We start from the raw sequence: 72,089 nt of genomic DNA on the forward strand, positions 1-72,089 counted from the left end.
CTCAAGTGCAGTTGGACCGTCTGTCCCGAGTTGAACTGTCTGGGACGCAAAAGCTGTATTGGAAAAAGCAAGCTTCTGCAAATGTGTGAATTCCTTAAAAGCAGCACTAGTTTATTTCCATGGTGGTTTGTGGTGAAAGGACCCACATAAACACAGACAGTTATGCAAATCTAAATGGAAACGGCTTCCCATTAAGTTTATTGATGCCGCAAGCTGACACCGCCCAGATCATTTGATAGATACAGCCTTCAGACCATTATGCTTGCACTGTGTCTTTGGAACAGGATACGTGGAGAGCAGCCAGTTCTGCACGGTTGAAGTTGGGTCTGTTGCAAAGCTGGGTGTTGTATCTTCAAATACAAGGTGTAAACAACTCTGAGACAAGGGTATATAGGTCACTTTGCTGATAACGGGCTGTGACTGTTAACCTGGCACAACAACAGAAGCCAAAACAACCAACTGGTTTACTGTCCAACTGGTTTAAAAGAGATGGAGATCTGGAAAATCACAGAAAAACAAGGTTAAATCATAATATTGATACGATACAGGACAGCTGTGTCTTGGAATGCCACCTGCAGAATTAAAAAAAGAAAAAAAGAAAAACGGACTGTATTAAACCAGGAGGCGAATGACAGACAAATCTGTCAGGGTCTTAAATGAGATGGACATCAAATTGCCATTATGTCACTGTTTCAGGGAAGAAATATGGCCACTTACTCCTTTCATGGCTGATTGAGATGGAAAGAACAACTGTATGATAAAGGAGTTGGAATTATATGTGAGTGTGGGGAATGGAGCAGAGGAGAAGGTCAAAGGCTTTGTTTTCTCCCCCTCGCAGTGAAGCCAGTTAACAGAGGTGGCAAAGCATTTGGGTCCATTCACCGTGGCTGGCAAAGCAGGAGACAAGATGTGTGGTTTCTTACAACAAAATACTCTGACATAAATCACTTCTAAACCTTTGTTGCAGAAGAAAAGCCAGCTACACAGAAGCAGGGGTCTTGCCGCTGATAAAAACACATTCTTTGAAAAGGTCCCTTTGATTTTTTTTTTTTAATCCTCATCTGTTCTCTTCACTAAACCGCTGCAAACAAGCCAAGAGTCACTTTTGATCTATTTTTTGCTCGTCTTTATTTTATTTTCCTGTATACAGCACATTGTTATAAAAATACTTTCATGTTCTATGAGCTACACAGGAAAGCAGAATGCAAACAATCTTGTCTTAAGCATACACTATATTTCATGATGCAACAGTAGAGAATATATTATCAACACAATAAATACAATAAAACCATTAAGATCAATAAGCATTGAGACCCAACAAAGGGAGCCCAAGTATCTTTTGGACAATGCATTGGCACATTTGCTACGGACACACTCAGTGTTTTGGCTACAGTAACGTCTTCATTAATACAATTACACAATGCATTAAAGAGAAAGCCTGGGCTCCTAAAACAGCTTGAAGGACATTATTGAACAGGCACACATTACGATAAATACTTCAGTACAAAAATAATTTCACCTCAATCAATATTGAACACGGTCTTCATTACAAGATGCTCATTATGACGGTTTAGCAGCAATGCACTACAAATTCCAAGTGTTGGTTAGAAGCATAAAAATACAGTGCGTAACTCATAAGGTGCCTTTATCATTCTGGAGGTTTACTTCACATTTTCGACGTTAAGAACATTCTGTAAAGCTCTCAGTAATGCATCCCCCCTGAAAACAACATCAATCCCCTGCAGCATTTACATTCTCCTGTTCCAATACATTCATTTTGACACTTTACAGCAAAGAATGTATGGAGCAATGCGTTTAAAAAGTCGCAGGATCCAAATAGCTTGTTCGGAGTCAGGCTTCATCACAATAATTGCTCTTTTCCCACCACTGCACACTGTCGGCAGGAACAGAATAGATTGCAGAGCAGTGCTGGCCCTGCAAGCCGATACACGAGAGCTCCGAATCAGATAGAGAAAAACGATGAAAACCTATATGCTCAAGCAACACAAGACCTCAGAAAGATCAGAACGCGATAAAGGTGGGGAAACAAACAATTCCGAAGATCTTCGTAGAGACCTGCCAGGAGTCTAAATCGCAGGTGAGAGGGGCCAATTCCTGTGTGGACTGGGGACACTGTCTTCCTGTAGTAAAAAATTGTCATGGCGACCAGATTTATCCATCTGCTTGCTAAGTTGGCCTTACACAGCAGATGGGGCTCACTAGCAGGAAATTAAGGCCATTCACACTTAGTGAGCAGAGTCACGGATCTGCCAAGTGCAATCCGATGCAGGATTCAGACAGATACAGGTTTTAATGGCAGACTGGAGGCCGATGTCGAAAAGTGTATACTAATTCCCACTGGAATTTCAGACAAAGCCCCCTCCCCAAACTGTCAATGACCTTCCAAAGTCTGTCAGGTATTTGGACACAATCTTGTAACAGTCCTGACTTTGAGTTGGAAGGGAATTGTTAACATCAATGTAAATAACAAACAAATAAAACATGACAAAAAGCCAAGCTCACTGAAAAACACGGCCACAACCTTGTAGGTTGCAAGTAAAAGAAAAGCCTTTTCTCAAGTTCTAATAACTCCACCTCCTTTTCTTGAGGGGACTACTGATTTGGGAAAATAGTAAAAGTTTTCTAACCAGAAAGGGGTTTGGAAAGGCACAGCAACCACACACACACACACCCATGCACAAACTCGCACTCACTCACTCACACGACGGTGAAAGGAAAAGACTGGCATTTCTATTGCCATCATTCACAAGCTATTAAAATAATTCCCCCTCATTAAAACCACTCCGAGTCCCCGCAGACTGCAGAAGAATACAGACAGCCGAGTGAATGGCAGGGCCTGGTGTGAAAGCTCCAGCATGGGGGACTCTACTATATTAAGCACCAGTAATTAGTAACTGGAGATCTTCCCAGTCTCACAGTGGATAAGCATTGTTTAACCCAAATGGGGTTGTGTAAGAGATCAGCTGACCCAGCCTGAATAAACAGGGGTTCAGAAATGTCACCAGCTCGAGGCTTGGCAGCTGCTGTGTCCGATGCCGACATGAGCTATTTATATAATGCAGAATTTAATACATCATCGTGGCGCTCCACAGACTCCCGCTCGTAGCGCTCTACAGCTATGTTTAGAGAAACCTAGGACACAAAGCTAGGAATAACTTCCTTCAGTGGTGAGCATGAGTTTTTCCAGGGCATGAATGGAAGTCCTGCGAGGAGCTCTCTCTCCGCGGATCTGCGCGGCATTGCCATATTGAAAGTGGCTGACAGGTCTACGCGTCACAGCTGGCACAAACGTGGTGGCTTCAAGGAACTCATGGGGCATGCCGGGTCTGAAACTGATATTTTATACTACAGGAGTGGAAAAACTGGGGGGAAAAAGGAATCAAAATAGAATACTACTCCTAATCTTTCAGCACGAGGTCTCTCAAAGAGGCTGCATGCCGTAGGGCTCGGTTTTCATTCATGCTGTGATGCTGCAACTCTAGTTTTTCAGACTGTGGAGCAAATTTAAACAGCAATGAGATCCATTCCATAGGCAAAACAGCAGTGGATTCTCCTTAGTGGGTCTAATCCCTGTGAGCACTAGGATGTAGTATTTTACACTGCCTGTTGTTGCTTCTGCAGCTGTACAACCCACTGGCGTTAGCAAAAAATCCAGAAGGCAAAACAAGCGTTTACTGATGCCCTGTGAAAATGCTGCCATTTCCAGCATAGCCAGCGGGGGGGAGTCATGAGTCAGACTGAGAACCCTGCTGAGAACCTGTCAAGGAGAGCTATTTTTGTGTCATTGAAAAGAGGAAATCTATTTTTAGAGCGTGGAGTTCCTACATCCTACACAGAGTGAACTGCAGTGAGTCAACGCATCAGCTCCCTAGTGCCAATCCATAGGCAGCTTATTGTGCTATAAATATACAACACCTACCAACCGAGTATATCACTGTAGAAGAGCGAAGAGTACAAGGTTGTTAAATCAATCTATATATAAATAAATTCCCGTGCAAACACTTTTTTTTGTGCAACCTTCATTTCAAGTCTTCAAGTGAGGCTAGGACTGATACCTCACACACACACACACACTTCAGTTTAAGGTCATCACTTAAGGTGCATCAACACCGGTATGGTTAAAGATTTGTGGATGATGCACAAAACCATCAGCATGGCTGCCCATTTCCACTGATGGTCATATTTCTTGTTATTCCATTTTTCTCACAGTGACAGAAACATAACTCATCTGTTCTCCTTTAATTTCACACTGGGAGATGTGGCACCTTGTGAAATGGCGCGCCGTCAAATAAAATGTGACAGATTCAGTGGCTGAGTGCTTGTGTTTCTGATGTGCTGGGCCACGGAAACCAAACCCACAAACAAGCAAGACTTAATTTCCCAACCCAGCGGCTCTGGTAGTAAATGTGAAATACCTACATCTTCAAAATGACTGAGGACTACCAGGAGCCTGGATTACCATATCAGCGAATTACTTGACAACCTTTGTATTGAAAATGCCCCAGATATATGGGGGGGGGTTATAATCAACGTATTTGAAAAGTCATTTTCCTCAAGAATACAAACACCCCTATGTGAAACCTAGAAATTGGCCCAAACAGGCTCATTAACGATTGTCTAACTGTAATATGCTGTGCTTGCAGTTCACTTCCAATAGTAAGACAAAAGGAGCACAGAGCTGCAAACTGTAAAATGCACGGGGACTATATTTGTTAAGTTTTCATCATTATTTACGCAACACACAGAATGATGGATCAGCATTAGCACTGCAGTATTTTAGTCCATCACGCTTTGCCATCTGGGGATAAGCTGATTGGAGAGATTTTCATACTCCAGGAGGACAATGACCCCTAACATTCTCTGTTGTGTATTAGCTCCATGCACGATGAGTCTGCAGACATTATTAATTGCTGTAATTAAGGAACTTTTTCCATGCAAAGCAAAATAGTTTCCCTGTCTTAAGGTGTTCTATGGAATTCACACAGTACTGTACATTCACTGTGTGCACTAAGTTACCTGGGACTAATTAAGACATTCAAACGGAGAAACAGCTGTTCGGATTTGCAATTTCAGCCCCTTTTGGGGCTTCTGTAACTCGCAGAAAAAACGTCTGGGGTAAAAACTGAGTCATGTTTTCCAGGTCTTATTTGTTTCTCTGGCTCAAAAAGGAGGGAGTAATTTGTAGTAATAAGAAAATCATATTTACACCAATCATTAATATTCCTCTGCTCTGTCCATTTTGGAGTCCCACAGAGGTCTTCCACAGAGGACACGGAGCAGAAATTCGAATATCCTCTCTGGAGGTAGACATGTAGGGTTTCCAACAGAATTCCATCCCCAGATTTATCCAGGGAATGATAGGTAGCTCCAGTAATTGTCCAACTGAATAAATGGGTATCCATGGAAGTCCATCAATATTAAAGAAACAGATGAATCAATTTTCCATTGGGAGGTTTGTGCTCTGCAGCGCTGCTACCTGGAGACGCAATGCAAACAGTCACCCACTCCACATCCCGTGATGCAACAATCCATGATTTCGGAAGCCTTGGGGGGCTGGTAGCTGTCAAGTGGCGGGTGTGTTTGACCTGGCCACAGGAGTGGGCAGCATGGTCAGGTAGTTGGAGGGCACGTAGCCCTGCTGCCCCCGGACCTTGACCAGGCTCCATTCGGGGTTCCCTTGTTTGTCACAGGGCTCGAGGACGTTCACAGGCTCCCCCGCCCTTAGCGTCACCTCGTGGTGACCACGTGCTGAGAAGTCATAGGCAGCAAACACCTGCCGAGACAGAGGGTCATTATTCCGGCCTGTGCTGCTTAAGAATTAAGGTACACTTCAATAGAAAGCAAATTAATATACATTAAAACACATATATTGCACGAATGGACAGTGATAAGAATAGTGTGATTGAAGAGTAATTTGTGGAAAGGAACCCAAAATACATATATTAGCTTTTTAACAGGAGACAATATTAATGAAGTTGTCTAAGTTTAATAATAATACAAATAATTATCATATTGATTCTGGCATATAAACCGAGTATTAAAATGTAGCCCTCTATGTAAATGCTGACGAAAGCTTTTGCAGCTTCCCTACCCTCAACTATAAATGCTCTCATTCATGAATATGAGCTAAAAATAGAAAGTGCAGCTCAAGGCATTTTCTTTTACAGCACAATTGTTCCACCTGCTGGCCAGTGGTGGTAATACGATTTCAGTTTTAACCTCAAACCTAGATAGACTGGTATTTTGGGGACCAGACAATGGAGAAATGAAATGAAAAATAAAACAATAAAATAGGAATCAAAGATTAAGAACAGCTCTCGGACTTCATAAACTTACTTTGGATTCATTGTCACTTGTTTGTTTGTATTTTCAACAGAATATAAACGGTGCATTGGATACATTGGAGACAAGCTCTACTACTGGCCACGTTCATCTGAAAGAGTGGCACGGGGTTTGATTTTCAGTACAAAAAAACAGGAACAGTCACAGTGGAAAGCAGAAAAACAGAATTACAGTTTTACCAAAGAGGTCCCTATAGTGCGGAGATCTGGTTATCTTTGCTCCGCCCCCAGAATGGCTCACCTGGAAGCAAGGCGTGGATGAGAGGGTGAGTGGCGGAGCCAACACCGAATAGGAGTGCCTCCTTGTATCTGCCCCTCCCACTTTGTGAGATAGCAATCGCGGGAAAGAGGGTGGGGCCTGCGTCACCTGGTGGTAGGGCTTCAGCTTGGCGGAGGGGACGTATCCTCTGGGACCTGGGAGACAGACAATTAGAAACATTTGAACAGAGGGAAAAGACAAGCACTTGCACTGGAACTACTGCCCTAGGTTATGGTACCATGTCCTTTTGGAAGCGGTTTTTAGGTTGTTTAATAAATAGGGTGTCAATTTGAGGAAGTCGTAGATGTATCCGAAAATTATATAAACAACTAGACATACCCAATAATGTCCATAAGTGGTCATGTGAACAGAAATTACTTAATATTAATAGTTATATTATGTAGCCTATGTTTGATATATGGTCTACTACCAAAACTCAGGTGATTTGCAGCCAGTCTGCAGTGTCCTCCCCTACCATTATGGTCCAGCCTGTTTCTGAGCCTTTTATCTCTCTGATAGACAGAGTTCTCACACTTCAATCACTGTTTTGTTTCTACTTATTTCAGCAGAAGTGAAAACATTGAAACCAAAGAAACTGCAACCACGTTTATCCAAAATTAAAATAATAAAAAAACACAAAAATAGAAAATATGAACAAATGTTTCGGGAAATTTCTGAAAATGGTATTGATAAGTGTTACACGGATGGTCGACAGCAGTTTCCGAGCGAAATGCAGCAGAAGAGTTATCTAACTGCAGTTGTAATTATTGACCATTAGATGTCCCTATGCACAAGAAAGTGGTGTAGAGAGAAAATATCAAATTGTAGGCAAATGTCAAATTGTGAAATGGAAAGCTAGTCAAGTACTATAATAAACCCTGGAGACTTTTGAAATGTTAATTATAAAAAAGATATAGAAATGTAATACATAGGCCTAGCATAGTATAGTCCAGTTTTATAAATACCAGCCTTCTGCATAAACAGCAGTAAAAGGCCTCAAGTCTAAACCACAAGAAACTAATGGTCCATATAGGCATTGTGCTCTCTGCCAATCATCGGTTTAATAAGCCAGGCCTCTGTAGGTGGGTCCTGTACCTCCAGCATCCACGAGCCACCGGCGCCGGTCGCCACTGGTGTCCATCTCCTGCAGGACCCCAACCAGCTCCCCCCTCTGCAGGGTCAGGTCCAGGTCACGGCTGCCCCCCACATTGCCGGTCAGCTGGTAGATACGGTCAATGGCATGCCTCTTGCTAAGGAACTCGAGTCTTTTTTGAAGTGAGGGGTTCAGGGGCTGTAAGCAGTGAGTGATGGGGGTTAGAACTGAGGTCTAGACACAAATCACAAGACTGACTCCCAACAAACAGGATTTTCAGATTTGTTTACTCTGTTAAAAAAACTAAACAAAACATGACTTTCGAATGAAAAATTCGAAACGGTTGTTCAAGTAAAAAAAATATAAACATTAATGAATTTGATTCTAACACCCATGTTGTAATTTGCTAGATTTGCCACTTTAAATGTCTTTCCAGTGACTCTTAGGAAATCTAAAAGTCCTAGACTGCTTATGTTATTTCAGTGCTGAAAATCTCACAGTAATTTTAATGGGGGAGGGGATATATTTTTTCTTTCTGGCTCAATGCTGTCTTTATTGTTCCTCAGTTTCAACTGTTCAAGTAGGTCATCAGTCACATGCCAAGCACAGGTGTGTACCTGGGCAAGTTGACAGGAATTCTAGGAATTGCAAGAACAAGAAATACAACCTGCTTATTTAAACCAGGATGTTTATGGTTTTAGTTTTTGCAACAAAAAACAACAGCTAGATCTGAGGTTGACTCAGATGTGACATAATCAAAACCTTTTTACTTGCATCTAGAAACTCATGTGTAATCCATGAGTCAGTTATAGAAGAGACTGGTATGGTTGGAAGTGTTAAAAAGAGGCAAACATCATAGTACTTTTTCAGAGCACACTTGCACACAAGGGCTGCAACAATGTGCCACAGATCTCCGGGCCTATGCACAGTGGGCAGCGCAGTCTGCATTAATAACATTTGTTTGCCATTGTGTCTGAACAGTGCCTTTCAGTATAATCTGCAGTGTTTAATGATATGGAGACTTAGATTTCCTGTTTGTAGAGGTCCTGTGATATTACAATGCATAGCCCTGGGGTAGAGATAATACGAATGTGATATAACATCTAACACAAAATGGAACAGATAAGCAGGTCTTAATCTGATAGCCTAGGCTTGATGCACACGCTCTGGATGCACAGGTGGAAAAACAGAACTCGTTTAATAAACTGATATGAACTTTTAATCTATATTATCATAGCAACTGTAGTAAAAATGGTAGTAAGTACAACTGTAAACATGTTATGAAGACATTTCTTGTAAGCACAGAAAGTGTTACAACAAAATTAATACTTTTTGACACTACAGCCAACACTCTTATATATACACACTAAGTTTTATTATGGAACTACATATAAACATGTTTTTAGTTAATCTCAATGGGTAAGCTAGAATAAGTGGAAAAATACTACAGCAAGATCCTGGGGGCTCAAAGACTAGGCTCCACTGAATAAGGCCAACACACCTCCCCAACTGACATTGAAGCATGGAAAACACATTCAGCAGTCTAACCTGCACAATGGGGTCATTCAATTGCTTCTCCACATTCTGGCACAGACTCTTGAGCTTCTTTGCCTCCTCTTGCACAGCATCCCCTGCCCACTGCCAGAACGCACTGGGGTCCAGATGGCTGTGAGGTTGCTGAGCAGAACAAGAAAGCCGTTTGAGAAACAGATGAGGGAAAACCTCAAAGAATCTGGTCTTAAGTCTATGTATCGCTCTTTCTGTAAACAAACACCAGCTTATCGCTTAGTAACTAAAGAAACATGCACGCTAACAAAACAAACAAAAAACAACTATTATTTTTAATAGCATTTTCACCCCACCCTTTTGTTGTTTACGATTATAACTTACATCTGTCTGCAGTAAGGTCTGCCTTCCAAGAACAATTTGCGCACCCATACAAAAAAGGGTTCGATATAAAATGTTAGATGAAGGAATTGCGGCAGATATGTGTGCGATGTACTTCAGATAATGAAATTCCTTAAAGAACCATGTTGTACATGAAGGGTAGTCAATGACTAGGCGAATCTCAAAGTCACTCTTCACAGAGACTTCACAGAGAAACCCTTCTTCACTCTAATGTCACAATCTGGAACAAACTCCACAGCGATGTGGTTGAAGCGACAATTTGGGAACATTCAAAAATAGACTGGATAGGATCTTTGGATCACTTAGTTATTAATGGACACCAAACGAACACAATGGGGCGAATGGCCTCCTCTCGATTGTACATGTTCTTATGGTGGAATTCCCCACACAACAAAGCCCTTGGCCCAGCTGTAATGTTACCTTCTGCACATAGCCTCCAACCAGCTGCTTAATCTCTGCCGCCAGGTCTTTGTGCACACGGATGTAGGCCCTCTGGATGTTCCTCAGCAGCTGGAGCGCTGTGCCGTTGAACTGGGGCAGCTCGGCCACCAGCAGAGAATTGATTGTCTTATAAGTGTTGACGACTTCCTCCTCTTCATAGGTGAGGCTCTGCTTCTCTTCCAGCAGCTCGAAGTCCAGGAGTTTGTCCAGGTGCTTGCGGATGAGGTTGCGGGGGCCGTCTAGCAGCTCCCTGAGCGAACACAGTGGCTTGAACACTAGTGACTGCAGCCTGTACTCCTGGAGAAATGGAGAGGTGGCGAGATGGAGAGTGTAAGGGGAGGGGGGAAATGTATATGCAAACTAATGCCCAACTATGGCTGCCACCAAGAAGATGCACTTATCTACAGTAAGACACCATGTTGTCCTCTTTGTTCACGGTGTACAGAAATTGTTGTACACCACTTCAGCCAGGCATAAAGACTAACGATTTGTCTGGAGGGGTTATAGTGTGTATACCAGTACTGGCCAACGTGATTCCTGGAGAACAACAGTTTAGGTTTCTTGAAATCAGTCATAGACAACCTTGAACACACAGTCACTTTGACTTATTAAGCATTATTTCAAACAGTCGGTTTAAGTAGTTAACAGTTTGGACAAATCAAATATCAAAACATACTGCAGCTCTCCAGGAGCAGGGTTGGCCAGCCGTGGTGCCAGAATGAGATTACTGGAATACCCTTGCTGTGCAACTGAATAAACAACATGCCACATCACTCTCCCTGCACAACAACAACACAGCACTCTCTGTGTGAGTTTCTCAATAACTTATTAAACTGGTTTGCTTTTTAAAAATCTTTTATCTGGAATATGCCCACCTATGTGCTATTAAAGACTGCATACGTAGGTCTACACAGTCAATGCTTGTGTGTGCTTCAAATGTCAGAGTTACCTGGGTAATAGGAGAGCCTTTAATTAAGGTCATGTATACCTGCTCATATACAATCTTCTAGGTAAGGTGATTTTATTAAATGGAGCATTCCAAGCGAAGGTAAAAAAATATATAAAAATTGCAATGGCTATGCCAATTTAAGAATAAGATAATGTATTTATAACTGCGAAGGATGAGACAGACAAGCTGTGAGTGGGCACAATCTAATTGTTATGCCATCAATGATATGCCAGCTGCCATAATTACCCTCTCACCCACCTCCCAAGCTGACATTTATTTCATTTTTTCTATTCAGGAAGATTGCTCAACAATCCAGTTTTTCTGTCGTTATTTTCTGATATTAAATTGGAAACTGAATGTGTCAAGCCCTGAATTGCCATAAGGCCCAGTGTCCGGCAGTGCAGTACTCACAAAGGTTGGGTATATCATCTGATGCAGCAGACCCCTTATCTCCTTGTAACAGTGGGCAGACTGCTCACTGTCCAGGTCCAGATCGCTTTCATCTGGGCGAGACATCAGGTAATCCTATAGGAGAAGATATACAGTGGACACCAATGCTAGGTCACAGTCAAGCAGACTAATCAGTACTGGGCGAATGCATGTTTGTTTATGCCAATTCGTAATGGTGGTGGGTGCTGAGCAATTTCAACCACTACTTGTTTTTTGGCCACTGCTGGCACTGCACCAAGAAGGTCATAAACAAAGTTCACTTTTAGAAACACAAACAACAAGAATCATACATTCACTTAATGTTTTTGTACTTGGGGAAGGAAAAACAGCACTTGTGAAAATGACTCATGATTTAAATATATTTCTTTCCCACCTTCATAGTACTTTAACATAGTTTTTGTTCCATGCTTTAAGGAGGTTTTGCGTCCTCTGCTTCTTTATGCCCATTTCCTTTCTTTCTTTTCTAAATTCCTCTTCTCAATAGGTCTGGAACTCACCACAAATCTGACCTTTTGGCTTAATAATTAAGACTACTTTAGGTTTTGATTTGTTTGATGACCATTTCCTGTTTATAGGAATATACATAGGTTTGGTACTTTTCAAAACATGACTTGCCTTTAAATGTAATGATGGTTAAAATATATGGATATTCAAATGAACTTACCTAAAGACATTGTTTTCACATGTTGGCATGCTGACTGACTCACTATCGAGTGCATTGTTCTGAATCACATGCTTGCAGTTTAATTAATATTGAAAGGAACTTAACAATTACCACCAGATCTCTGTGATTTATGTGAAAAATTTGGTTAACATTAAAGTCTGCTTTAAGAAGGGATCCACAAATATTTGAAGTTTCAATTACAGCAGTATATTGTATATTTTAATGACAATACAAGTCTCAGCAGTTATTTCTCTGAATATAGTGTAATGAATGTATTAAAGCAGGAAAGACATGCCCGTTTATCAGCCATATTATTATGTAATAATTTTTGCAGAAGTGATAATAGCATTTTTATAGCATTTCTAATAAAGAAACAACTTGGTTTATTTGTGGTTTAAATATGACACTATAAATTAAGTTCCTCAGGCTGTGGTTAAAGCAAAAGCTGAAAGTTGAAATTCTCAGCATTTTAAATCAATTTATTATGCTGCACCCTGCCAGTCTGTTTTGCTAGATGAGTGAAACATTATTTTGTTTAAAAAAACAGGCCAAATAATTATTTTGGCAAGTTCATATAATTCCATCTAAGAACAACTGAAATCAAAAATATAGAAATAAATAAAAAAGAAATATGATCCTGTTCTACCTCACACATGATTAATGGACTACTGGAAATAGTTCAGGTCCTATATCAAAGCAATTAGCTTCTGGTGGCATTACTCATTACTGACCTATATTTAGCTGACTGTCTGGGAAAGTAATTCAGGTAAAATGGTCCAATCAATACCTTTAAACAATCTGCCATCAAAATGTTGCCACTAAAAAGGAAACAAACATGCTGTGCTACCCTGTGTGTTGACTGTTGCTTCCTTCAGTGAAAAGGACGAGTTCCAAGTCTTGTAATCAGCTCCATAATCTATCACCATGATCTGAATGTATATTCTACTCGATTGCATCTCTCTGTGCAATCCGAGAAGGATTGTCATGGCCTTTGCAAATATGTAGTAAACAGACGCTCTGACGCAACAGTGATGTTGTTATTTACCTGCAGGTGTATGAGGTATGTTTTCATGTTGTCATGTAGGTCTACAATCCCTTTTTCCATTAAATTGAAATGTTCCTCCAAGGCATCAAACTCCTCATCCTTGACCTTGTGTTACAGAAAGGAAAGGAAATTATACAGCCCAGGTGGTTAAAAATATGCAGTTATTATTACTGTTGTTGTTGTTGTTGTTGTTGATTGGCTGGTTATTTGGGACACGACTGTGCACATTTTATTATATTATGACTTTAATATCAATAGATTATGGTATTATATTATTACATTATTTCCAGGGTTACTCAGTTTACACAAGAAGCATTTGAACCATTAAAGAAGTGATGTAATACAATCAATCATTACAAAAAAAAGGGCAGTAGTACAAGCAATACAAAATACAATAATCATAAATCTTAGTACAATGAGGTAAAAGTACAGACATAACAGTGCATAATATGTGCTAAAGGGAGGGGCATAGGAGAAATGGCAGTATTTTCATTATTAATACCATATTATGTCACTATAATAAAATCAGAAATATTCAATACTGCTTATTTACAATGGCAGGGGGGATGTATAAATGATTAATGTGGCTGTTGTAAGGACACCTTACTCAGAGTTGTGTTCACTTCAAGTATGGTTTCCTTTCTCTGACATGTTTTGAGTTCATAACTTACTTTCACTTTGATGCCCGTTTCGTGTTTGAGCAGCTGCTGCAGTCGTAAAGTCTTTTTGGCAATGCTGTGGCCGTTGAGCCTGCTCATCCTGTCCTTCATCGTCAGGCTCTCAGTTTTTCTATATTTGTCAGCTGAAAATACAAAATAGAGCACGGGGGTTTACTGATAAACATCATAATAAATTATGTGCTCTTTTTACATGCTGCACAGGAGTTTGGGCCTCAGTGATGAATACATGCTCACCTCAAGACCGGTGCCAACGGTACCACTTCACCACAGTACTACACCACAGCCAAGTTCAAAATTATATATCTGTGTATCATAATCACATAACCTCACACTATAGCAAAATATCCTGGTGCCATCAGAACGTAAGTTGCAAGCTGTTATTGTAAGGCAGTGATGGGCCCTCACCTACTTCTCTGAAGCGCTTATACTCGTTGATCCTGCAGTTGATCTCCACGGTGGCCTGGGCTGTCTCCTCCAGGGTGGAGTAGGCCGGATGTTGGGGGTCCGTGTGCTTCAAGATGGTCTGCAGATGAAGGGGGTAGCGAGCTATCCTCTGAATGGGCATCACCAGGAAAAATGTCAGGGAGGTGGCATTGATGTCCGGACTGTGGCAGCACAGACACAAGAACATTGTTAGTCGCTAAGGGTAGCGTGTTTTCCTTGTTCAACCTTTGAGTCATGCTCTTTGCCTTCAAACCGATAACCTACTAATTCATTATCTATGTCTTCACTGGAGGGTGGATGAAAAAACAAGCCTGAATGGCCAAAAAAGCTCCTTAAACGAGAACGATCAGTACCTTACTCTCAGTGTGTACAAACATCATGATACGTTTGGATTAATCAAAACAAACTACACAGAGAAATTAGCAATTCATGGAATTGTGTAACTCACTGCTTGTCATCTTGTGTTGGGTACACAAATGTATCAGTTTAGGAAAGGTCTGGTGATCATTTTAGGTTCAAACTTCCTCTCCTACCTCCAAGTGTCCCAGGCTTTATGGGACCAACAGGCAGCTTTGAAAACAAAACCATTACAGAGATTAACCTACGCTGAGGATTTTATTATCAGCAGCATCTTCTCCCAGACGGCTTCATTCTGTTTGCAGCGGTTTTCCATTGCGGCAATGTTGTTGTAGTTGGCACAGTATTCCCTGTAAACCATCTCCATATCACCTTTCACAGTGAAGAAGGCATCGCCTACAAAGACACAGGGAAACAGTGTACTCAACAAGCCAAACTCATATCCTGCATCGCTACAGACCTGAAATCTTACTCCTGAGAACTACTTTGTATGTAACAGTATGAGTGTGATTCTGATAACTTGCAAATGTAGTCACACATTGTTTTCCATTTAATTCAATTATCTTAAATGTACAATAACACATTTGCCAGAATTTAAACACCTCTATCTATTATGGCCTGTGTCTACAGTTTACAGTGCTTACCTACATTGTTATATACAAAGAACAGCTTTTCCATGAGCATTATATATGGCCTGATATATGTACACCCCGAGAGCAGATGTACTGAAAGAAATTGGACAATACTATGGTCTCAATGAATGAAGACTTGTATAGCAGGGCTGTGTATATGTACTGTGAATGTTTCATGTGGTATAGATTCTCTCGACTGAGGGAACAATGAGCTGCCCATAAGGATGAGGCCATTGGAAATGCTCCCACTAAGTGGCAGGAGTCAAGGAGCTGCTGGGAATGCCAGGAATGCTGGGAAAGCATGTTTGTTGCTGGATACTAATGCTTGGGAAGGCAGGAGACTGGTCCTCCTCCCGAACTTTAGTTTAAAAGTCAATATAGTAGGTCTATGGTAATTACTGAGAGCACTGAGGAACCGTGGATCGCTAGGATCAGTCTGCTCCAGGAGGCTGAGCAGGTGGACGGACACTGCAATCACATCTTCAATGTTGGAGAACATTGCTTCCAGGTTTAGCAGGGGCATCTGCAAGGAAACCGCAAGCAGTTCGTTGACATATTGATAAGAGCAACTTTGACTCCTTCAGATGTCTGAATATCTCCTGCAATTTTTTTTTATCTTCATGCTTTTTAATATTATTACTTCAGATATAACATACTGCTATTCACAAACATATAAATAATATTTACTGAATTCCATCTTGGGGCATTATTGACCTAAAACAGGGGTGGCAAGCCTATGTCTGGGCATGCCACAATAAACAGGTTTAATAGGCTACACTAAATTGTCCATCACTAAAGACTTGGAACACATCAGAACACATTTATTTCCATTAAGTAATTTAGACCATCTGTAGCTAAATAAACCAAACAAACAGCTGGCATTTCAGTGACATGCCAAGAAGGATACACTAGAGAACTGGACTGTGGAAATGTATCTTTGAAATAGACCTGACTGAGAATAAATGAGTCAGCAGCGGGACTTGACTGATTCAAGGCCAATCAAATACATATTTAGATGGCCGCTATCATTTGTGTAGGGGCTGAATATCCCACGATGACTCTGATCTGCAGCACCTGAATACCCTACCTGAAGGCGCTGCAGGTTCCCTCTGATGTCTACACAGCACAGCTGTAGCAGTCTCAGGTAGCTCCTTTCACTGGTTATAAGCTCTTCTGTAGCTAGGTGCTGCTTCTGCTTCATCTTGTCACTGTGGTAATCTGGCTCTACAGGCATCTCGCTGCCTTCGGGTTCCTCCGCGATAGACATGCGAGTCCCCGGGGCACCAGCCATGGCACAGGTGTCTGCCAGACAGGGAACAGAAGAGGATATGGTGGTTTTACTTCTGATAATGAGGATGTCATCTTCAGGAGCAGTTTCATTCACTGTAATACTGAAAAAAGGATGCAATGTCAGGTGGCAGGGAAGTTACAGTTCTACAGCAAAGAGAAGACATCCTTAGTGGCTCTCAGATGTTTCAGTGGTTTACCATAGTTTCTTACTGTTCACACAATCAGCAAACTTAAAAAAAACAAGCCAAAAAAGAGCATTCAAATCTAATAGCACCAAATGTATTATAAACTCATGTCTGGTTCACTGCTACAGACATGGGATCATGAGAGCAAATTTAGGATCAGATTGTGTTTCAATGGTTATGATTTTTGAATAAGTACACTCTCCTTCTCCCCATGGCTGCAAGGAAGGTGCCCTTGTTCAGCTCAGAGTAACATGTTATGTTGACATAGTTAATTTCACTGGAATATTTACCAGCACAACATGTGCTGACTAGGATTTGAACCAGCACATCTTGCCCAGATATTATTTTAGCACAATATTGTGCAGATTTTTGCACTACCCACCAAGTATCAATAAATGGAAAACAACAGGATTTCCATGTAACAAGGCGGATTATGAGAATGGGTGTCCTAGAAATCCAGGCAATTTACAGTACATACTGTAAAAACAACACTCAGTACTGTAAAGAATACAGTAATATACGAGCTAATTTACAGACTTTTTTAGTGTAGGGAAATCTATTAAAGCTAGTAAACTACAAGTAAAACAGCAATGATATTCAAGAGGTTCTCAGGAGCAATTTGGATGAATGCATGTTTTCACAAAGGCTGATGATATACAGTTAAGTCCATCAATATTTGGACAGTCACACAATTGTCATCATTTTGGCTCTGTACACCACCACAATGGATTTGAAAGGGAACAATCAAGATGTAATCTAAGAGTAGACTTTCATCTTTAATTTGATGGTATTTACATTCAAATTGGGTGAACGGTGTAGGAAATACACCAATTTATATATGTGGTCACCCCAATTTTAGGGTTTTAAAAGTAATTGGACAAACTAACATAATCATGAATTAAATTGTGAGTTTCAATACTTGGTTGCAAATCCCTTGCAGTCAATGACTGCCTGAAGTCTGGGACCCATAGACCTCACCAGATGCTTGGTTTCTTCCCTGGTGATGCTCTGCCAGGCCTGTACTGCAGCTGTCTTTAGTTCCTGCTTGTTCTTGGGGCGTTTGCCTTCAGTTTTGCCTTCAGCAAGTGAAATGCTGCTCAATTGGATTCAGGTCAGGTGATTGACTTGACTTGACTTGACTTGACTTGCAGAACATTCCACTTCTTCACCTTAAAAAAGTCTTGGGTTGCTTTCATACTATACTTCGGGTCATTGTCCATCTGCACTGTGAAGCGCCGTTCAATGAGTTTTGAAGCATTTGGCTGAATCTGAGGATATAATATAGCCCTAAACACTTCAGAATGCATCCTGTTGCTTTTGTCAGCAGTCACATCATCAATAGATACCATACATGCCCATGCCATAACATGCTTCACAGATGAGGTGGTATGCTTCAGATCATGAGCAGTTCCTTCCCTTCTCCATATTCTTATCTTCCCATCATTCTGGTACAAGTTGATCTTTGTCTCATCTGTCCATAGGATGTTGTTCCAGAACTGTACAGGATTCTTTAGATGTTTATTGTCAAACTCTAATCTGGTCTTCCTGTTCTGGGGGCTTACCGATGGTTTACATCTTGTGGTAAACCCTCTGTATTTACTCTGGTGAAGTCTTCTCTTGATTGTTGGCACAGATACGCCTACCTCCTGGAGGGTGTTCTTGATCTGGTCAACTGTTGTTTTCTTCACCAGGGAAAGAATTCTGTCATCCACCACACTTGTTTTCCATGGTCTTCTGGGCCTTTTGGTGTTCCTGAGCTCACCAGTGCATTCTTTATTTTTAAGAATGTACCAAATAGTTGATTTGACAACACCTAATGTTTTTGTTCTTTCTCTGATTGGTTTGTTTTGATTTCTAAGACAAAACTGAAGGCAAAACACCCCAAGAACAAGCAGGAACTAAAGACAGCTGCAGTACAGGCCTGGCAGAGCATCACCAGGGAAGAATCCCAGCATCTGGTGATGTCTATGGGTTCCAGACTTCAGGCAGTCATTGACTGCAAGGGATTTGTAACCAAGTATTGAAACTCACAATTTAATGCCTGATTATCTTAGTTTGTCCAAATAGTTTTGAGTCCCTACAATTGGGGGGACCACATATAACAATGGGTGTAATTCCTACAACGTTCACCCAATATGGAGGTAACTACCCTCAAATTAAAGATGAAAGTCTACACTTAAAGCACATCTTGATCGTTTCCTTTCACATCCATTGTGGTGGCATACAGAGCCAAAATTATGACAATTGTGTCACTGTCCAAATATGTATATGACAAAAAGTTCTGAATAAAGACACTGACGACAAATGATGGAATAAATATATCAGTCACACCTAGATAACAGATACCTTTGAACAATAACAGCTACGCTAGAGAAGGACGAAGGAGGAAAAAGTTAGACTGTTTATTTGATTGTATTTGTGTGCTTCCGTGGTGTTAGGAAACACATGATTAACGTCTGCTATACCTAATGATTATGGAACAATTAGGCAGGAAGAAAGTGCAGCTACTAGCCTACATTACAGCCAACCACCCAACTGTTACATTTCAACATATGATACCCATAGTTAGGGAGATAGGCAGACATTTATGTACAGAAAAAAGGCAGGTAGGCAAGCGAACCCCAGGTAAACAGAATGATTCAGCAGAGACCAGACAGCAATTAGCTGCAACAGGCCTGTATTTAAATCGATTACTAAATTCACACCGCAGACATCCGAGCACTGCAATTCAAGGTGCCATACGCTACAACCTAATTCCATGAAACCGAGAAGCTTATCTGCATTGCGAAATGCGCAAACAGCAGCAAAAGATAAATCATTACCTTCAGGCTCCTTGAGATCTGCTACAGTAGCTGCAGTGTGTTAAACTGAGGCTAAGGGCAGACGGCTGGGAGGGCTGGCATCTAAACAGACTGGTGTTACTCTTTCCACTGGCTCAGGGACATCAGGCCTATTGTGGCATGGGGGTGTGCAGAGGGGGAAGGGTGGGCCAGCTGTGTCAGGGAAGAGTTTAAGGGACAGGCCGGCCTGCTCACTCAACCCATACTGCTGGCTCAATACTCTGATTGACAGCAGCAGGGAGCTATGGGAAATGCCATCCACTTTGGCAACGGCTGCTTTCCTAACCACCGAACAAAGGGCAGCACTCACTGTCAACAGTTTCACACCACAACCACACTCCCACAGAACAATCGCTCAAAGAAGTCCAGAAAAAGCCAGAACATTTTACACATTCTGTGAGAAACTCAGCAGCCCAGCTCAAATGTTCAAACATATATGATAGGATTTCCACTGAAATAAACTAGTAAAGGCTTTGAAATGTATTAGGTTATAATATAAAATCCAGACTTTGTTTTCCCCTTAATACTGAAAACCCTTGAGTTAGTTCCAATCCAAATCATCTACAGTGAGGGAAAAAAGTATTTGATCCCCTGCTGATTTTGTACATTTGCCCACTGACAAAGAAATGATCAGTCTATAATTTTAATGGTAGGTGTATTTCAACAGTGAGAGACAGAATATCAACCAAAAAATCCAGAAAAACGCATTTCAAAAAAGTTATAAATTGATTTGCATGTTAATGAGGGAAATAAGTATTTGACCCCTTCGACTTAGTACTTGGTGGCAAAACCCTTGTTGGCAATCACAGAGGTCAGACGTTTCTTGTAGTTGGCAACCAGGTTTGCACACATCTCAGGAGGGATTTTGTCCCACTCCTCTTTGCAGATCCTCTCCAAGTCATTAAGGTTTCGAGGCTGATGTTTGGCAACACGAACCTTCAGCTCCCTCCACAGATTTTCTATGGGATTAAGGTCTGGAGACTGGCTAGGCAACTCCAGGACCTTAATGTGCTTATTCTTGAGCCACTCCTTTGTTACTTTGGCTGAGTGTTTTGGGTCATTGTCATGCTGGAATACCCATCCACGACCCATTTTCAATGCCCTGGCTGAGGGAAGGAGGTTCTCACCCAAGATTTGATGGTACATGGCCCCGTCCATCGTCCCTTTGATGCGGTGCAGTTGTCCTGTCCCCTTAGCAGAAAAACACCCCCAAAGCATAATGTTTCCACCTCCATGTTGGACGGTGGGGATGGTGTTCTTGGGGTCATTTCTCCTCCTCCAAACACGGCGAGTTGAGTTGATGCCAAAGAGCTCGATTTTGGTCTCATCTGACCACAACACTTTCACCCAGTTCTCCTCTGAATCATTCAGATGTTCACTGGCAAACTTCGGACGGGCCTGTACATGTGCTTTCTTGAGCAGGGGGACCTTGCGGGCGCTGCAGGATTTCAGTCCTTCACGGCGTAGTGTGTTACCAATTGTTTTCTTGGTGACTATGGTCCCACCTGCCTTGAGATCATTAACAAGATCCTCCCGTGTAGTTCTGGGCTGATTCCTCACCGTTCTCATGATCATTGAAACTCCACGAGGTGAGATCTTGCATGGAGCCCCAGACCGAGGGAGACTGCCAGTTATTTTGTGTTTCTTCCATTTGCGAATAATCACACCAACTGTTGTCACCTTCTCACCAAGCTGCTTGGCGATGGTCTTGTAACCCATTCCAGCCTTGTGTAGGTCTACAATCTTGTCCCTGACATCCTTGGACAGCTCTTTGGTCTTGGCCATGGTGGAGAGTTTGGAATCTGATTGATTGATTGCTTCTGTGGACAGGTGTCTTTTATACAGGTAACGAGCTGAGATTAGGAGCACTCCCTTTAAGAGAGTGCTCCTAATCTCAGCTCGTTACCTGTATAAAAGACACCTGGGAGCCAGAAATCTTGCTGATTGATAGGGGATCAAATACTTATTTCCCTCATTAACATGCAAATCAATTTATAACTTTTTTGAAATGCGTTTTTCTGGATTTTTTTGTGGTTATTCTGTCTCTCACTGTTAAAATACACCTACCATTAAAATTATAGACTAATCATTTCTTTGTCAGTGGGTAAACGTACAAAATCAGCAGGGGATCAAATACTTTTTTCCCTCACTGTATCATCTATTAATTTGAAGATTCTTATGTGACACATTACAACTTTATTGCTTGTCTAAATTAAACTTTTAAAGTGAGCAGTTATCAGGGAGGTCACTAGTTTAGGATACATTCTTCCCTACTTGTTTTTTCTATTTAGGTTAGTTGATTCAGACCTGAATTTCATGACCCAGATTTCTTTAAGATTTTAAACAAATTAGTGATTTAATTGTTGCCCATTCCCTCTTGCATTTCAAACATTAGCACATTATATTTGCACTGGCATTGTGCCAATCTTTGAAATGCCAGTGGAAATGGGCAACAATTGAATCACTAATTTGTTTAAACATTTTGTAAAAACTTTGTCCACAGTTAAATACAGAAGACAGTACACACACACACAATTAGCCGATATAAACCTTACCCATAATTCAGTCAGGATATCATAGACATCTGATCAAAAACAGGATATTGCATCAAAGGGGAACTATTCCTGGACAAGTAAAAACAAAATAAGACAATGCCAATGTAGTGAATTGTTGTTAAAGAACAGCAAAGATTCAAGGGTTCTCTGTTCAAAATAATATTAATTGAATTTCAGAACATTATCTCTGCTATGGTCTCCATACACCTGAACTCTTCCTTTAAGAACTATACAGTCACATGACAGCTTTATATATTGGGAGGCTAATCAATTTTCCATCCCCACCCAAAACTAAAGAACATAATGAGGATTTTCCTAGACCTTGGTCCATTTATTCTACAATTGTGACCTAATCCTGTAATAACACAGAAAGCAGACTGCATCTTGCCTAACTCATACCAAGTCTTTAGCCATCTGACTCTAGCAATGTATGGAATTCATTAGGACATTTTCACTTGGGAAGTAATGTTTTTAAAATAGATGCAACAAACTTTATTTCACAATATTTCACAAGTTACTATGCTCACTGTAGAGAGTCATCACTTACCATAAGGGTTTCATCACTCCTTGCAACAATATAAGCCAAAAATAAGCCAATTGTATGGAGTCACTGTAACTGCAATGCAGCCTCAGAGTGACCTTGCATGGGCTTGAAAGTCAAAGTATCCCATTTAACCCAGCTGTTTAAAGTCAACTGGATAACTGAATAACTCTTGGTTGTATTATTTGTACATTTTAAATTACAAACATAAAAAGGTTAAAAAATAAGTCAGGTACTATTAATTCCATCTAACTGAATGTGTTTCAAGAAGCTAATCAAAAAATATTTTCAGTTCAGAAAGTCAGCTCGAGCATCACGGCCTAGCAGACCCCCACAACATTGTCAGTTGTCAGTCCTACATCCACCAATTTTAAAAATTGCCATCTTTGACATGTGGTTCATGTTCCATTGTTGTACTTGAAGTAGTCCTTTGGGCCTTTTGAGTAAGTCACATTTTTCTGTCATGTCACTCGGAATGCTTGATTCTTTCTTCTGAATCATGCTAGCTATGTTATTTTCACAACAGCCACAGCTCTCCAGTCTCTGTCATCGGAAAAATGCTGTCAAAACTCTGACACGTCACTTGCAAAGCAGTCTAGCCCTTTGGCTGCAATATTTTGAATTCCACTGCCAGTAGGTATTTGGCAAAACATTCAAGTCTCTTTTCAAGGAATTGCCATCTAAATAATTAACATAAATATTCTCAAGACAGGCAATATGTATTAAAGTACTAATTCCATTCTAAATCAGATAAATATGTATTGATTTAAACACAAAATACAAGATAAATTCATTCATCACTGCAATTGTAAAAGTATACTGTCTCTCTATCCCTCTTTATGTATTTTTGTTGGCATAAACATTAACCTAACACCTTGCTATTTGTCATTAAAGATAGTCATTTTGATATTAGAAGCCTTTTAAGAACAGTATGTATGTATTTATGTATTTATGTAATGTGCATTAATTGTCCAGGGTTCAATAGGTATGGAACACAAAATAATGAAGCTATCAAGGCGTACCAATGTAAAATTAAGTAAAGTATACCACCAAATATATAATTTTGGTAAAATAATAATAAAAGCATAGCAAAGCAAAAACATTTTAAAAATCACAAGCATGTTTACCATTCTACATTTTCATATGGGTTAGATTCAATGTGGGCTCTTTTCCAATAATAATAATAAAAAAAAAACATTACCAGAATCCATGGTTTTATCAGAACCAGATACCAGAAAGTATGAAAGGGCTTGATTTTATTTCTGAAATGGTCAACATATGGAAAAGAAAACTATTTTAACTGACTGCATTTTTTCATTCATTCCTGATCGAAATGGAGATATTGTACACAATGGTGCAACAGGAATAAAGAGGGTATTTTCGATGTAGTCGATAAATATTCACATTTGCAATCAATATTCACAGATTATAACGACAGCCATCATCTATACATTTCCATTGATTAGAGGGTTTGGAAGCATTTGACCAAAAGGTTAAGCAGCAGCAATATTGTTATCGTGGAAACTGAATTACAGTATATGTAAATAAGCGTTTGAATGGTTGGGCTATCAGAGTCGATTTCCAACCTGTATGCAAACCTCACACATGATTGAACGAGAAGTGAAATTGATCGGCCTTGATGACGTAGTAAACATGCAGAAGAAGAAGGAAAAAACAGAACAGAACATGCATACATGTGATGAGTTTCCAAATGAAAAGACCACCATAAGAAAGCAAAGGAAACAAAACACTGAATTGAAATCACTATCTCGCTAGTATTTTCCAGTGTGCATGTGCAAAAACAATATCAAAGAGAAGAGACAGTCACGGCCAGCGCCTGCATCGTGAAAACAATTCAAACCCCCCGATGCAGGAATAAACGCAAACGACACAACAGTCTCTTTCCCTGGGAAGTCATGTCTACCTGCGAGGCTTCCGGGTGCTGCGGCGGCGCCGGCGCTGAGGGCAATGAGACCCGCGCTGCCCGCACGTCCGCGTCGAGAGGACGAGAAAGTAGCTCCGTCTTCCACTCCGGCGGATTTAAAATGGCAAGGTGGCTTACAGATGTAGCCGACGTTTCAGCGATACCACACAGACACCGCCTGCATGCGTCAGGCACGGAGTCGCTCGCCGGCGCTGTGCGGCTTCGCCCTGCGGCCGGGTTACCTGGCTACAGGTATGCGCGGCTCTGTGACCGCGGTGGCATCCACCTGCTTCACAAACAGGTCCTCCGCGCCGCGGCATTCCCGGCATACCTGCGCCGCCGTGCTTTCGCTTTTCTCAGACTGATCTGTGTTTAAAGGACACTGCACCAATCATTTCTATGACTGGGGGGGCGATGGCAACATCACTTATCAATACATATGATGCCCCCCACATCTAGGCTGGCCTGTAGGGGGCTGTTTAGAGGGCTTTAGCTGCCTCCCGTGAGTGTCTGCTCCCAATTACAAACGTCATTGTGCAATGCATCTAAACTAGGGTATTCATTTATATATTATTTGATATTGAAAATGCATTACTTAACTGTTGCCCGCCCGCCCCCGCATCTTAACGAGGGGCAATGAGTGACCGCTACAACTACAGAACTTTACAATATAAAAAAAAGACTTAACTTTATGTAATAAATATATCTTTTTGGCTATTAGTTAATTTATGTTTGATGTTGAAACTGTATTACTCCCCCCCATGTAATTAATATTTATTGTATAAAATATAATACATCTAATGACAACATCTCCGTGCAGCTGCGGTTTAACATTTCGCCACCCAGTGCAGTCATCTCCCCCTGTGCTTCCTGAAAGCACTCTCTCATCACCAGAGCCAGACAAGGCACAGCCGGGGAAGGTCTGCAGGGTGGCAGTGACATAAAAGGTATGTACACCACATTGCCAGGCTAATGTTAATGGAAAAGAACACTATATACATAGTGGTATAGCTTCTATAGAGTTCTAGAGTTATAGAAATAGAGTACTGATTGATTCATTAAATACAATTTTGGATATAAAAAAACTTGCAGTTATCTTACATATATGCATTTACATCTATATTTACATGTAAAAGGTACATTTCTGTATTTCCTTTAGTCAGTCTGCAAACAAATTCTAACTTTTTCTCCTGTTAGTTTCCTAAGCAAAGTCTTCATGCCTTCATCTATCTTCGACTTTCTATCTGTATGTATATATGTATGTATGTATATATATATATATATATATATATATATATATATATATATATATATATACCTATATACCTATCTATCTATCTCTCTCTCTCTCTCTCTATCTCTCTATCTATCTATCTATCTATCTATATATATATATATATATAAAATTTTGTCATGAAATAAGTAACTTCTCTGTCCTATATGGACATGATAAAAAAACATGCACGAACCTGCTCTTATGTTTAATGTAGGCCTTGAAGAATACATTGAAGTGTCAAAATGTTGTGCTACTGTTTGTATAATAAAATATTTTGTTGTTGCTGCCTTTTTGTGTTCATTTTGCTTTTGTTTAATTCTTATATGTAATAGATTAATAGATGTAAATGCCCGTATACGTCACCAAGTTGTGTGCCAAATTGCTTGTGTAATAAGCCAAATACTGACATAGTGAAATACTGTGAAACATAGACATCTAGTGTGTATTTGTACACACTGCAAGAATTCAGTCCTATCTGGTCTTAACAGATCATCTGATCATGATATATACTATATACTGTGTATCTTTTGTTTTTATTTTAATTTCTAGACCAGATTAAGAAATGCATTCAGTTCCATTTGACTGTGGCATGTGTATTAATGTATCTATATTGCTATTGATTTTGTTATTTGATTTTTTGTCTTTGTGGAAAGGTTTCAGATTAGGAAGAGGGTGGGTTTAACAGGATGCTTATGAACCTAAGCTGGAATCCAGTAATACTTGTTCTGCAACCACTGGACTTCCTTTTGGATATTTTATACTATTGTTCTTCTGAGGGCAGGCACAACTTTCAGGGAAGCCTTAGCTCATGTCTTTCTTCTTCATTTGAAACAGAGAACAAACAAATCCAAACTATATTGGAAGGGCAGAATGCATCTTTTCTATCTGATCTCACTGTTATTAGTACTGCATTCGTGGGTCTGGATAGCCCCAGCAGTTGGCTACTCTATTAAGAACTGCACTGTCCACGGCTCTCTCGATTACACTGACCGACTGAAGGTACTTTGCTACAACATGAAGTTTCTCCATGTGCCATATAAGCTACCTCAAAATGTCAGAGGCCTGGATATTTCAGGTAACCATATTTCGCAGATCACAACCAAGGACTTCCAAAAGCTTGCCAACCTCAAGGTTTTGAATGCATCCCAAAATTTTATTTCTCATGTGGAGCAAGGGGCTTTCCAGGATCTGGTCACCTTGCAGGAATTAAACTTGGCCAAGAACAAACTGACAGTGCTCTCTAGGAACTTGTTTCAGGGTCTGGAGAGCCTCATTGTCCTACAGCTGGGTGGAAACAACATTAGCAAAATTGATCCTGGTGCCTTCCGCTTCTTCAAACATATCAGGATTGTAAACTTAACCAGCAATAATCTCCTCCATCTTGAGAATGTTCAGCCCATCATAAAATCCCCTGACCTCCAGGAACTGTATGTGGGAAGTAACAGTTTTTTAACTTTCCAGACAGAAGATCTGTCAGATTCCCCCTTAGAACTGAAACTCCTTGATTTATCCTGGAATCCATTACAAATATTTAATGTTACTACAGACATACTTCCCAAGCTTGAGGCTTTAGATCTCTCACATTCTGGTCCAAACAGTGGTCTACAGTGGGCTCTTCAGCAGAAGTATTTCTTGAAAGATGTGAAGAGGCTGATTCTAAATGGCACCAACGTCTCAAGACACGAGTTGCTCTCTGTGTTACAAAGCCTCAGTAGCTCTTTGGAAGATCTAAAGCTTGACAATTACAACATTTCTGTGTTTGATGATCTGTTAAAGAATATCTGTCTTTCACTCCCCAAACTGAAGATTCTCAGCCTTCAAGGGAATGATCTGTCTAGCCTCCAGGCTGGATTAGAGCCCTGCTTAGTTCTGCATGAATTGGATTTATCAAGGAACAAGCTAGATAATCTTACCAGCTTCACACTTAGCAAAAATGCCCAGTTGCGTGTCCTGTGGTTATCAAACAATCAGCTGAGTGCTACCCCCAGTGCAATTCAGAATTTCACCAGCTTGGAAATCTTGGATCTTAGTAACAATAAAATCAATGAACTGAAGAATTCTGATTTTGCCAGCTTGACCAAACTCAAGCGTCTCTTCATAGTTAATAATCTCATTACTATAATCTCCGATTCTATGTTCAAGGATTTGTGGAGTCTACAAGAGCTTAAACTTGGAGGAAACAATATACTCTATATTGATAGCCCATTCTCTTCTAGCTTGGGTAAAATGGAGTTTCTGGAGCTAAGGGCCAACAAGCTAACTTCTATTAAGAATGGAACCTTTAAGAATTTAAATTGCCTTACATTCCTGAATCTAGTGGATAATCAAATTTCTGTTATAGAAGCTGGGGCTTTTAAAGGGCTAGTTAATTTAACCACATTGTTACTTGGCTCAAATAAGATTACTAGAGATACTCTAAGAACAGATCAAGTTTTCTCAGGAATGCCTTCCTTAAGTGAGCTTCAACTTTTTGACAATTATTTAGAATTCTATAGCTCAGAAAAGCTTGAATCTCCACCCTTCTTTTTACTGAAGTCTTTAAAGAGACTGACCTTCAACAGCCAGGGTCATGATGGCCTCAGGAACCTGCCAGTTAACTTTTTAGAAGGGTTGGACTCCCTGCTGGAACTCCATGCTGGAAACCTGAACATAAACTTCCTAGACCCCAATACCTTCAGCTACACTCCTCACTTGTCTTTCCTTGATATTAGCAAAAACGTGTTTAATACCCTTGATCCCCGGGTGTTTCAGTCAGTACCCAATCTTACTGAATTCATTCTGTCCCAGGCACGGCAGCAATCATTTGACTTCTTGATCCAGGCCAATCTCACCCGGGTGAAGATCTTGCGAGGCAGAGGAAATGAGCTGCATGTGATCAATAAATCTCTCATCCAGTCCCTGCCTGCACTGAAGTACCTGGACCTGCAGGAGAACGCCTTCACCTGTGACTGTGACAATGCTTGGTTCTTGAACTGGTCCCTGCATGACTCCTACACACAAGTCATCTATGTGAACAAGTTTTCCTGTAGCTACCCATCTAATCTCAGAGGAATGAAACTCGTTGACTTGAAAGTGGATTCCTGCACTGTGGACTTGGAGTTCATCTGCTTCATTTCCACCACCACTCTCATCAGTTTCACTCTGCTTGTCTCCTTTTTCTATCACTTCTTGCGCTGGCAGGTCTTCTATGCCTACTACCTCTTCCTCGCGTTCGTCTATGACAAGAAGCAGAAGGGGCGGCCGCTCCCACGCTATGAATACGATGCCTTTGTCTCGTACAATACGCATGACGAGCTGTGGGTTTTCAGGGAGCTTCTGCCCCAACTGGAGCAGGACCAGGGCTGGAAGCTGTGTCTGCACCACCGAGACTTCGAGCCCGGCAGGCCCATCATAGACAACATCGTGGACGGCATCTACAAGAGCCGCAAGACCATCTGCCTGATCAGCCGCCACTACCTGGAGAGCGAGTGGTGCTCCCGGGAGATCCAGGTGGCCAGTTTCCGGCTCTTCGACGAGCAGAAGGACGTGTTGATCCTGGTGTTCCTGGAGGACATCCCTGCCTGCCAGCTCTCCCCCTACCACAGGATGAGGAAGTTGGTCAAGAAGAGGACCTATCTCGCCTGGCCAAAACATGAACAAGAAACCAGGACTTTCTGGCAGAAACTCAGCATAGCCCTTGACACCAGGGAGGAACCTGATGAAGAAAGCCCTATTCTGTCCGGGTTGCGGACCGATAAATGAAGTTAAGTGTTTTCACCCTTTTATTTAGCAATGTTAACAATTAGGATATCCCATACTGACACATATGCTATTTAGCATACTTCAGTTAGTACAATTTAGTACAATCTAGTACAATTTAAATCCCCAATTTAATCAGGCCACTCCCTCGACCATTTGTATGTTCGAAATGCATCATTTAAGATTGTCTTTGTGTTCATCAGTGGCTTCTTGTATGTCTCCAGTGGGAATCCACCCTTTACTAATGAATTTGGAATGCAGAATTAGCAGTCTGAGCAAATCAATTACAACAGCCACAATTCCTCTGTGTTCTTGAAGTAGTAGCATGGACAGATTGAATAGAAATTCAATGTTAAAAGAAACTGGTGAGAAACTAAAGGAACTTTAACTGCTTGGTAGTTAAACCTTTCACACAAGGTGAAGGCTATGCAATTCAGACTTCCTTTGACTCATGAACAATATGGCCACACATCAATAGTTATGCTGATTGGATCCATCTTTTGTGTGTCTGTTCTTTTACATTCTGCCTCCATCTAGTGTGTATTTTAGGGAACTGCAGAACGAGAAATCGAATCTGAATGATAGGCATTAGGTACTTAGTGTCAGCCACAAGGAGGAGCCATTATACTTTGTGTACTGGTTATGGCTCACTTTTTGTAAGGACCTTGTTATGAAGTGGCTTATCTGACAGGGATGGAAATGATTTTGAACCATTTCAGGTTTCATGAGATATAAGCTCAGATGTATTAGCCAGCTGTAGGGGAGGGATATTTCAAGCTTGTTACCTTAACCTGAGTAAATCTGCATTGATAGATGTGTAGAGGTAAACCAGTGTGATATGTCTGTTCATATATTAGCTTTTATGTTTCATTAGTACAGCTTGTATTGGAGCTGGCAGTGTGTATTGCCACTTTTAATTATAATTACCTTTTTTCCCTGTATTTTTTTTAACAATACAATCTGTCAGAAAACATTGTTTCCCTAGAGTGAAATGCAATAAGGCTGTTCCTTTTATTTATTAAGTACAGCAATGGAAAATATCTATTTCTATATGTGTGTGTGTGTATTTGTTTCAATGTTTTATATATAGATATATAAGCCACCTTTTTTGCTTTAAGTCAGTCCAAGCAATGTATATATATTTACTAAATTCAAACAAAGTACTGTATTAGTAATTCAGATTGTGTGGTCATTTATAAGATAAACTACATTTATTTTTATCATTAGTATTTTTTAATAAAATGCCACATTGCTATACTATATGTAATGGTGAATTATTAATTTTAAGGAGAATACATTTGGTTTTGGAATATGTTGTTGTATTTGCATTCTCCCTTATTTTATACAGGTCAAAATGAGGAACGTTCATATTCATGTAGCACTGGAAAGAGAAAAATGTTATCTGAAGGTTACCAGGGAGGTAAAACTTTGCCTACATTTGACTCTGTTGAATGCCTTTAGTGTATAGAATTGTGTCTGGCAACCACGTTTTGAAATCTGTAGTTCTATGTAAAGAAACTGAGAGACCCACCCATACCAATAGACTCAGATAAGTCTTTGCTGGTTTATTGAGAGAGCAACACTGACAGGCCCACTGTTTGCAAATTTCCTTTGCCATGATATGAAGAGTAGCAAATAAGTTATTGCATTCTGTAGCTTGTAGCTCCAACACTGTGGTATGTTTGTGGGTATTAATTTAAAATATTACAAGGTGCATGCCATTAGCAGGCACAAAAGGTCTTTACAAAACAGAAATCTGCCTTCCATTGACACTATTGCCAGGTGGGCATGAACTTTAATTTTGATACTCAATAGCGTACACAGCATTCAGTGGTAATGGCATAGATTTAAACAGTACATTGTTTTATGGACTTTTGGACTTTTAAGATTTCCAAACAAATAGGCCTCGGCGCTGTATCATATGTTTCTGTTCCTACTGAGCCATGGATTATCCAGATTTACTTGGGCTGGCATTGAGTAGATTATTAGTTCCATTAGGCATTTAATTTATTGATTGAGGGCTCAGCTGGCACAAAACCCACAAGCTGCAGGTCTGTCCCAAGGACTGGGTATGGTGATGCTCTAAGAAAAAGCAACACTTAACAAATGTTGGGAGAAGTTGTCTTGCTGCCTATGGAACTCCCTGAGGGTTACCCAAAAGTCATTTCCCATTGATGTTTTAGAGTAGTGAGCAACAACAATAACCACAACAACAACAACAGCTACTCAACCATGAAGTCATCTGTTGGCCGTGAGTTTCCTAGTGTGTCTTCTGGCCCTTTTTAGCCAGTCGCCAAAACACCCTCTTGAGTAGGAACATTTTGCACAATTGCAAATGTCATACTTGTTGAACAACCCCCTTGTTTAACTTCTTATATAAACCTGTGCACTTGGGTTTTCCAAAAGGGAGGTCTTTATCCTTCAAGGCCATACATGAACAGCTGTACAGGATCGTTTGTTTTTCCCTACTGGCCACAGATGTTCAGGTAACCACTTGTCTTTGGAGTTTCAGGTTCTTAAGCTTAACAATGTCAATGGAAAAATAAGAAAAAAGGCTGATTTCTGAAGCTGACCTGATTAAATCAATTGGAGTAGCTTTCCGCCTTGCTAACATCAACTGCTAGGATTCTTTCCAAGGATCGGGCCCAAGCAGCGGCTTCACTCTTGGCTTGAGTCAAAGTAAATTTGGCCTGTTCCGTTAATATGAAGTATGTTGTTGCTTAGGAAAGATTAATTGGCACTCTGATTTTTAAAGTGCGATAAGTATAATATAGAAGAATTGGGGCTCTAGTTCAGTCTAGTGTGTGGTTTAGAACACAAGCTAACAAAGGCCTCCACTTCAGCCAGTGTTGAGACGTCTTTGCAATTTCGAATATCGGCTTGTAATCTGTCTTGGACTTTTTCTTTCTGCGCTGTGGTTTGTGTTAGCATCTAATGACATAAAGCGATTACATAATTACTTTCATTCTGCATAAACATAGAGGAACTTAGAACGAAAGATTTAGCTTTTCAGGCTCTGTGGTCTATGTTTCTCTGTATTGAAATGATGGGTATAGGGAACCTAAATTAAGCAATTCAAAGGAGGTGTATAATTTTTTTCTCCATTGCTACAATTTTCATATATTCAGCTCTTTGTGGGGCTTACACTGTCGAGAATTTGATCTGCAGTCTACCACTCTCACCACGGAGTAATTTTATTGCATTTGTTCCATAGCTATAGACACACACTGACACTATGGACAATAGTAATAGTTTAAAAACCTAATTTGGAGCTCATATGTTCTTTGCAAAGTGTTGTTGCTTTGGACACTGCTAGTGCTTGCTAGGAATGGGTATAATGTACAAACAAATTTGAAAAAATAACACCTTTTCTAGAGATGAATGCATAATAGTTGAGAGTGTCTATGTGTTAGCAGTAATTCCAGTCCGTTTCTGCCTGTGTTTTGTTTTGTTTTGCTTTGCCTTTTTTTTGCTCTTTGTTAACATTGGATTTTTCCATTGGTGTGAGGGGGTGTGTTTGTTTAGAACTTAATAATGAAGATGTCATTATTTCTGTCAGGCAGGACTGCTACTGAAAGAGATCCAGATTTTCAGTGGCTCTTTTGTAATATAAACCCCAAAACTCTGCTGTGGTGCGTTTCAAGTATTTGCTTGTACACAGATGTTGGAAAGTGCTGCATTTAAACATTAGATAGAAGCAACTGCAAGGATTAAGTTTAGTATTGGGAGGGAATAGCGGCTGGATGGAAGAACTTTTAATACTGATTGACAGCTCTCGCCCTCATTACAATTGCATCTAATGTCCCTTATGAGAATTGCTTTCAAGTTTCTTGCATGTCTGAAGGAGAATATAACTGTTTTGAAGGAAAGTACTCAAGCTGTTTAAATTTACACACCATGATAACAGCACATGCTTGATTATGTCAGTGTTACCCCACACAGCATGATTTCACCCACTAAGACCCATTAATAGGAAAGCTTTTCTCTGTCACTGTTAATTTTGTACTGAAACTGAAGGGCAAATTGGTCAAATCAGACAGGATGGATTCAGTTTCAGACTTGGCCTGGGGGAGGGGGATATATGTGAAACCAAGAGCTAGTGCAAACATGGGTCCCATGCACAAGGCCAGCATTACACATGTTGTTTCTTCATATTCATTTTGGGGAGCTGACCCAGTCTCTAAAACCTTCCTCAATGTCATGTCAGTGTTAAGTTCTGAACCTTGGAGGTGATTTGAGAGGAACTGATTTCATAGCGACTGCTGCTCTGTGCGAATCTACGCAAAGTGTGAGCATGTAACGCTGACTGCGCAAATGGACTGCGCAGATTTATTTTATTCTCATCAACCTGTGTGCAAAGAGAACATGCTGAAATATTATGGTGTCATTTGTCTCCCTTGGACGGTTTTATAACTGTTTTGAAAACCACAAATACAAAATAAAAAAGGAGAAGAAGGAATAAAAAAGGAAACCTTTATGTTTTCAAATTTACGAAACCTTTCATGCTCTCTCTTATATTTTTTAAATTAATCAAAATGGGCAGTGGTGTATAATCATGATAATACATTCCAGATCAGGAGTTATGCCCAGTGGAAGCCTTTCAAACAACAGATGGTCATAATTTTTTTTCCCCCTATCATTTTTTTTTCTTCTTCTCAACAATAATATCTCTGCCTAATAATTTCTTTAATGTTTGCTGGAGTGAAACCAGCTGCCTTTTGAATTCTAAAACACAAATTCAAACTCCAGGCTAGCTTGCTCACAAATCAGTCTTCTGTTTTAAACTGTTTCACATTTACATTCTTTCTAGAAGAAATTGGGACTGACAAGGCAAATGGACTTTCTCAGCCCCAGAACCAGGACTTTATCTGGCCCTGTATAGGTTCCTTGCTGGGGAATATCAATTTCAAGGAAGGCAAAGGATTGAAAAGAATTAAAGAAATGTATAGCTACAATGTATTTGTATCTAGAAAGTACAAGGACAAAATTTTGGCTGAAACAGAAAAAATAAATAAAAAATTAGACACCATAGATACGACATATTCCATCATTTTTAAATTAAAAATTTAAATACTCTGATTATTCTTAAATAAAATGGAATGTGTATTAGTGGAAATGGAAGAAAAACACATGTAATCTAAAGAAAAGTAAGGTCACATTTGTAAAAATTCTGAAGTTGGAGCATTTTTCATTTAGTATACTGTTTAATTGATCATTTATTTACAAATACAATTTAAACTAAGTATCATTGAAGGAAATTCATTGATTAAGTTCTGCAATTTAATTAATGTAGTTCCCTATCGATTTTTCATTCTTTATTGTACTATCTTGTCAGGCTCATATGATTCATAATTAAATGTAATAATCACATACCATGCAAAGAAATCTGGAATAAAGAACATTTAAATGTACCAACTGGAGACTGACAGACAATTACTCTATACCAGCCAGAATAGGATTCTCTTCTTTTACATCATCATGGATCTTCAGAGCTGCATTTACTTTCTGCCAGAATATTCTGGTTTCTTGCTCATGTTTTGGCCAGGCGAGATAGGTCCTCTTCTTGACCAGCTTCCTCATCCTGTGGTAGGGGGAGAGGTGGCAGGCAGGGATGTCCTCCAGGAACACCAGGATCAGCACGTCCTTCTGCTCGTCGAAGAGCCGGAAGCTGGCCACCTGGATCTCCCGGGAGCACCACTCGCTCTCCAGGTAGTGGCGGCTGATCAGGCAGATGGTCTTGCGGCTCTTGTAGATGCCGTCCACGATGTTGTCTATGATGGGCCTGCCAGGCTTGAAGTCTCGGTGGTGCAGACACAGCTTCCAGCCCTGGTCCTGCTCCAGGTTGGGCAGAAGTTCCCTGAAGACCCCAGTCTAGTAGGCGTATTAGACTTGCCAGTGCAAGAAGTGGTAGAAGAAAGTAACCAAGAGCGTCAGAGTAATGAATGAGAATGAGGAGACAAAGCAGATGAAGTCGTAGTCTAAGATGCAGGATTCTGTTTTAAAATCTGCCAGGGGCTTTCCTTGAGAAGTCTTAGGAAAGCTGCAGTCATACATGTGGAAGTTGCTGACCTGGGTTTCAACAACTTTCAATGACCAGTTCAGAAACCAGGCATTTTCACAGCTACATGTGAAAGGGTTCTTCCCCAGGTCCAGGAATCTGAGCAGAGGGAGAGATTTCATCTGGGCTTCAGTAATGGTGTGAAGCGTATTGTCCGTAGCTGATAGAAACTTGAACCTGGTCAAGTTGGCACGAATGATAAAATCAAGCAAGTCTAGACACAATGTATTAAGATGGAGGATTTGCAGGAAAGGAACTACTTGAAAAAGTTGGTAATCGATTGAGATATCTAAATATTCTAACTTGGGAGTATAGAGGAATGTATCACGGTGAACATAATCTATACTTAGGTGCCCAACATGCAGTTCCCTTAAGGAATGTAAACCTTTGAATAAATTTGATGGAATCTGGCCCTTGGCTGTTGATGAACAGGTATATTAAAGAACTGAGCTCAGAGAAAGGTAGCTTTTTAAGCTCATCTGTACTGTTGTAGCAAAGAAAGTTGTTAAACATACTTAAAGTCTTTAGGTGAGGCTTGCCTGTGAATTCATCCCCTGATTTTAGGGCTTCTTTATGAATTAAGTTATCTCCTATATTGAGCGACTCCAAAGTCTGTAGTCCTGTGAAAGCTCCAGGGTCGATATGGGATATGATATTTGTTTTTAGGTTGAATGTTTTTAAATATTTCAGGTTGTAGAAGGTGTCATTATCCACATACTTAATCTTATTTGTATGCAGGTCTAAGTACTGTAATTTACTCAAAGTAGAAGACCATGATTTGGGAAGTTCTCTTAGATAGTTGTTGCCCAGACTTAACATCTCTAGATTGAGCAAATATAGAAAAGGAGAACCAGTGATGCTTAGGATGTTGTTATTCACTAAATTCAGACTTGTTAGCTTATTTAGGTTGGAGAATTCAGTTTGTTTTATATGTTCAATCCCATTGTTGCTGAGATCCAAAGACTTGAGTGTTGGTAAATGTGTAATGGCACTTGGAACTTCTTCCAGCTGGTTGAAAGACAAACACAACAGTTCCAAAGAAGGCATGTGTTCAGTGGTAATCTCTGAAAGGTTTTTAAGAAGATTGTGTGATAAATACAAATTAATAAGCTTTGAGCACCGTGTCAGTAGACTTAAATTGAATTGTGAATTGTGAAATTGTTATTTTCCAGACTGAGAGTTCGAAGTCTTGGGAGTAAATGGCAGGCGTGCTGTAAAGTGTTCTCAAGGTCTTTCTGGGGTACCTGATTAAGCTGCAGATTTTCTAAGGAAGAGTTGGTCAGGCTTGTTATGACTGGTTTGATTCCCTGTGCATCCATGTGGATACCATTCAAGCAGAGATTCTTCAGCTGATGTAGAAAAGTGTGGTTTCCGACTTCCCATTCCAGACTTCGATTTACTCCTGCATAATTGAGGCTCAGACATGCAAGCTGGGGGAAGATGGGTTTTGTGATTGTAAAATGAGAGAACGGGTTTGCAGACATGTCCAGTGTGGTCAAGCCAAGAGAAATATTGTAAAAGCTGTCAGTGTTGAATTGGGAAAACTGATTGCTTGCCAGGTACAACTGTTTCAGGTTAGAAAGCAGCAGGGCAGGCATTGTTTTCTCCAGCTGCTGCAGTGCATTCCCACTTAGATTCAAAATGCAGATGTGGGGCACCAACTGAAATGCAGAGAAATCAATCCTGTGTAGGCAGTTGCACCCCAGTTGCAGAGCAATCAGGTTAGTCAGGCAAATGAACATCTCTCCAGAAAGCACTTTCAGCTTGTTCTGGGTCAGGTTCAGCAAGCGCAGTGACACCAGGTCCTCAAAGGTGCCGTTGTCCACTCTGTCTACCTGGTTACAAGACACGTTCAGCTCGGTCATGTATATCAAACTTGGGAAGTCCCCTTTTTTAAGTGGGAAATATGATTTCCAGAGATGTCTAAGAATTTTGTGTTGTGTGGGATGTAGGGAGGCACGTATAGGAATCCTCTTTGAAAGCAAAGGACCTTCAAGCCCGTGATCTTCAAAGTTCCATGAGCTGTGAAGTTCTTGAAGGAGTAGCCCGCCCCTGGTGATAACAGGCAGAGATGAAGGAAAGAGAAAGTCAAGACAATCCACATCCCGCCCATTTCAGTTCAATTTGGGCTTTATACTTAGATGAATGGATTTTACGATGCTTGTTGCAGCACCTCAACTCTCTTCTTAGGAGGTGAACAGGATGAGGTATCAGATGACAAGGCTGTGTACAGGAATGGAGAATCTGAGGTTTTTGCAGAAGAAGAAGTAGACTGTAGAAAAAAGGGAATCGTAAATCCAGCCATAAAATAAATTACAAATTTGATTAGCTATGAATCAAGGAAAATAAACTAAGTTCTCCAGTTATAAAACTACACAAAACTAAATCAGAGATCCATAACATCGTCAAATTTGTTTGTAGGAAGGACACCCAGCAAGGCAAATTAAAACATGTGCTTATCTAGTTTATACACAGCATGTTTTACTTGAATGGGCACATGCTTGTTAATATTGTGCATTTTCCAGGGAAAGCTTAGTGCACTGCAAGTAAATGCAAGCAGGAAAGCAAGCCAAATGTCCATAGACAATGGCTTTGTTATAGGATTTAGGCACAAGGAATGTTATTACATTCACAACTATGAGTTTTCAACTTTTTTCCCTTGAAATGAATAACTTCATCAGTACAGTTTTGCCTAATTTACCACAGTTAAGTACCCATAGATGTTAAAGACTTCCACTGCTTACGTAATGAATTATGGAAACATAGAAATACATCTGTATATCAGTGTTGGCCATGCTATTCCTGGAAATAAAGAATATTTCAGATTTTTTTGGTCTCAATCATCAGTCTCTGAATATCTTGAACACAATGTTGTTTTGGGAACTTAAGCTCAGTTATTAAATCAATTAAGTAATTTTGTATTTAACATAAACCAGAAGACCACAGTTACCTAGCTCAGGTAAATATAGTAAAAATAGAAGCATCACATACATGAACAATCACCAGAACATGTCATCAGGCGATAATGCAAGTAAAAAAAAATAGCCTCACCCTTCCTAAGCTGTTGTCTTTGTGTTTCTTCATGTTTACTGCACACTATTTGACCCCACGGAGTATTTAAGAAGCTAAGACACATCTATTGTTTCCTCATTTTCCACCTGAAATGTTGACTCATTTCTTCTGCTTAAGAACAAATCATCATTCTTTGAAAACTGAAAGGACTTAAAGATTAGGTCCATAAACCTAAATAATGAGTAACCTTACTCATTTACACCATGATTAGCAAAAGGGGGTGAGATCAAAATGTTGGTTGATTTCTACATGGTTTTTAGAGATTGATTTATGTAACAGAATGATTTATTTTCTATATTTAGAGGTGCAGAAAGTGGATATGTGATTTCATGTAAAACTTTTGAAAGCAGTTTACTAAGTCACCTGAATGAGGTTTTAGAAATGTGTTTGCAGACAATTTTACTTTGCAACCGAAAGCCAGGCTGTTAGTCTTCTCAGATGACTTCAGATTTGCTATCCATCAAAACTGTTCTGGGGAGAAAGTCAATGAAGAAGGTTTTTAATATCTTTATTTCTGGTACAATGCTGGGACAGAAGGAGCCCAACATGCTTTGGCTGGTGTATGAAAAGTAAAGCACGTTTGGATGTAAAGGTCAAATTATTTGAAAAAGAAGTAGGAGAAAACCAGTACAGAAGGAGGCAAAACTAATATTCTGCCCTAAAACCAGCTGCCTTTTGAATTCTAAAACACAAATTCAAACTCCATGCTAGCTTGCTCACAAATCAGTCTTCTATTTTAAACTGTTTCACATTCCCATACAGAAAGGAAATATATTGCAATATATTATAAAAATATGTGGACATATCATGCAAAATAATTTAAAATATATTTAGTTCAAAATACATTTTCCTAAATTATATCTAAAATGCATTTAAGAATATATTTACATTAATATATTTCACCAAATGTATTTGTAAATTTTACAGATATATTTCACAAAATATATTATTTCCAATTTCAATAAAACATACTTAACATTGCATTGTAATGAAATGCCCGAGGCTCAAACTCAGTTATTGGAGGTATGTATTGTCTACTAGCCATTGTCTAATTTGACTGGACAAAGTTGGGGCCCAAGCAGTGGCGTGGTTTCCCAACACGCAAACCACACAATTGCGTGGTGCCCTGAGGGGCTAGGGGGCCCCCTGATGCCTAGTAACAGTGTTACATTACAAGCTGAATTGTAACTTGCAACAAATTACTTATTTTCTCAGATGAAAAATAATGTATTGTAAATACTGCCTGTAATTTTTAATGTAGCAATTCTGAAGCCTGTCTGTTTGGTGCTGCCATAAAGCCTCTGCATTGTGGCGCAGGAAACCCGGGCTCGAGTCTCACTGTGGCCGTTCAATTAGCAGTTTTTGAGTTTCATTTTTAGTTAGAATCATCATTTCCTATTATACCAGAAAATGCATTTAGGCATTTTTTCATTTATTTTTTAACATTGTGGGCTATTTTTGTTTCAGTATTTAGTATTGTTATGCTAAGAAGTGTGTTTGTACTCATAGCTCTGAAGTCGCACGAATCAGACTAAATGGTCAGATTCCTGCAGAATGACAAAAGTCTGCGCAATGTGAACGCACCCCATGTCAACAAGCCGACAGAGTGATGCCTGTAGTTCTACTGTTTCTATAGGAAGCCTGCTTAGGTACAACCATGTAGCCGGAGTTATCGATACAAAGGGCTGAGATTAAAGAGTTGAAAAGACTACAACTGCCGTGGCTAACTGATTTAATTAAAGGCTGTTTTGGAACGTGTAGGACATTAAGAAGTATTCGATCTAAATCAAACGAGTCACTAAGTGATCAGGTTTTATTTATGTAGCTACTGAATTGAATACATACTGTATATGTTATGTATTATTTTTTATAGTGCTATTTGTTTTTAGAACAGCTTAAGTAGTGATTTCCAAAAGATAACTTGATGACAATCTTTTGTCAGTGACCTTATTGTTTCTGATAAAAAAGCTTGTGATGAAATGTGCGTGGCAAATTGACGGGATACCTTTTGCTCCATTTAAGATTTTTTTTTTTTTAATGAACAGTGTACATTGCAGCTCCGATCATCGTTAAAGCCAGGCAGTCATGTCTGTATTTGTGGCACAGAACCTCCACACACAACATCACTGAAATCACACGTTTGTAAAACTTAAAAACAACAATAACAACAATGAAACGGATTCATTTATATATAGTGTTTTAAAATCTAATTTTAATCTAAAAAGTGTATTTCAACTGCTGATTTAAAGTCAGGATTTTAAGTCGGAAACTTTATAACAATGAAACCATTTGCAATGTAATTTGCACATCCGTCTTTTACATTTTTTTTTTATTCAGTTTGTGTTGTGTATTTATTAATATTACCTTTATTTTGTATTTGTGTAGTAACTAGCTCTACTGAAGACTCCTCCTACGTTTTTAGAAAGCGGAACAAAGTCCCTGAATTCCGCGATTCTGTCAGTGTCTCTGCAACGCGGATTTCATAGTGACCTACACTCCCCATCTGCACGTCTATTTATTTACAAACGATAATTTCATTCAGCCTCATGACACATTTGAGCCACCATACCTCTTCCAGCTTCAGTCAGTGAAAGACCGCAAAGTGAAGAAGTTTTCCAAGGTAAGAAAATCCTTCACTCTCCTATTGTATAGTTCGAGTGCACTGATGATACTCTAGCCCACCCTTATAATGACACAGCACTGTGGCAGACACTGGTGTGTGTGTGGTGATACGAAAATTGTCATGACAGGTAGAGGTGGATGGGCCCCTAAACTGAGCTTTGATTGGGGCCCCAAAATTTACAAACACGCCCCTGGGCCCAAGTGGGTAGTAGCTGGTTAGGCTGGGCTCAGCTGCACTTTAGGTGGGCTCAGCTGGACTTGGGCTTTGGGGTTGCCAATATCTGCAACTCTACAGACTTGTATCTGTCTTAACTCAGTTCAATCAACTGGAATCCACTGCGGCTCAATTTGAAATAATGAAATACATATTTAACTAAAGTAGTGAATAATGCTTTTAAAAATTAAGGGTGCCAAAACTCAACTCAACTGTATATATACCACTATACATTTTAAAATGTATTTTACATTAATACAAAAATATGTATTCCTAATTTATGACCTCTAGCCATCTATCCATTTATCCATCTATTAATCTGTAATGAGTTTGAGCCGTAAAGGCTCCGAGCTGACATGTATGCTCTGATGTCAATCAAGTTTGAAATCCTTGCTACTCGGAGCTGATTGGAGGAGAGAGAGAGACATGACAGAGGGAGGTGGGGAGAAGGTTTGAATGGGTCGAGCGGGGAAGATGGAGATTTGGATAAGTGTTGCGAACAACGGACTGTTTTCCTTTTTGCTTTATGTTAGTAATGCAACATGTTTTCCTGAGTGTTAAGAACTAAATTAAGAGATTTCAGACAGACAAGGATTAAAGAATTGTTGCCGATGGAGACCTCGAACAGGTATGAGACATGAAACCCAGTGTTTTTTGTGTGTGTGTGTAACTCTGGGCTGGTCTTATGATATGGAAGTTGTACGGGTGATCAATCGTTCAAAAAGGATATATTCTGATGAAGATAGCATGTCTATCAAACATTATTATTATTATTATTATTATTATTATTATTATTATTATTATTATTATTATTATTATTATTATAATTTTCTTTGTTTTCATCCCTAGTGATTTTTCTGTGAACCAAATCCAGGTAAAAAGCATAGTTTTGACTTGTCTAGTGCAAGTGTCAAAACTTAATTTCTGTAAACATTACATACATTATTTTGTATTCACCCCCCCATAATTTAATTCTCTCCTTACTAATTTATTTACTTTCACAGATGCAACCAAAGAAATGTCCGGGCACTAAACAAGGGGACATCAGGAAGACTCAACGAGCTTCGTCACCAGCTGAAGGAGAAGCAGGACACAGCCCTTCATCTGCACCAGTGTTGCCAGGTCCTATCCAACATTTCCCCTATACAAATGTTGCCCCCAAATTTCCCCCTTGGCACTTATAAATCCCCCCTTCTGGCAACAGTGCTATTATTATAAGTCTCCTTCCAGTATTCCAAAGTATTCCCGGAGTTTCGACGTCAATGCGCAGTTGCCACTGGGAAATGAAGTTTGCTCTTATGAGTTTGAGTTAAAATACGCATTCATAGCATTGCATAGAAATCTAAGAGACAGAACCAGAAAGGAGGGTGGGAAGTTTTGTATGGCCGGGAACTATTGTATCCTACACCTGTACACAATGTGGATGGGGGAGCAAGTTCAAAAAGAAACGGAAGGAAGTGCAAGAACGCTGTCTATCGGGGTTCTCCAAGCATTTAAATGCATCTAATTGGCTTAATACTGCTTGTTCATAAAAGCATGTCAGCCCTTGAGAATGGGGCATCTGCATGGATGGAATACGTGTCATTTTTCTAGAAAATGATTTGATGTATTTTAACTGCTGAACTTTGGAGATGTCAGTTCAAAATATATATGAAATGGGTTGTCAATTACATTTAATCCATTAATCTCTAAATAGTGGTTTACATAACCATTGTGACATGTTGAATCATCTACTTATCTATTTGATATTGTAGGTGAATTAATTTTAAACTCTATTTCTGTTCCCGTAATAGATAGTTAGCAGATGAAGCACATGTGAACACAGGGTTTTTCCCACTTGCCTGCTTGTGGACTGCATACTTAGGGCTACAAATTTCTTTTATTCCTTTGGCAATTATGTCATTATAACTGAAATGAATCCTCCCTGCCAAACAGCTCTATTAGGAATAGAAATGGTGTCAGCTTGTACTAGTAGTAAATAAAAGAAAATTGCAAACCAATTTCTCCTAGGATTTTCTTTTAAATGCAACTTATTATTATTATTCATTTCTTGACACATGCCCTTATCCAGGGGACAAAACAAAAGTGCAAACATGTAGTGCAAAATTACCAATCAGGCATAATACAATCATTACAGTTTCAAAGTCAGGTAAAATATACAGTTAATATAAAATGTTAGTCATCCATCCTTGTTCTAATAGCGACAGTGTAGACGATGCTCTGAAGAGGTGAGGGAAGGGGGCAGAGGGCAGATCACAATAAACAGCACAAGTAATAGTCATGTAAGAGTAATGCATGTTTATTCATTTATTTGTTATGGGTATGAACAAGGTGAATGAGTCAGTGGGGAGACCAGAAGCGTAGCTTAAGGACAGGCAAGTCAGGCAGCTGCCTGGGGCCCCCAGACTGTAGGGGGACCCGAGGGGCAACAAAATGGAATCCACGACATTGACAGCAATGCCCGCACCGGAGAAAACCCCGTCAGTACCCCCCACACCCCCCTGCTCTCACCGGAGAAAACTCTGTCAGCAGCTCCAGGACATCTTTTTTTTTCTTTTAAACAAAGTTGAAAAAAAAAATGAAAATGTTCTGCCTAGGGCCCCTACAGACTCTAGAATCACCTCTGGGGGAGACTGATTTTTCAATGTGCGATGTGTTGCTTGGTGAACTAAAGCGTAATTACACCTGAACTTGCGTGTAAAATGCCTTTGACTGTCTTTCTGTTGCCAATGTAATGAATTTGCTGGTTCAAAGATATTCCTAGTGAGGCTGGAATGTAGGTGTCACTGTGCTTTCTTTTGCTGTGGTAGTACTGATTACAGTTACTACAATAAATACTGTTCAGACCACTAACACCCATTCACTACAAAGTCAAAATCGCGGAAGAGGTCTTGCTCCTCTGGGCTGAAGACTCTGGACCCCAGAGTGAGGACTGGGGCTTCAGAGGTACTGATGTCCTCGTGGCCATTGATGGTTGGCACAGACGGAGGCATCACGGTCTGCTCTCTTAGGCCTCACCAGTCCACCCTCCTGAAGAAGGAATGACCCTTCACATCCTCTGCGTCTCGCTCACTGGCCCCCAGGCGCCACTCTGTGTTTTTACTCATAAGCCATATAATAATAGAGATGGCTTCTACCGACATCCACTGGGGGAGTGGCACCGGATCATTGACAATGCTGGTATACAGATTGATTAGACTGTCACCAGTGAAAGGACATTCACCGACCATCAACTCAAATAGGAGGACCCCCAGCACCCACCAATCCACGGCCCGGGTGTAGGAGTCCTCTGTCACCATTTCTGGGGCAATGAACTGGTTCTGGTGGTGATCCCCATCCCTTCTTTGGACAGACCAAAATCTGAAATCTTTACAAAACCTCTGCTGTCCAGCAAGAGATTCTGAGGCTTCAGATCTCTATGAGCAATATTTTGGTTGTGCAGGCCCTCCACTCTAAGCACTACACAAGCAGTGCTGAATACAGCCTGGCACTCAGAGAATGGGTTTTCAGGGTCTATTGTGAGGTCTCCCCCTGTGGCAAACTCCATTATAAAACAGATGTGCTGGATCGTCTGGAAGGAGCCAAAGAAGCTCACGAGAAAGGGGTGATGTATTCTGCTCACGGTCTCGAACACTCTCCTTTAACACAGGAGGCTGTCAACAGTTTCATTGTTGACAATCTCCTGCTTTTTCAAGACATTGATCGCAACCAGCACCTTAGTGACCTTGGATTCAGCAAGCAGGACCTTGCCAAATGCCCCTCATCCCAGAACAGCAAGGCAGTCTTAGTCCTTGAAGCCATCATGTCCCTTTATATCTGTGGAAGCTGGAACCATCTTTAGTTCCACATCTGACTGGCTGAACTCCTCTAGACATTGAAATCTAGACAATCCAGCTCCTCGAGATGTTCCATCTCCTCTGCAATTTTCAGTTCCTTCAGACGTTTGAACTCCAGATGTTGCAGCTCCTGGAGACGATCCAGCTGCTTGAGACATTGCATCTCCTCTGCCGTCTCCACTGCATCCTCCTCTGTCACACTTTCCTGGACACTCCTGCGCTTGGGGCTGAGCTCAACTGGGGCATTCTTCTCCACAATGCTGTGGCTCGCTGGAGGAGACATTGAGGCTGGGTGTCTCGGGCATCTCCTCTATGTCAGGACTGGCTGGACAACCATCGTGCTTTTGGTTGTGTGACTTAAACCACAACCAGCCCATGAGCATCATGGCAACACGTAGGGCAACACGTAGGGCAAGATTCCCTGAAATGCCATCTTCTCTGGACCCTAGCAACAACAGCAGTTGGGCAAAAGGAGATCCAGTGGTCACTTGTAAATTTAAATCTGATTCCCTGTAACATGTTATACAGAGAAAACTTAGGGCAAAGTGTGTTATAAATGAGGTGGCAAAAATGTCACAATGTATGGAAACATTTGAATAAATTATAACCAAGAGCACACTTCTTAAATAAAGAATTCTACATCCACATATAATGTTAACCAAGGAAGAAATAAACTAACAAAATAAACTGAAGAATGTTTATCTATGTCACAGGGTTTCACTCAATTTCAATATATTATACACTCACCTAAAGGATTATTAGGAACACCTGTTCAATTTCTCATTAATGCAATTATCTAACCAACCAATCACATGGCAGTTGCTTCAATGCATTTAGGGGTGTGGTCCTGGTCAAGACAATCTCCTGAACTCCAAACTGAATGTCTGAATGGGAAAGAAAGGTGATTTAAGCAATTTTGAGCGTGGCATGGTTGTTGGTGCCAGACGGGCCGGTCTGAGTATTTCACAATCTGCTCAGTTACTGGGATTTTCACGCACAACCATTTCTAGGGTTTACAAAGAATGGTGTGAAAAGGGAAAAACATCCAGTATGTGGCAGTCCTGTGGGCGAAAATGCCTTGTTGATGCTAGAGGTCAGAGGAGAATGGGCCGACTGATTCAAGCTGATAGAAGAGCAACTTTGACTGAAATAACCACTCGTTACAACCGAGGTATGCAGCAAAGCATTTGTGAAGCCACAACACGTACAACCTTGAGGCGGATGGGCTACAACAGCAGAAGACCCCACCGGGTACCACTCATCTCCACTACAAATAGGAAAAAGAGGCTACAATTTGCACAAGCTCACCAAAATTGGACAGTTGAAGACTGGAAAAATGTTGCCTGGTCTGATGAGTCTCGATTTCTGTTGAGACATTCAGATGGTAGAGTCAGAATTTGGCGTCAACAGAATGAGAACATGGATCCATCATGCCTTGTTACCACTGTGCAGGCTGGTGGTGGTGGTGTAATGGTGTGGGGGATGTTTTCTTGGCACACTTTAGGCCCCTTAGTGCCAATTGGGAATCGTTTAAATGCCACGGCCTACCTGAGCATTGTTTCTGACCATGTCCATCCCTTTATGACCACCATGTACCCATCCTCTGATGGCTACTTCCAGCAGGATAATGCACCATGTCACAAAGGTTGAATCATTTCAAATTGGTTTCTTGAACATGACAATGAGTTCACTGTACTAAACTGGCCCCCACAGTCACCAGATCTCAACCCAATAGAGCATCTTTGGGATGTGGTGGAACGGGAGCTTCGTGCCCTGGATGTGCATCCCACAAATCTCCATAAAATGCAAGATGCTATCCTATCAATATGGGCCAACATTTCTAAAAAATGCTTTCAGCACCTTGTTGAATCAATGCCACGTAGAATTAAGGCAGTTCTGAAGGCGAAAGGGGGTCAAACACAGTATTAGTATGGTGTTCCTAATAATCCTTTAGGTGAGTGTATATTATTATGAGTCCAAGAAACACTGATCTAGACAAACCAGCATTTTCACTTTCCCTATTTGCATGTCTGAATAGGAAACTGCCCAGTTTTGTTTCTTTCAAAGCATAGCATTTAATTGCACCAAATCTAATATTCATATCACTAAACACTGCATGGTAATGGCAAGTTGACAAACCTGACCAAACACTCAAATTATTACCACCTGTTTGGCTCTGACCAATGTTGTATTCAAACCATCCTGACATGTGACAGAGTGCCATTTAAATGTATACACAATTACTTCCATAGTTTTAAATAAAGCTCCCATGAACAGTTTAAAGGGACTGAACTTCCACACCAGACAGTATTCAGAAACTATTGCCTTTAGAAGTAGGAGAATGTGGACAGTTTGCATTTTGACATTAAGGATTAAGGATTCCAACCAACTAAAATGGTCTTTGCTTGAAAGACACCCCTTGTTCTCAAGGATGCTAAGTTTTTGGACACCAGTTACATTTAGTGATCTTGTAGAAAACAGATGTCAAAATCTAAAAGTGTAGGGACACATAGTATCTTAAATAACAACTTTAACCACGTGTTAGGATATTAACTTTAAAATTTTGATATATGTAGGCAATTTCTTGCATTTTATACAATTGTAACAATATTTCTCTCATTTTGTTCCCCCTTTAAAAATCACATTCAATCTAGATTGTGACTTATTTATTAGACAGTTATGGGGGGAATACAAGCACGACTGTGAGGTTTGTAATTATACACCTGACATGCTCAATCCACATGAGGGCAGGGGATTGAGCCCCCTAAAAATTAGTTAGTTATCATCCCAATAGGACTTTGCAAAAGATTATATGTCTCTTCAATCAGCAAAATCTCTCTCTCTTTAGCTCCGATGTGGACGTCCAATCCCAGTCAGATCTGCTTGCTATTGTCTGCTCGTCGTAAGGAGATACGCTTATAGAACTCGGGAATCACTGTGACGCCACGCAAAGCCACACATCGCATTGACAAGGTGGCATAACTGTGTGTCGCCATGGTTATGCTTGACAGCTGGATCACATGACCTCCAGTGCCTTGGTTAAAAGGACCCATCTGGCCCAGGACCGATCCTAGGCCGGTTGAAAAATTACACCTGCTTTTTGAGGCACCCTAAATTCGTCGAGGCGGCCCAGGGCGGCCTGTCTGTCAATATGGCCGCCCAGGTGAAACGCGTCATGCGTGACGCAACTCGAGCCACGCCCCCAGAACCCAGCGTGCCAAACTGCGGATTCAAAGGAGACGGAAACTAAAATACAGGCACCGAAAATATCACTCACACGAGTTCACAACACATTTCACTCTCCGCCACATCTGTTCAGCCCTATGTCCCCAAATGCAATGATGAGTTTCGCCAGCTCACACCTAACACACCTACAAAAAGCGAAGACAATCATGAGTCACAATGAAAACAGTTCACCCTTCTCTGGTCAATGACAGTAAAGTGTGTAGCTGCTAAACTTCCTACTGACTTTTTTCTTCTACTAAGTATGAAAATAGTGTTTGACTGTAGTGACTGCGCTGTGCAATGATCGGGTGTGAAACTGTGATTGGGACACATTAGGGAAACGAGACTAATCCAAATGATGCATTAAAACTATATTATTATTATTATTATTATTATTATTATTATTATTATTATTATTATTATTATTATTATTATTATTTCTTGGCAGACGCCCTTATCCAGGGCGACTTACAACATAAGTGCAATACAAAGTACAAGAATACAGTTAAGTACAAGGCATCAAACATTACAAATTCAAATTTACATTAAACAAAGCAGTTCAAGATACAATACATTTTACAACTTCCAATTTATACAGTTAAGTACAGTAAGTGCGGACATACATCCTGGAAAGTAAAGCTAAGTGCCATCAAGGTGTAAGGTCACAGTCAAGGGTTACGGGAAAGGGAGCAAGGAGGAAATCAATCAATAACACAAGAAGCATGATAAAATGCTATGAATTACTATCTATCTAATGGGGATTAAAAGGACTAATATTACAAGTACTGTTGGAAAAGATGTGTCTTGAGTAAGCGCCGGAAGGAGGTCAAGGACTCTGCTGTTTTGACTTCAGTGGGAAGGTCGTTTCCACCATTTAGAGGCCAGGGATGAGAAGGAAAGTGGAGAGGAGGCAGAGTTAGTCTTCTGGCACTGGAAGAGCGCAGTTGTCTGGAGGGGATGTATGGATAAATGAGGGACTGAAGGTAACTTGGTGCAGTGTGGTCGAGACAGTGGTAGGTGAGGGTCAATGTCTTGAACTGAATGCGTGCCGGTATCGGGAGCCAGTGGAGGGAGCAGAGCAGTGGAATAGCATGTGCGAATCGGGGCAAAGAGAATACCAGATGAACCGCAGAGTTTTGGATGAGCTGGAGCGGGTGGGTAGTAGTTGCAGGCAGGCCGGCCAGGAGGGAGTTGCAGTAGTCCAGGCGGGAGAGGACCAGTGACTGGACGAGCAGCTGAGTCGAGTAGTCGGTGAGGAAGGGTCAGATTTGGCGTATGTTGCCCAGGAAGAACGCAGGATCGAGGGTGACTCCTAGATTTTTAGCGGAAGAAGAAGGAGAGAGTGTGGTGGATTCCAAGGGGATTGAGATGGAGAGATCAGCAGAAGGTGAGGAAGAGTGGGGGAAAAAGAGGAGATCCGATTTGGAGAGGTTGAGCTTGAGGTGGTGCATCCAGGTGGAGATAGCAGACAAACAGGAAGAGATGCGAGAGGGGATGAGACGGTCAGAGGAGGGAAAAGACAGGAAGATCTGGGCATCATCTGCATAAAAATGGTAAGAGAAACCATGGGATGTGATGAGAGGGCCCAGAGAGTGAGTGTAGAGAGAGAACAGGAGGGGGCCCAGGACGGAGCCTTGAGGTACACCTGTGAGGAGAGGTTGGGGGGTGGATGAGGAACCTCGCCATGTCACTTGGTAGGTCCGGTCGCTGAGGTAGGAGGAGAACCAGGTGAGAGCAGTCCCAGACATTCCAAGGTCAGCGAGGCAGGAGAGGAGGATGGAGTGATTGACAGTGTCAAATGCTGCAGATAGAGATCAAGAAGGATGAGAACTAAGGAGAGGGAGGCCGCCCGAGCACAGCTGAGGGAGTCAGTGACTGCCAGGAGAGCCATCTTAGTGGAGTGAGCTGTATGGAAGCCGGATTGCAGAGGATCAAGGAGTGAGTGATGGGACAGAAAGTCAGAGAGCTGACGGTGGACTGCCCACTTGAGAGTCTTTGAGAGGAAGGGGAGTAGGGAGACAGGGCGATAGTTCTGAGGAGAGGTGGCGTCAAGGGTTGGTTTCTTCAGGAGTGGGATGACAATAGCTTGTTTAAATGCAGAGGAGAAACAGCCAGAGAGGAGTGAGGAGTTGAGGAGGGAGGAGATGAAAGGGAGTAGATCAGGAGCGGTCGCTTGGAGGAGGCGAGAAGGGAGAGGGTCCAGGGCACACGTTGTAGGTTTGTGACGTAGGAGGAGAGCGGAAACGTCCGAGTCCGAGAGAGGTGAGAATGAAAAAAAGGAAACTTAGTCGGTGGGAGGTTTGGGTATGATGGGATAGGAGGGGGGACTGTTGAAGAGCTTGCGGATGTCTGCAATCTTGGAGGAGAAGAAGGAGGCGAAATCATCAGCAGTGAGAGATGAGGGAGGAGGAGGGGGAGGGGGGGCAAGGAGGGAGGAGAAGGTGGAGTAGAGTTTGGGGGGTTGTTGACAGTGGATTCAAAGAGTGATTGGAAGTAATATTTCTTGGCTGAGGTGAGTGAGGAGGAGAATGTAGAATGTAGCGGTAGAGTTCGAGGGCAGCTGGGAGTTTGGTCCTTTTCCACTTCTGTTCAGCGGCACGCAGACTAGTTTGGGTTTAGCGGAGAACGGAACAAATCCAAGGCTGAGGAGGGGAGGGACGGGCAGGATGAGACGTGAGAGGACAGAGAGAGTCAAGGGAGGAGGTGAGGGAGGAGAACAAAGAGGAGGTAGCACAGTTGACAGATAGATGGGAAAAACAGTGAATGGAAGGTAAGAGAGTGAGGGCAGTGGAAGCAAGGGTGGAGGGGGAGACAGAGCGGAGATTATGGGGGAAAGTGACAAAGGGAGTGGGTGGGGTGGGGAGGGAAAGGGAGAAGGAGATGAAGTGGTGGTCTGAGATGTCCATGGGTGTCATGGAGAGTGTCGAAGGGGAGCAGCCTCTATAGAAGATGAGGTCTAGCTGGGGTCCTGCCCTGTGAGTGTGGGGAGACAGGCAGAGAGAGAAGTTAAAGGAGTGAAGGAGAGGAAGAAATCCGGCAGAGTGGGAAGGATTGGAGAGGTGGATGTTGAAGTCTCCCAGGAGGATGGTAGGTGAGGACAGCGAGGGGAGGGAGGAGAGAAGAAAGTCGAGTTAATCCAGGAAGGAGGCGAGTGAACCAGGGGGACGGTAGAGAACTAGAAGGAAGAGGTGAGAGGGAGAGGTGATTTCCACTGCATTGAATTCAAAGCTGTGGGTTGTGATAGAGGAGATAGAGGGGGGGACAGAGAAGAGGAGAGAAGGGGAGAGCAGGAGCCCTGTTCCTCCTTGTACCTCAGTGTGTTCCCCTTGAAAACAATGCATTAAAAGATGGGACCGGCAGTTTTTTATGCAATTACTAACAGTTGACTGTAGTACGATTCAAAATGTCGGCTTTAAAGAGGCAGCAACAGGGGCGTTACAGACAACAAGCTAGGGTTGGCCGTGCATTAGTATTTCCAAATTATTTTATTCCAACCAAATTCTTAATCTGCCTAAATTAACCTTATTTTATAGTCATCTGTTATCTGAAATGTCCTGACTAGTTTGTCCAAAAGATGGTTGCCAGGGAGTTAAGGTCACATGCTGGAGTTACTCCTGCACCTTGTTTGCTACTTTTGAGATATGAAAATACCAGACCCCTGGTGGGGAGGTGTTTACGAAATGTCAACCTAGAGGGGGTTCTGGCAAATAGACGACGATGGGGGGGGTTGAGGCCAAATTGTACACTGATAACATTTTTAATGACATATTCAATAGATTACAGTACTTAAAATAACCGGACATCTTCCAAAAATACTGGACAGGTTCAAAGTACATAAACTACATGGCCAAAAGTATGTGGACACCTGCTTGTCAAACATCTCATTCCAAAATCATGGGAATTCATATTGAGTTGGTCCCCCCTGTGATGCAATAACAGCCTCCACTCTTCTGGGAAGGCTTTCCACTAGATGTTGGAACATTGTTGAGGGGATTTCAGCCACAAGAGCATTAGTGAGGTTGGGCACTGATGTTGGGCGATCAGGCCTGGCTCACAGTCGGCTTTTCCATTCATCCCAAAGGTGGGATGGGTTTGAGGTCAGGGCTCTGTGCAGGCCAGTCAAGTTCTTCCACACCAATCTCGACAAACTATTTCTGTATGGGCCTCACTTTGTGCACGGGTTGTCATGCTGAAACAGGAAAGGGCCTTCCCCAAACTGTTGCTACACATTTGGAAGTGTAAAATCACCTACAATGTCATTGTAGGCTGTAGCATTAAGATTGCCCTTAAGTGGGACTAAGGGCCGAGCCCTGAGACCATTATTCCTCCTCCAAACTTTACAGTTGGTCTATGCATTCGTGCAAACAAATATTCCTACGTCGAACTGCCAGATGGTGAAGTGTGATTCATCACTCCAGAGATCGCATTTCCACTGCACCCGGGTCAAATGGTAACAAGCTTTACACCACTCCAGCCAATGCTTGGCATTACGCATGGAGATCATAGTGTGGCTGCTCGGCCATGGAAACCAATTTCATGAAACTCCTGACAAACAGTTCTTCTGCTGACGTTGCTTCCAGAGGCAGTTTGACACTCAGCAGTGTTTCTTGCAACCAACGAAAGACAATTTTTATGCACTACGTACTTCAGCACTCAACAGTCCCGGTCTGTGAGCTTGTGTGGCCGACCACTTCATGGCTGAGCTGTTGTTGCTCCTAGAAGTTTACTTTTAACAATAACAGCACTTACAGCTCACCAGGGCAGCTCTTGCAGTGCAGAAATTTGAAAAACGTACTTGTTGGAAAAGTGGCATCCTATGACGGTGCCACGTTGAAAGTCATTGAGCTCTCAGTAAAGTTCATTCTACTGCCAATGCTTGTCTAAGGAGATTACTGTGTGGCTTGATTTTACAGTGGCTCTCAAAAGTATTCACCCCTCTTGGTCTTTTCCACATGTCATTGTGTTACAACATGAAATCAGAATGGATTTAATCAGGAGTTTTTGCCACTGATCAACACCGAAAATTTCCATAATGTCAAAGTGAAAAATATGATCTGCATTTTTTTCTAAATTAATTACAAATACAAAACATAAAATAATTGAAAGTAATCACCCCTTCAGTCAATATTTGGCAATTACAGCCATGAGTCTCTACCAGCTTTGCACATCTGGACACAGCAATGTTTACCCATTTGTCTTTGCAAAATTGCTCAAGCTCCATCAAGTTGGATGGGGACCGTTGGTGAACAGCAATGTTCAACTAATTCCACATATTCTCAATTGGATTGCACAAATACCGGACAGTCCACTAAAATATTGGCCGGCTGGCAACCCCTGTGGCACAGACATCTTTACAATTTTCTACTTTTTCATGTTTGAATCTTTAAACAGATTTTTGTTATTCATATTTTGTTTTTGTTAAACAGTTAAATGAAGGAATAATTATTTATAACGTTCACATCCTAGTTTGCACTGTTTATTTGTTGAGGTTTTGTCATGCAAATATGAACGTACACATACAATGTGACCTTTAATATTAATAAATTACAGAATCTACCCATACTTTCCAAATGCCTGTCATAATATTGAATTGTACATCTAAAAATAACGCACCCCACCCTGCCTCCCTTTTATTTAATAAAGTACAGTAATACATGCAACGACATAGAACATCTTATTGTATGTAATACATGTAACTAATGGTGTGAATATATTTGATTAAAATCAATCAAATTATTTTCTCGATTTAAATATATCACTATTGTTAATTTAATAGAATTTATAGAAATGTGGCCCAATGTAAAACAACCTTTAATCTGATGATGTATTATGCAACATAATCCTTGTTGTTCTAAAAAACAGTTATGTACAAATATATTATCGATTTTTGTAATTTCCGTATTTTTTATACAGTCCACATGTCACTGCATGGAGTAGTACAGCGTTTTACGGTATTTTGACAGAGTATTTGAGTATTGACTCTTTATTCATCTTAATATGAATTACTTATTAATTAAATGCATCATCCGTGAGCTGCTGTAAATTTACATAACTGTTTGATATGTGATTAAGGAACATAGGATTACATATTTCGAAAAGTACTCTTCACACAAAAGTACGAAAAGTCCCACTGGGAAATGAACGTGTCTTCTATTTTGCTGTGCCAACATTAGTTTAACACAGAATATTATTCAGTGTTCCCAGGTCCTCTCCTTAATTTCCCCTTAAGGAGAGAAATTAAGGAGAGGACCTGGGAACACTGAATAATACACAGACAAATAGAAGACACGTTCAAATAAGGGGGAAATTAAGGGGGGGATCAGCTGTGCCAAACCCCTAAATTCCCCCACGTTCAAAAACTTATCCCCCAACATTTCCCCCATACAAATGTTTCCCCAATTTTCTCCCTGGGCTCTTAAAAATCCCCCAGTCTGGCAACAGTGATGTGGACACTGTGTGATGTCAGTGTCGATTGCCCCGGGGCGGAGGCGCTCATGTGCCGCTTTTATCCAATCTCATGTGTTTACAGTTTCCACTTCACTGTGCGCGTCTAGAAGTCCTGTCTATTGCGGCAATCCATTCACCTTCTACAAGTATATAAATGGTTTTATATTATTGCTCGTTTTATTGTTAGTTGTACTTGTTAAATTGTAGTTTTTAGCAAAAGCTATACAGTGCAGTGACGAGACACGTTCAGAAAACAGTGCTGAATACACGGCAGTGAAGCAGCGTTTGCGGCGCCAGATCCATCACAATGTCCCTGTAGCGCAGTCTGCCAAGCTTATTGAAATAAACATTTCAGTTAATGGCACAGAGCAAGCCGAGTATTTAAGCACATTTCCGCCACAAAAAAAGAAAAGAAAAATGCGCCCATTTGTTTTTTTTGTTTTTTTTTTGTCAATTTGCTATCTCATAATTATGACTTAGTATCTCGTTATTATGACTTACTATCTCATAATTACGACTTAGTATCTCGTTATTATGACTTAGTATCTCTTAATTACGACTTAGTATCTCATAATTATGACTTACTATCTCATAATTTCGACTTAGTATCTAATAATTATGACTTAGTATCTCGTTATTATGACTTACTATCTCATAATTTTGACTTAGTATCTCGTTATGTTCATTTGCGTTAATTTCGTATTATTTGTAATTGTGTTTTATTTGCATTTTAGTGTATTGTTTTTATTATTACAAAAAATCGTTATCATAAAGTATACTATTGTAAACTAAAAAGTTATGTATATGGCATTTGCATTGTTTTATTTGTTCTAACAAAAAGTGTTTTTCTTTCTTGAACATGGACATGTACATGGGAGTGTAAAGGGTTAATGAAAAACACATTTTGGTTCTTTTTTTTCCATCCATCATATATTTACATTTTTAAAGCAATGTTAGGTGTTAAAACATTATCATTATTTTCAAAATCTGTAGCCCATTCCAGCCTTGTGTAGGTCTACAATCTTGTCCCTGACATCCTTGGACAGCTCTTTGTTCTTGGCCATGGTGGAGAGTTTGGAATCTGATTGATTGATTGCTTCTGTGGACAGGTGTCTTTTATACAGGTAACGAGCTGAGATTAGGAGCACTCCCTTTAAGAGAGTGCTCCTAATCTCAGCTCGTTACCTGTATAAAAGACACCTGGGAGCCAGAAATCTTGCTGATTGATAGGGGATCAAATACTTATATCCCTCATTAACATGCAAATCAATTTATAACTTTTTTGAAATGCGTTTTTCTGGATTTTTTTGTTGTTATTCTGTCTCTCAGAATAAAACTATATTTTGATGTTTTGATTATGTATTTCTTATATATTGCTTAATTCTTTGTTTGTATTTTCACATCCCTGTTTGTATTATCATGTTATTGTATTACTCTGTTGTATTGTAGAGGGCTCTGGTCATGCCAATAAAGCTAATTTTAACTTGAATTTGATATGTTTTGTAAAATATATCTCAATATACAAACACAGCAATAATTTATATATCTTAAAATATATTGTAGAATATTATAAGATATTATATGTTCCAGGACTATGGGACAATATATTGTAACATATTTTAAAACATTTTGATGTTTTCATAATATATTTAAAATATATTCATATATTCTGAAAAATATATCACAATACACAAAAATAATTTTTAAATATATTGCAGTATATTACAATATATTGTAATATATTTTCCAGGAATATGTGACAGTGTATTGAAACAGATATATTATAATATATAGTTTTTTCCAATAACATATTTTGAAAAATATATTCTGCATATATTACATTTCTGTAAGGGTTGCATTCTTTCTAGGAGAAATGGGGACTGTCTATGCTAATGTTTTTCTTAGCCCCAAAACCAGAACTTCATCAAATCTGGCCCTAAGTAGGTTCCTTGCTGGGGAATATCAATTTCAATTGAGGTGAAAGATTTAATACAATTTGAGAATATATATCTACAATTTATATGTATTTGGAAAGTACAGAAACAAAAAACATTAATCTGTTACATGGACCATAGATATAACATATTCCATCTTTTTAAAATTTAAAGTTGAAATAATCTGATTATTCTTAAATAAAGTGTAATGTGTATTAGTGGAAATGGATGAAAAACATCTACTCTAAAGAGATTGCTCATGTATTTACAGATAAACGTTAGAATAAGTATCAATGAAGGAAGGTCATACATTTATTTGTGTAATTTACTTAATTTAGTTCCCTATTGATTTTTTTATATGTAATTAAATTCATAATGAAATGTTATACATTTACATATCTTGTATAACCCTTCTTACTCATACTCTGTGTTGTGTGTATTTATAAGGAAAACATCTCATGAAGAAGACAAGGGAACAGGATTCTCAGTTCTGACAGTTTATTTATTATTTTTCCATATTGAATAATGTTAACATATTACTTTATTAATAAAAGCAAAATATTAACAAAACAATATTAAAGAAACAGTGCAAATTAAAATTACATCTGTTACCCTTGCAAAGAAATCTGGAATAAAGAACATTTAAATGTACCAACTGGAGACTGACAGACAATTACTCTATACCAGCCAGAATAGGATTCTCTTCTATTACATCATCATGGATCTTCAGAGCTGCATTTACTTTCTGCCAGAATATTCTGGTTTCTTGCTCATGTTTTGGCCAGGCGAGATAGGTCCTCTTCTTGACCAGCTTCCTCATCCTGTGGTAGGGGGAGAGCTGGCAGGCAGGGATGTCCTCCAGGAACACCAGGATCAGCACGTCCTTCTGCTCGTCGAAGAGCCGGAAACTGGCCACCTGGATCTCCCGGGAGCACCACTCGCTCTCCAGGTAGTGGCGGCTGATCAGGCAGATGGTCTTGCGGCTCTTGTAGATGCCGTCCATGATGTTGTCTATGATGGGCCTGCCGGGCTCGAAGTCTCGGTGGTGCAGACACAGCTTCCAGCCCTGGTCCTGCTCCAGGTTGGGCAGAAGTTCCCTGAAGACCCATGGCTCGTCGTGCGTATTATATGAGACAAAGGCATCGTATTCATAGCGTGGGAGCGGCCGCTTCCTCTGCTTTTTGTCATACAGCAAGGCAAGGAAGAGGTAGTAGGCGTATAAGACTTGCCAGCGCAAGAAGTGGTAGAAGAAAGTAACCAAGAGCGTCAGAGTAATGAATGAGAACGAGGAGACAAAGCAGATGAAGTCGTAGTCTAAGATGCAGGATTCTGTTTTAAAATCTGCCAGGGGCTTTCCTTGAGAAGTCTTAGGAAAGCTGCAGTCATACATGTGGAAGTTGCTGACCTGGGTTTCAACAACTTTCAATGACCAGTTCAGAAACCAGGCATTTTCACAGCTACATGTGAAAGGGTTCTTCCCCAGGTCCAGGAATCTGAGCAGAGGGAGAGATTTCATCTGGGCTTCAGTAATGGTGTGAAGCTTATTGTCCGTAGCTGATAGAAACTTGAGCCTGGTCAAGTTGGCACGAATGATAAAATCAAGCGAGTCTAGACACAATGTATTAAGATGGAGGATTTGCAGGAAAGGAACTACTTGAAAAAGTTGGTAATCGATTGAGACAATGTGATTATTACTGATATCTAAATATTCTAACTTGGGAGTATAGAGGAATGTATCACGGTGAACATAATCAATACTTAGATGCCCAACATGCAGTTCCCTTAAGGAATGTAAACCTTTGAATAAATTTGATGGAATGTATATCATGCAATCTGGCCCTTGGCTGTTGATGAACAGGTATATTAAAGAACTGAGCTCAGAGAAAGGTGGCTTTTTAAGCTCGTCTGTACTCTTGTAGCAAAGAAAGTTGTTAAACATACTTAAAGTCTTTAGGTGAGGCATGCCTGTGAATTCATACCCTGATTGAAGGGCTTCTTTATGAATAAAGTTATCTCCTATATTGAGCGACTCCAAAGTCTGTAGTCCTGTGAAAGCTCCAGGGTCGATATGGGATATGCTATTTGTTTTAAGGTTGACTGTTTTTAAATATTTCAGGTTGTAGAAGGTGTCATTACCCACATAAGTAATCTTATTCGCATGCAGGTCTAAGTACTGTAATTTACTCAAAGTAGAAGACCATGATTTGGGAAGTTCTCTTAGATAGTTGTTGCCCAGACTTAACATCTCTAGATTGAGCAAATATAGAAAAGGAGAACCAGTGATGCTTAGGATGTTGTTATTCACTAAATTCAGACTTGTTAGCTTATTTAGGTTGGAGAATTCAGTTTGTTTTATATGTTCAATCCCATTGTTGCTGAGATCCAAAGACTTGAGTGTTGGTAAATGTGTAATGGCACTTGGAACTTCTTCCAGCTGGTTGAAAGACAAACACAACAGTTCCAAAGAAGGCATGTGTTCAGTGGAAATCTCTGAAAGGTTTTTAAGAAGATTGTGTGATAAATACAAATTAATAAGCTTTGAGCACCGTGTCAGTAGACTTAAATTGAATGTTGTGAAATTGTTATTTTCCAGACTGAGAGTTCGAACTCTTGGGAGTAAATGGCAGGCGTGCTGTAAAGTGTTCTCAAAGTCTTTCTGGGGTACCTGATTAAGCTGCAGATTTTCTAAGGAAGAGTTGGTCAGGCTTGTTATGACTGGTTTGATTCCCTGTGCATCCATGTGGATACCATTCAAGCAGAGATTCTTCAGCTGATGTAGAAAAGTGTGGTTTCCGACTTCCCATTCCAGACTTCGATTTACTCCTGCATAATTGAGGCTCAGACATGCAAGCTGGGGGAAGATGGGTTTTGTGATTGTAAAATGAGAGAACGGGTTTGCAGACATGTCCAGTGTGGTCAAGCCAAGAGAAATATTGTAAAAGCTGTCAGTGTTGAATTGGGAAAACTGATTGCTTGCCAGGTACAACTGTTTCAGGTTAGAAAGCAGCAGGGCAGGCATTGTTTTCTCCAGCTGCTGCAGTGCATTCCCACTTAGATTCAAAATGCAGATGTGGGGCACCAACTGAAATGCAGATAAATCAATCCTGTGTAGGCAGTTGCACCCCAGTTGCAGAGCAGTCAGGTTAGTCAGGCCCCTGAACATCTCTCCAGAAAGCACTTTCAGCTTGTTCTGGGTCAGGTTCAGCAAGCGCAGTGACACCAGGTCCTCAAAGGTGCCGTTGTCCACTCTGTCTACCTGGTTACAAGACACGTTCAGCTCGGTCATGTATATCAAACCTGGGAAGTCCCCTTTTTTTAAGTGGGAAATATGATTTCCAGAGATGTCTAAGAATTTTGTGTTGTGTGGGATGTAGGGAGGCACGTATAGGAATCCTCTTTGAAAGCAAAGGACCTTCAAGCCCGTGAGCTTCAAAGATCCATGAGCTGTGCAGTTCTTGAAGGAGTAGCCCGCCCCTGGTGATAACAGGCAGAGATGAAGGAAAGAGAAAGTCAAGACAATCCACATCCCGCCCATTTCAGTCCAATTTGGGCTTTATACTTAGATGAATGGATTTTACGATGCTTGTTGCAGCACCTCAACTCTCTTCTTAGGAGGTGAACAGGATGAGGTATCAGATGACAAGGCTGTGTACAGGAATGGAGAATCTGAGGTTTTTGAAGAAGAAGAAGTAGACTGTAGCAATAAGGGAAACTCCCACACATCCATAAAATAAAGTAAACATATTATCACCAATGAATGTAGGACATTTAAATGAAGTGCTCCAGTTATAAAACTACAAAAAACTCAATCAAAGATCCATAACATTGTCTTATTTTTCTTTTACTATAGGAAGGACACCCAGCAAGACAAATTAAAAGAGCACCTAATGTTTCTGAGGTGTCATGTATTTAACATGTGCTTATCAAGCTTATGCATAGCATTTTTTGTTTTAAAACGCATTATAGTGTGAATGAATAATGAATGATTATTCCCATAATGAATGATGGAAACATACATATACACCTGTATATCATTGTTTGACATGATTGTTCTAGAACAATCACAATATTTCAGGTTTTATTGGTCTCTCTTAATCATCAGTCTCTGAATATCTTGAACACAATGTTGTTTTTGCTACTTAAGCCCAATTATTAAATACATGAATTAAGTTTTTATTTAACATATAAACCAGAAGACACTGTGACTCTCCATGATGACAGGAATGTATAGTTAAAATTGAAACATGATATAAATGAACAATCACCAGAACAAGAGATAATGCAAATTAAAAAATGATCCTCACCCTTTCCCATGCTGGTGTCTTTGTGTTTCTTCACATTTACTGAACACTATTTGACCCTCATGGAGTATTTAAGAAACTAAACCACATCCATTGCTTCCTCATTTTCTAGCTGACACATGGACTCTTTTCTTCCCCTTAACCATTAACCATCATTCTTTGAAAACTGGAAGGTCTTCAAGATTAGGTCCTAAAACCTAATTGACAAATTGATAACTAGTTGGATCCTTACTCGTTTACACCATGATTAGCAAAAGGGTGAGATCAAAATGTTGGTTGATTTCTACATTTCTACAGGTGCAGAAAGTGGATATGTGATTTCATATAAAACTTTTGAAAGCAGTTTACTAAGTCACCAGAATGAGGTTTTAGAAATGTGTTTGCAGACAATTTTACTTTGCAACCGAAAGCCAGGCTGTTAGTCTTCTCAGATGACTTCAGATTTGCTATCCATCAAAACTGTTCTGGGGAGAAAATCAATGAAGAAGATTTTATTTATTTCTGGTAAATTGCTGGGAAAGAAGGGGTTATTTGGCCCAAGATGCTTTGGAGTAAAATGTGTTTAGATGTAATGGTCAAACTATTGGGATATGAAATAGGAGAAAATCAGGATAGAAGAATGCAAAACTAATACTCTGCCCTGGAGTAGTGAAATGTGCCACACTTTATCAAATACCAAGGGGAACCAAACTTATTTTCTGGCATTGCTTTTATATTAAATTATATTCTATGTCTCTTTATTTTATTGTCCAATCAAATATTAACATCATATTAAGATTACACTTGCTATTTTCCTAATAAGGAAAAACAAGTCCATTCATAGTGGGTTATGTCAGTCTTTCTGGATAATGTAAGATTTTGAACATGCTGTTAAAACATTCTTTTGTGATTTTGTAACTTAAAGAGTCATATGTTCTTTTCAGTAAAAATTCCAATAAACGGAATGGGTCTGAAATGGCTTATTGAGATTGGCCCATATTATTCAGCTAGGTCTGTACCTTTAAGTGTGGATCATTCCTTTCAGTCTCTAGAGAGCAAGCAGCCGAAAACTTTAAACTCACTGTTATGAAGCCTTTAACTTCTTCTCCCTATTATAATTTTGGTTGCAGTCTAATGTAACATATGCATGAATAGGTGTAATACTTAATGGAGAAATTAACAAATAAATAGAAGAAGTGAAAGAATGAAATGTATGTGAGACAGCAAAAACAATTGCTGTTTAAGTTCCCTGTTAGAGTGCAGGTGTATCGTATTTTCCAGTAGACCAGTGTTTTTTATGGAGGCCTATCATTTTGCACAGAGACAAGCGTTTGACCCTGAAAAAGACACTAAAAGAAGGATACTCAAAAATGCAAGGCTTATATGACAGTATTATGGAAATCCGTCAGTATTTACTCTATTATATTCCAAAGTAGAGATACTCAATCTGTTCTGGAGAGCTAGCCGCAGCCCTGCAACTGTTATAGGTTACGTATAGTCCTTAGTTGCAAAGATCTTGGAAACAAGAGGTAATTTGGGCCATTTAAGTCAATTAAGTCATTAAAGGCTCAGGTAAAACAAAAACCAGAAGGCTCTGCGGCTCCCCAGAAGCAGGAGGAAATATTACGGCTCTGAAGTGAGATGTAATGCAAAATGTTCAAGCCTGGTTTGCTGCAGTTAAACACTGTCCCATATGTGCTTGGAATTCCTGTGAAAAAGCAAGACAGCTATCACTGGACACCAGACCTCATGCAGGGAGTTTGGGTGGATGGGGCGGGGGATCTTTTTACTGCTCAGAAAATAATGCCTTTCCCATTGTACTTCTTCACTTCATCTGGCAACGCGTTGACAGAGAGAAGAAAGTCCCATCTTATTATGTGCCAGAGAGAAGGTTTTCTCAGTAACAAGAGAGAAAGTCCTTCTCTATCTCAACCACCCATGACCTCCCTTTCCCCTCTCTCTCTCTCACACATGCACGCACACACATGCACGCACACGCACACACACACACTTTGAGCTATAGAGTGGCCCTCAGCCAATGTCAACTGTCAAGATGGGACTCCAGTGCTGAGACAGGGACAGTCTTGCGGCATGTGGTGTAAACCTAATGGAGTGGTTCCCTAAAGTTTGTGGCTAGGGGACCCCATTTCTTGAACTCACATTGAAACTAAAACCTAAAATATGTTAATTGTAATGCTTTTACTAATAATGACAATGCTCAAGTCAACACCGCTGGGCAACAGATCCTCCCTGAAAACAGTCAAGGTATTTTGGTTAATAATAATTAATTGATTACCGAGTGAGATGATTGATTTGATTTGATTCACCTGGTGTTTGAGTATATGTTGGGGGACCCCCTTTGACTGTATCTGAGGATCCCAAGTGATCTCCATTTGGAAACCATTGTCTTAATTGGAAGTATCATTAGTGTTACAGAGTTATGTAATATATAAACACAAACAAAATGTAAACAAACAAACAAATTTAATCACTATTCAGTTTTCTTCGGATTGCCCTATTCCTTGTTTTTCGTTCCCGTAGGGGGCAGCACAGTCAGCACCAAACATGAGGGGTGACCTGCAGCCCGTCAAACCCTTTAATGTATGCGCTGTGATTACGTTAAACCTTAGCTGCTGTTAAGTTTGTGAATTAGTGGCAGTTTATGACAGATTATGAGGAAAATGGCTAAGAATGTATAATTTGTTTTCATATACCGTGGCATGCAATGGACTGTAACTCATTTTTTTCCCTTTCTTTTTTGGCTGTGTATATACACGAACCATAACCTGCAGTCTGGAGGCTGTACTGTATGTGATGTTTGACAGATAAATGGAGGGCCCTGGAGGAATGCTCTCCCTTGCTCAGTTCTGGTTCCCAGCCCTCAACACACACATAAATACACGCTCGCACTGTTTCCATGTGTTTGTCTGCGCGACCGTTACAACAGAGTACATAACCCATTAACTCATGGTGATCACAGTTGGACTTGAAACGCAGGGTTGCTCAAAAACGCTTTCATGAAATGTTTCCGAGCCATTTATTTAGTGACAAGATTACCACATATGTTCCGAAATATGTATTTATTTGGTTTGGTACAATGCGGAAATTATGTGTTCTACATTTGCTTTGTATGTGTTATCTTTGCTGAAAAGGAAAGACATAGACATTATTTTAGTGCCTGATTTATGTAACAGATTCACTTGATTTTTATTTCCAAGTGTGCCGAAAAGGGAGCCATGATACATTTGACATAAACTTTTTGAAATACGTGACCCAAATGAGTTTTTAGAAACAAATCACAAATATCAGATTTTAGGGTGTCTTCATGAATTTTGGCATTGGTTTTGTAAAGGATAACTTTGGTTTAGTTATGCTGTCTGCCTGGGTGCATAGAAAGCAAAACAAGTCTGTTGTTACTTTGTCAACTCATCCCATACTTTTCCTGGGTCTATTCTCTGCTGGATATTAAAGGCAAGCCCAGGAGACATCTTCTTCTATTTGCATAGCTGTTTTTAAAGAGGTCTAATTAGTAGGTCTGAACGTCTGATGGCAGAAACGTGGCAGTCCCTGCATTGGCCCTATGAAAAATAATTGTGGTTCACACTGAAATGAGAAGTTCTTTGTTTTACTCTCAACATTTTGCTTTGCGTAACGCATGGGAATACTGGGTAATTTGATTGTTTAAAGCCAGCCAAATTCAACTCTACTTATAGCTGCACCTTAACCTCCATGGCCCACAGATATTCTCATAACTCTAACTGTAATGTCTGAGTTTAATTTAATGTAAATACTTTGGCGTTGTAATGTTAGAAGATGGTCTTTCTCAAAATATCAGCTACAGTACTAACATCAGACAAAACAGTCGTTCTCGACCACTTAACACAACATTTGAAAGAGAACCATTAATAATAATAATATTATCTATCTGCTTACATACATATAGATCTAAACTGGAAAGTATTCCAATAATAATAATGGTTTGACAGAATAGAGAAATAACTCTGTTTCTAGTGACTTGTTATAATTTCTTTCCTTGGGTCTATCTCTGTTCTCTGTTAGGTTAATGTTTTGTCTAAGGACATTTATTTATGACTACATATTCACAGCTGCAGAATAGAAAAATATTCAAAGTATAGGAGCAGCTCAAGAGAAATGTGTGGAGTCACCTCTATGCAATCAAGACCCTACTGTGGAGTCTTAAATGAGATGAAATCCTTGTTGATCATGTCATTAACAAAAGCTTTTGCAAAACACAATCAGTATGACTTGTTCAACTTGGCCTAGTTGATAATAGCAGTGACAGCAGGGGCATTGCTGGGAGAAACAAGCCTCCGGTCTGAAGTACACATCTTCGGTGGGTGTGTGCAACAGTGTGGAGCGGACAAGTGTGCTGGAGCCGAGGGGTTGAGAGGTGTTTATAAAATAATTTTGCTTTTGTTTTTTGTATGAGATTAAATAGCGTAGATAATCAAGCCCGGCTGCAAGGGTTTTCTGGTTGCTGGTACCAAGAAGAGGAATAAAAAAAACTACATGGCTAGTGAGGAGCCTATATAAAACAGAGTTCTGTGCCAATTTAATGCCAGATGGATTGTCTGCAACAGCAGTACGTATTAAGCACCTGGACTGCTTTGTCTCTAGCCAGGTATCCCTCTGAGACACTGCTGGAGCCAGGGACTCATTAAGGTAACAAGAGAACTTTAACATGGGCCGAGGGAAATGAAACAATATAGAGATCTAATAGACCCATAAAAGTATTAAATTGTACACAGCATAGCTAGGGAGACCTTGGCTGACCTGCTCTTACTAAATGTAGACACACAGAGTTTGTAATCGAATGAAAAGTCATGCACACCTTAATTAAAGCAGTGTGAGTGTCTGACTCAGAACCGAAGTGCTAAGCCAGTGCGTATCTGAAGCTGTTTTTAAGCCCCGGCTTCTATCCACACTAGATCTGCGGTCTTATTTTATTGAGGGAGGTTCAGGTGTGGGTAATGCAGTCATGATGTGCTGTATCTGTCATAAAACTCACCAGTGCAGTAGTAGTATAATGCATATAGTGGTGCTCTACTGAACATTTTATGGTTAAAACAGTTAATTTAGCTGCCGTAATGTTTCTCTTTACTAAATCGTGGGGACTAGTGGTTTCTGATCCTGATGAGCAACCATACAACAGGTGTAACAGCTCCAGTCACCATTTTCTTAAAATAATTTAGTTTTGGCCAGGCAAGCAGGTAATTTGTTTTAGCATTTAATTAAGAAATCACAATGAAATTTAAAAGAACTTAACGGCTGACTAAATCGATCAAAAAGAAAGATACATTCGGGAGATATATCTGTGCTGGCCAAATGGCACGTCAACTTGCATAACAACTAGACTTAAATAAACTGCTTCCCTTTACCATTTTGAAACTTCTATCAAGTTTCCTGTTAACTGTAAAATTTTTTGCAAGGCTGCAAAGAAGGGTGCCATTGCCTAGCAGTCTGATCCATTGCAACCTGCAGTCTCCTGTATACAACACATTGAGCAAAGATGTACCTTAAATATGATTTGAACTTGTGTGTGCAAATGGACTCAATATAAGGTAACAAGCATGGGATATCCAGCACCTGGAGCTGGCTAATGTAGTGTACAAGAGCCTGCAGGTCCTAAACCTGAAATCCCTCAAACATGCATTGCAACAGGAGTCTTATTTCACATGCTGCTATGGGACACCGGGGGGAAATGGCTGACTGATGACCATGTACGCTTCATTGCTCGGCTGCATTCATTAGTCTGTTGATGACCTGTGTAAATTAACTCGGGTTTTTGAGGTAGCTCTGGGCAGTGGAGGTACTGTAGACTTCAAGAGTTCAATTAAGAGTTCACATTAGGAAGACGGGTCCCCAGAAGCTGAGCAAAATAGAAATCTACAAAAAAATAGCGATTAAAACATAGAATAAGATGGGCTCTTTTTATTTTTTTACACAGGTGATTGACGATGGGGTAGCAATATGGTGCAACCACGACCAAAGAACTGCACAAACTCAACAATAGAGTGCTCTGTGGACTTAAATCTGGATATCCAGTTAGTAGACTAGTACTGCACACTTTTTGTCTCTCTCCAAAGTCAGTAGATGTGAGTGTGTGTGGGTGTGTCTGGAAGATGGATAGGAAAATGTCACTTTCACACACTAATTTAAAAGTGTGCTTACAAAAGCACAAAGAGCAAAAAAACAAAGAAACAAAAACAGAAAAAATAGAATTTGACATGGGTGAGTGTACTGATCTGACATAGAAAAAAACATCCAGACTAGGATGTCTATACTTAAGGCGGCATTAAAAATAGCAGCAGTTTATATAAAAATAAATCTGTGTCAGCGGAATATGAAAACAAATTCAGAAATGCGGAGAGTCAAGCCAAGCCGTTATGCTAATGTTTTGTGCATGGTGGTCTACCACAAGAAAGGTTGGACTGGTCGATTGTGATGTAGGAGCGAAGATATTTATTGCTTTGCTCTTTTATTGCCTTACTCATTTTAGTCGCTGTGACTTGTGAATACAGATTGTGGCTTTTTAACTGTCATCATGACAGTTACTTACATATGCCGCAGGCCCAGTCCAACAAACACTTCAAACGCTTCCCTGTAATGGAAGTGAATGGAATTCAAATACACTAAATTTACTACACTTTTCCATTTTGAAGAGTTGCCTACTTTAAGGCACAAGAATATTAAAAAATATCTTGGCATTTGTGAATTTTTCTGGAAAATTACTTTTTTTTTTTTTTTGGCCCACTGTGAAGAAAAATCAATGAAGGGGACACACTCAGCCAATGTGAACTGTAAATCAAAAGCATGCAAAGTCCATACTCATTGACACAGCCTAGCCAAGCTCTGCTGTAAGAGCTGTGATGGCAGACTAGGTTTAAAAGCATTCCAGAGAGGTGCTGAGTCTTTAACGTGGTACGCTATTTCATTTTTAATAGACATGGGGCTGGATAAACATTTACCACAATCCCTGCTTTTCCAAGTCACTCCACAGTCAGTACTCCATCTGCACAACAAAACAAGCAAACAGAAAAAAATAAAAACAAAAAGATCCCAATCAAAATGAACCTGCCATTGAAGCACACATGGACTAGCTGCCCAATCTTAGCCGATAATCAGCAAGAGGAGGCTTGAACGCTATTTTGACAGCCAAGGATTTCCCTCCCACTTCACGCCTACAGTGTGAAAAGCCCTCCCTCTCTGCATGGGCGATGCAGGCCCATTGAAGCACACAAGACCAGAACGATCCCAAAGCAGGATAGGGTTCTCCTAAGCTCAGGGTGCTGATAGCATTCAGATCCTTTGAGCACAATGGCTTAAAGCAACACCTCTGAGGAAATCATTTTTTTTCTCCTCCCTTGATATCTGATGGTTGCCAAGTGACAAGCCAGCAGGAAAATATCCTCCCTCCAGGCAATGATGTGAAACAGTTATCTGAGAAAGTGTCTCCACCTGTTGATGTAGGTTTATTTACAACTAGAGGCTGATAAGAAAGGGTCCCTTCCTCCAAGCTCTTCCAACCCCACCCCCCAATCCTTTTTTGGCATGGGCATTGTTGCCATAGGAATCCACTCCTCCAGGACTCTGATCAAAATGATAAAGTCAATAAACTCAGGATTTATTTGTTTTATTCACTGCCATTTTTCAGTACTCTGTCACCGACTCAGTCCTGTTTTAGTTCTCTTTTGTGGCACTGCATTTAAAGTGATGACATGAGGGCTGTTTCTAGAGGGCTCTGCTCACCAGTTTAGGGTGAGTGAGGATTTAAAATGCATATCGTATCATTACATCTTGAACAACAATATCAGAACATCAACAACAGTTGTTGACTGTCACTGATTTTGCTGACCAGCACACTCAAGAGTTCTAGTACAGCAGTGGAGGACTCAACCACTAGATTCTAATGCTGTCTGAATCCAAGAGCTTCGTCAATGTTATATTTTTGTCTTGGGGTCTCCGGTGGGCTCATATATGTGTGAAATATGTTGCGGCATCATTCATTGAATTCAATTGTAATAAGAATGACACAAAACACTTTTTCTGAAATTGGTACATTGCGATTACACTTGATTGAGGTTTTAGTGGTACAGCTACGTAGTACTGTCACAGTATTTGAATTGCAACTAAGTATAAATGTATTAATTTGGTAATTACTGGTTACATTTGGTGCAATTATGGACACATAATGTCCAGTGTTAGCTTTTTATGTTTAATATTATAAACATAAATAATAACATATACAATGTCATGGTAAGCTTTTTCTTGGTACCCCATTGTGGTTTGAAACTCTTCAGTTGGTCTCTTTTAATCTGTACTGTACTTCAGTTGTTCTCTTTTAAAACCTTTCTGCAAAGTGAAAAACATGTATTTAGCTACGTTGGAGAAAATCAGTTATCAGTATGTGAAACTAATTTCTGTCATAACTCAAAACGGCGTTTATTTAGCACACACACACTTTACAAGTAACCAAAAGGCTGCATGGATAGTATATCCAAAATGCACTACTATTTCAATTGTACTGCATCAGTGTGTTGTCTGAGCAGTGGGCCAATGTTCATGCCCCCAAATGGTACTAAATCACACGCTCTCCAGCTGCTCAGTTCGATTCAGAGTTAAAAAAGAAAGAAAAGAAAACAAAAACCTGCTTAAAGCTGCTGTATTAATGACCTAATATACCATTTATTAACCCCCCCCGGTATCAATCTGCACATCCCTCTGTCAGGTTGTCAACAGCTAAGGTTAATGGACACTCTCCAGACACGCAGTTAACACCCCCACGCCCTGGCCAGAGCCAACCTTAAAATACCAAGAGTCTCCGTCTGCAGCCTTGTGCTTGTGTCACTCTGACAATCCTTTCGCAGTTAATGGTTACAGATTTGGCCGTGTCTTATCCTGGCTTGAACCTTGCTAGTAATTGAGGGAAGAGGGAGGATAAGGGGAGGTCTGGTATGGAAGTTGTTTAAAACATTGTAGAGGCACTGCACAACACAATCATTTGTCTCCATGAGTTTTCACAGCGGTCTCAGTGTTAACTGTTAGATTAAGTTGGTGCTAGAAGGATATGGCTATGGTTATATAATAATATAACAGCACTTTTATTTTGATGGAAGCCTCCAAGGGAATTGAGTCCAAGATACTGTAATGACCATACCTTCCCAGTGCAGGCAACAAATGAAGTGCTATGTAATTTTCCCATCAAAAGTGGATACTCTTTAAGCACACTATTCTCCACCCCCCCTCAGCTTTTACCCTCATAAGAGGTAACCATTTGACCAGAAAACTGCAGTGGCTTTGTGGGCAGATAAGTCCGTGATGAGAGCAATTTGCAGTTGCGGAACATTTGAGAAAATTCACTCTAGGCCGAACAAAATGCACAACTGCCTTCCTTAACATACCAATAAAACACTTACAAAATCCCATATGGCTACATAATGGAACAAACAGATGCCAAACATAGCCCTCCACAATGATTCATGCACTGAAGATGAAGATAAGCATAGAGGGCAGCCAGGCAGACACTGACTCAGCACTTTTGTTTGCTTTATGCATATGACCCCAAGTAAGGTCACATTTTCCGAAACAGTTTTGACTTGTTAAAAATAACGCCAGTTCTGGTAACCCACATGAACAAACAAAAAGAAAGTTGAAACAGAATAAGAGTTCTGTTTCAGCATGCTGTGGCACAACTGATTCATCTCATGCAAAAGCATGGGAACACTGTAAGATTTTCAAGCTGTAGTAGTCTGATATTGACACTACTGCCTTTTGAATGAATGTATGATTGTGCAGTGCCTATAGAAAGTCTACATCCCCTGTGAACTTTTTTCACATTCTGTTGTGTCAGTACCTCAGAATCTCGTGCATTTAAATGAGGATTTGTTTTTTGCCACTTATCTACACACCATTAAGGGAAAAAAGGTTTTATTGTGAAAATATATATATTAAAAATACAAAACTGAAATACCATAATTGGATAAGTCTCCACCCCACTGATACCTGGTGGAAGCACCTTTGGCAGCAATTACAGCTGTGATTCTGTTGGGATAGGTCTTGTTGAAACCTAGATTTGGCTATATTTGATCATCCTTTACAAAAATGTTCAGGTTCCTTGGGGAGCGTTGATGGACTGCAATCTTCAAATTATGCCACACATTTTCAATTGGATTTAGGTTGGGGACTGGGCCACTCAAGGACATTTATAATTTTAGTCCTTAGCCACTCCAGTGTAGTTTTGGCTGTGTGCTTCAGGTCATTGTCATGCTGGAAGGTGAACTTCCATACCAGTTTCAGCTTTGGTCAGACCGCAAACATTTTTGCCACACGACTACATGTTCAGTGCATTTGTGATGGAAGTGCTTAGTAGTACAGATCTCTGGAAAGGCAGTAACCTGCACACATGTACTCAAATACCTCACTATTTAATTGAGGTATTTACCTAATTAAACCCCTAAATATAAATTTAGCTTTGCACACAACATATATGTATTTACTACAGAAGGTTACTCATATTTTGATGTTAAACTAGTTTGAATCTAAAACCACTGCTAGGTCCCAAAGTCTCTCTAATGTTACCTTTAGAGACTTAACCTTTGGTATTTAATATAGGCTTGGTATCTTTTTGACACTGTGTTTAAGATATTTTTGGCCCTGGAAAGGGACTAGCGATCCACAATGTTGGTCAAGATGTTTTTAATATGAAAACTTAATAAAAAAAGGGCTTTTGCAACTTTTCTACTCACTT

General features: G+C 40.3%; 4 protein-coding genes and 1 pseudogene across 4 annotated transcripts; 1 reads left to right on the top strand and 4 right to left on the bottom strand.

The window, feature by feature from the left end:
* Positions 1 to 4,704: 4,704 nt before the first annotated feature.
* On the bottom strand, positions 4,705 to 24,931 carry arhgef37 (Rho guanine nucleotide exchange factor (GEF) 37). The gene is made up of 14 exons (XM_066716499.1): positions 24,620 to 24,931; positions 22,155 to 22,223; positions 16,372 to 16,586; positions 15,684 to 15,807; positions 14,901 to 15,048; positions 14,257 to 14,456; positions 13,843 to 13,973; positions 13,172 to 13,276; positions 11,424 to 11,537; positions 10,043 to 10,360; positions 9,263 to 9,391; positions 7,717 to 7,912; positions 6,604 to 6,776; positions 4,705 to 5,794 (listed from the first exon to the last, which is right to left on the bottom strand). Exons 2-14 carry the CDS (start codon positions 22,156 to 22,158, stop codon positions 5,585 to 5,587), a joined length of 2,067 nt encoding a protein of 688 aa, XP_066572596.1. The 5' UTR covers positions 22,159 to 22,223; positions 24,620 to 24,931; the 3' UTR covers positions 4,705 to 5,584.
* A 1,641-nt stretch (positions 24,932 to 26,572) lies between these two features.
* On the top strand, positions 26,573 to 30,818 carry LOC136762903 (toll-like receptor 13). The gene has a single exon (XM_066716500.1). It carries the CDS (start codon positions 26,766 to 26,768, stop codon positions 29,634 to 29,636), a length of 2,871 nt encoding a protein of 956 aa, XP_066572597.1. The 5' UTR covers positions 26,573 to 26,765; the 3' UTR covers positions 29,637 to 30,818.
* Positions 30,819 to 35,011: 4,193 nt separating this feature from the next.
* On the bottom strand, positions 35,012 to 36,109 carry LOC136762906 (toll-like receptor 13). Its single transcript, XM_066716502.1, is given in 1 exon segment — positions 35,012 to 36,109. A coding segment is annotated over 1 exon segment (747 nt). The 5' UTR covers positions 35,814 to 36,109; the 3' UTR covers positions 35,012 to 35,066.
* A 647-nt stretch (positions 36,110 to 36,756) lies between these two features.
* On the bottom strand, positions 36,757 to 37,980 carry LOC136762905 (toll-like receptor 3; annotated as a pseudogene).
* A 19,595-nt stretch (positions 37,981 to 57,575) lies between these two features.
* Positions 57,576 to 60,698, bottom strand: LOC136762904 (toll-like receptor 13). The gene has a single exon (XM_066716501.1). The coding sequence runs from the start codon at positions 60,574 to 60,576 to the stop codon at positions 57,715 to 57,717; it is 2,862 nt and encodes a 953-aa protein (XP_066572598.1). The 5' UTR covers positions 60,577 to 60,698; the 3' UTR covers positions 57,576 to 57,714.
* Positions 60,699 to 72,089: the final 11,391 nt, after the last annotated feature.

Source organism: Amia ocellicauda, chromosome 11 (genome assembly GCF_036373705.1).
Source record: "Amia ocellicauda isolate fAmiCal2 chromosome 11, fAmiCal2.hap1, whole genome shotgun sequence".
Lineage (NCBI taxonomy): Eukaryota > Metazoa > Chordata > Actinopteri > Amiiformes > Amiidae > Amia > Amia ocellicauda.

Coding starts and splice junctions, on each gene's coding strand:
- arhgef37 (XM_066716499.1), bottom strand. Junction 14,457..14,900: donor CTGATAATAAAATCCTCAGC/GTAGGTTAATCT, acceptor GTGCTGCCACAG/TCCGGACATCAATGCCACCT. Junction 9,392..10,042: donor TTGGAGGCTATGTGCAGAAG/GTAACATTACAG, acceptor TGTTCTGCTCAG/CAACCTCACAGCCATCTGGA.
- LOC136762903 (XM_066716500.1), top strand. CDS start 26,766: ATGCATCTTTTCTATCTGATCTCACTGTTATTAGTACTGCATTCGTGG.
- LOC136762904 (XM_066716501.1), bottom strand. CDS start 60,576: ATGGGCGGGATGTGGATTGTCTTGACTTTCTCTTTCCTTCATCTCTGC.